The sequence below is a fragment of the Malania oleifera genome, chromosome 9, assembly GCF_029873635.1.
Source record: "Malania oleifera isolate guangnan ecotype guangnan chromosome 9, ASM2987363v1, whole genome shotgun sequence".
NCBI lineage: Eukaryota > Viridiplantae > Streptophyta > Magnoliopsida > Santalales > Ximeniaceae > Malania > Malania oleifera.
In genome coordinates, this window is record NC_080425.1 from 82,979,873 (window position 1) to 83,051,961 (window position 72,089).

The 72,089-nt window shown below is 37.2% G+C and overlaps 2 protein-coding genes across 8 annotated transcripts; one reads left to right on the forward strand and one right to left on the reverse strand.

Moving 5' to 3' along the window:
- Nucleotides 1-21,520: 21,520 nt before the first annotated feature.
- LOC131164920 (protein HOTHEAD) lies at nt 21,521-28,094 on the forward strand. The gene is made up of 6 exons (XM_058122473.1): nt 21,521-21,809; nt 22,342-22,741; nt 24,912-25,222; nt 26,375-26,760; nt 27,174-27,739; nt 27,853-28,094. Exons 1-6 carry the CDS (start codon nt 21,731-21,733, stop codon nt 27,905-27,907), a joined length of 1,797 nt encoding a protein of 598 aa, XP_057978456.1. The 5' UTR covers nt 21,521-21,730; the 3' UTR covers nt 27,908-28,094.
- Nucleotides 28,095-28,469: 375 nt separating this feature from the next.
- Nucleotides 28,470-42,294, reverse strand: LOC131164919 (receptor-like serine/threonine-protein kinase ALE2). 7 transcript variants are annotated; one of them, XM_058122467.1, is made up of 10 exons: nt 41,113-42,294; nt 40,592-40,720; nt 40,269-40,481; nt 40,045-40,146; nt 39,855-39,938; nt 39,372-39,743; nt 38,674-38,973; nt 31,823-32,215; nt 31,449-31,692; nt 28,470-29,605 (listed from the first exon to the last, which is right to left on the reverse strand). In XM_058122467.1, exons 1-10 carry the CDS (start codon nt 41,186-41,188, stop codon nt 28,924-28,926), a joined length of 2,595 nt encoding a protein of 864 aa, XP_057978450.1. In that variant the 5' UTR covers nt 41,189-42,294; the 3' UTR covers nt 28,470-28,923. The 7 variants fall into 7 exon arrangements, with proteins under 7 accessions (XP_057978450.1, XP_057978452.1, XP_057978451.1 ...); XM_058122469.1 differs by having other exon boundaries at nt 40,592-40,693; nt 41,113-42,238; XM_058122468.1 differs by having other exon boundaries at nt 31,823-32,218; nt 40,592-40,693; nt 41,113-42,238.
- Nucleotides 42,295-72,089: the final 29,795 nt, after the last annotated feature.

Consider the following 72,089-nt stretch of genomic DNA (forward strand, 5'->3'; position numbering starts at 1 on the left):
GAACGGTTCAAGCACATAAGATTTTTGAACCCAGATGTGTTTTGCTGAGAATCCAAACAATGGCAAAGTTGTTAAGTGTTTCTTGAAGATGCTTTAGGCAAAGTATCTCCACCATTAAACCTGTTCAGTCATGCTGTACCTTCTCATGCTTAGGTGGTTTAGAAGGAATCATAAGCTCATTTGCTAATAGGATAAGGCCTCAAGAGCTGGAATTGAAGCACCATAGTGTGCTCATTGTGCATTCAAAGCTGTCAAGTAACAATTGGCTACCAATTGAGTGGCTAGAAAACTAAATAAGAAGATTTTGTTGAGATTAATTTGAATAAATGTATTCCTGTGTCTTAGTTCATGCATGTGCAGGTTCATTATTAATTAAGGTTCATGTAATTAGTTTGGTTCGTAACTCTAGATTTTCTAGAGTTATATTGTATTTAGTTGGGATCATGAATCTAAATGTTCAAGAGTCATGTTTAGAAATTCAAGAGTCATGACAAGCAAATTTGTCACAAATTTGGGCATTTTTCTTGGGAATGTTATAGTGCTCCTAATGATGTGGAGGAAAAAGCCAATCTAGTAGATGACAAGAAAGAAACCGCAGATTCCACTCTGTTATCGGCACTCAAAGATGATGAGAACGATGACAAAAGTTCGTGATTCTTAGACAATGGAGCAAGCAATGTGTGGTGATAAAGAAAAAATTGTCACGCTTGAGGAGAAGGTGAATGAGATTGTTTCATTTGGAGACTCTTCAAGGATTCAAATACGTGGGAAAGGTACCATTTTGATTCTTTCAAAATATGAGAGTCATGTTCTTATTAATGATGTCTATTATGTGCCTAAATTGAAAAGTAATATCTTGAGTTTGGGACAACTCCTCGAAAAGGGTTATGAAATTCTCACGAAAGATTGATATCTTTGGCTTAGAGATCAAAATGCTAATTTAATTGTTAAAGTGATCTTGTTAAAGAATAGGATGTTTATGCTAAATCTCAAGACAATTGAAGCAAAATGCTTGAAAGTGAGCGTGAAGAATGAAGCATGGTGTTGGCACATGAGACTTGGGCACTTGAATTTTGGAGCACTTAAAGGCTTGGGAGACAAATATATGGTAAATAGTATGCCATCCATCAACCATCAACATCATTTGTGTGAAGCATGTCTCCTTGGAAAGCATTCAAGAAGAAGTTTTCCAAAAATAGTTATGTCACGATCAATGGAGTCACTTCAACTTGTTCATACAGACGTGTGTGGACCTATAAATCCACAGTCGTTTGGTAAGAATAAATATTTCTTACTTTTTATTGATGATTATAGTCGAAAAACTTGGGTTTATTTCCTCAAGAAAAAATCAGAAGCATTTGAGGCATTTAAAAAATTCAAAGCTCTTGCGGAAAATGAAAGTCGCTACAAAATTAAATCTCTGCGGTCCAATAGAGGAGGTGAATTCACTTCCAAAGAATTTAATGAATTTTGTGAATTGCATGGAAGTCGTTGTCCTTTAACGGTTCCAAGATCGCCACAGCGAAATGGTGTCGCGGAGAGGAAAAACAGAACCATTTGTAATATGACTCGATGCATGTTGAAAGCAAAAAATATGCCCAAGGAATTTTGGGCAGAAGCTGTTTCTTGTGCAGTTTACTTGTCTAACAGGTGTCCAACGAAGAATGTAAAAGATCAAACTCCACAAGAAGCATGGAGTGGTGGAATTGGGAGGCACAAGAAGAACAAGATAATGATTTTTTTTCTGTACTTTGAAGATGAAGAGGAAGATAGCATAATACCTATTCAAGATTCAACTCCACTAGCTTTTCCTACTTCTCCTATTCATCAAGAAAGTTCTAGTCATACTGGACGGAAAATGAGGAGTATTCTTGATATTTATAATGAAACCGAAGAGGTAACTAATTATGAAATGAATAATTTCTTTTGTCTCTTTGTAGACAGTGAGCAATTAAGCTTTGATGATGCTATGAAGACAGAAAGTGGAGGCAAGCCATGGAGGAAGAGATTAAAGCAATTGAGAAGAATGATACTTGGGAATTATCAAATTTTTTCAAGGATTATGAAGCTATTAGAGTCAAATGGGTCTACAAAATAAAAATGAACTCAAAAGGAGAAGTGGAGAGGTATAAAGCAAGGCTCGTTGCTAAAGGCTACAAGCAAAAACATGGAGTAGACTATGAAGAAGTTTTTGCACTTGTTGCTCATATGGAGACAATTCGTTTGTTTATTTCTTTGGCAGCACAAATGAAATGGAAGATCTATCAACTCGATGTAAAGTCTGCCTTTCTAAATGGCTATCTTGAAGAGGAAGTCTATGTTGAACAACCAAATGGCATTGTAGTGGAAGGACATGAAGATAAAGTCTTGAGGTTGAAGAAAGCATTGTATGTATTAAAGCAAGCACCGAGAGCATGGAATAGTCGGATTGATACATACTTCCAAAATAATGGGTTTGTTCGTTGTCTTCATGAGTATGCTCTTTATGTAAAAATTTTGCAATGGTGATATTTTGCTTGTTTGCCTTTACGTGGATGATCTTGTTTTCACTAGTAATAATACAAGCTTGTTTGAAGATTTCAAGAAAACTATGTCACTTGAGTTTGAGATGGATGACATAGGGCTCATGTCATACTATTTGGGCCTAGAAGTGAAACAAATGGAGGATGAATCTTTAATTTCACAAGAAGGCTATGCAAGAGAAGTGTTGAAAAGGTTCAAGATGCTTGATTGTAATCCCGTGAGTACACTCATGGAGTGTGGGATGAAGTTGTCAAAATTTGATGATGGGGAGAAGGAAGATCCTACTATGTAAAAAAGTCTTGTAGGAAGTTTGAGATATTTGACATGCACAAGGTCTGATATTCTTTTTGCAGTTGGGGTATTGAGTCGTTTTATGGAAGCTCCTTCTTCTACTCATGTAAAAGGCGCTAAAAGAATTCTTCGGTATATAAAAGGTGCAATTGATTTTGGGCTATTTTATTCTCCCTCCAATAGTTTCAAACTTGTTGGATTTTGTGATACTGACTTTGCGGGAGATATTGATGATAGAAAGAGTACTACGAATTTCATACTTTTCATGAGTGCTAGTGCTATTACATGGAATTCTATGAAGCAATCCATTGTCATACTTTCTACGTAGAAAATCTGAGTATATGGCTGCAACTTCTTGCACTTATCATGCTATTTGGCTTAGGAGTTTATTGAAGGAACTTCACTTGCCACATGAAGAAGCTGCTGAAATTTGCATTGACAACAAATCCGCACAAGCATTAGCCAAGAATCAAGTTTTTCATGATTGAAGCAAACATATAGATACAAGGTATCGTTTCATTAGAGAGTGTATTACTAAAGAGGAAGTGGAGCTCAAGTTTGTGAAGACACAAGATCAAGTTGCAGATATTTTTATAAAAACCTCTCAAATTTGAAGATTTCGAAGGTTGCGAGCAAGTACTGGAGTGAGGAAGAAAGTTTCAAAATAAGGGGGAGTGTTGAGATTAATTTGAATAAATGTATTCATGTGTCTTAGTTCATGCATGTGCAGGTTCCTTATTAATTAAGGTCATGTAATTAGTTTGGTTCATGACTCTAGATATTCAAGAGTTATATTGTATTTAGTTGGGATCATGAATCTAGATGTTCAAGAGTCATGTTTAGATATTCAAGAGTCATGAGTTGTACCTATAAATACCCTCTTGTACTCTAGTTTGAAATACACACCTATTCCTTCTATCTTAACAGGATTGGGAGTATTCCTTTCCATATAAATATATATATTTTAACCATTAAATACCTTTCACTCTTTGGCCATGGTTCACCTCACAATTTGTTTGTTTTTGCTTCGTTTTGTTTTGATGAGGTAGAAAATGGTGAGGAAAATGTAGATGGAGAAGAGGATAGTTGGTGAAGGTAGTTTTCAGGCTCTTCAGAGAATTTAAAACGCATTTCTATGCTGCCAGATCCGACGCATTAAAAGTCAAAAGCAACAGCTACTTACCAATATTGCTCCACTTGCCACTACTTATTTGCTCATGTATGGTCTTTTATTCAATTCAAGAAATTAGAATTTATCTTCCAAGGTTTTGTTTCTGGTGTTGTTGCCACTACTTATTTGCTCATGTATAGTCTTTTATTCAATTCAAGAAATTAGAATTTATCTTCCAAGGTTTTGTTTCTGGTGTTGTTAAGGTCACTTCTGTTACTGTCATAGCAATTTTTTAAATTTATTTTTTAATTTAATTTAATTTAATTTATTTTTTCAGACATGTGCATCTATGCGTTAAAGATTGGGAGGCTGTTTTTTGATAGTGTTTAAAACTGTTGTGAAAATAAAAATTCTCTTTATGTTTTTTGTTTCTTAGAGGCCTTTCAAAGGAGTAGCGGATTTTTTAAGGGTATAGTGAATAGTTTCGTGACAAAAAATGCAGAAAAAAACCTTTGTTAAGCCCCTAATGAAAATAAAGGATTTTCTTGTTGTCTATCTCCTTCGATTTATGATAAGCAATCCAACAACCGTGCTTTTATATTAAGGAATGCATTTTGCTACTGTTGTAGCCAAAAATTGAACGACCTTCACGATCCCTATTCACGACCACCTGAAAAGAGATAAATAAGCAAGGCTTGAAGGACCCGGGGTGTATTTCGGGAGATCTCTCTGATGCCTAACTCAGGGATTGACTTGAGAGATTTTTTATACAACAGTAAAGTAGAGTTTAGAATGAAATACCTTAACCTCTTCTCTGAATCCCCATTTATAGTGATGAAGTTTGACCCAAGGGTGATGTGTCATTTTTTGACGGATTATGGCGCAAGCATGAATTACTCCGGTTATTATAGCATTGGCGTAGATTGTTTTGGTCATCTTGGAGCTAGCGTCAATTGCTTTCACTGAACAGTTGACTTAGGTGGTAATTGCCCTCATCAATTTTGAGGCATTTTGGGTTGCTTGTGGCTTAATGAGTTGTGCTCATCTTTTTTTTTTTTTTTTTTTTTTATGTTTCTGTTTCTAGCCTAATGAGTTGTGCTCATATTTTGGGTCGTTTCTGGGTCTCACAAGCGTTGCTTGTCAGTTGGGCCAATTCTTCTTTGCCTAATAAGTTGTACTCATTTTTTAAATAGTCTTTTGGCCTCACGAGCGTTGCTTGTTAGTTGGGTCGATTCTTTTTTGCCAATTTTTTGGGCAGTCTTTTGGCTTCACAAGCGTTGCTTGTTAGTTGGGTCGATTCTTCATTGTCTAATGAGTTGTGCTCATTTTTTGGGCAGTCTTCTAGCCTCATGAGCGTTACTCATCAGTTGGACTGATTCTTCTTTGCTTAATGAGCTGTGCTCATTTTTTGGGTAGTCTTCTAGCCTCACGAGTGTTGCTCGTCAGTTGGGCCAATTCTTCCTTGCCTAATGAGTTGTGCTCATTTTTGGGCAGTCTTCTGACCTCACGAGCGTTGCTCGTCAGTTGGGCCGATTCTTCCTTACCTAATGAGTTGTGCTTATCTTTTGGGCTATATCTTCAGTAACATTTTGGTAATGTATGATGTCGGGATGGTTGTTTAATTCGACAGATTCTTATAGTTTTGATTTCATTGGGGTTAAAGATGTGAGTTTTGGTATTTTCAATATCAGTTAGGATTAGAAATTGGTTCGGGATGGATTTGTTTCAGAGGGTTTGGATGTGTATGCACCAAGTGTTCAATCATTTGTCGCAAAGGGAACTGCAGGTGAGCATGTAGTGTTATAGATTTCGCAGACTATTTTTGTGTCGTCTGCGTCATCTGTGGGGTCTATAAACTCAGATTATTCGATTGTATCTTAGTTGATCCGTGAGTCCCATGTTGAATTTTTTGGACATGGAGTTGTGAGTGTAGTGGCAGATTGAAGTTTGAGATTGACATCTGCGAGATGTCTACCATTGACGACGGTAATTTTGTTACTGTTTATTTTGATTATGGTGTGGATTGTTCAGTTAATTGGGCTTTAGGTGCTCGACAGAATGTCACTAAGGAGCTCGATTTTGTTGTTTAGGGTTTTGCCGATTACAATTGCTACAATTGTGCAATTTCAGTGTGCGTTGCAATTTCAACTCAAATTTCCAATTGCAATTTCAAATTTACTGTTCAGAGCACTATTCAGTGCACATGAATGTGCAAAAGTTATTATTGCCGACCCTATGGTACATTCGGCCAACCGATTGGAATTTCAAAGCTTGACTTTGTTTATTTGACTAACAGTGCAGCTGTCATGATCCCACTATGCATTTGGTGCATAGATTATTGTTCAATCAATTAAATAACTTGAAACATCAATTGTAGTCAGATTGGCATTAGATCCGGAATTTCCCAATCTCGCAAGCTGGGTCCCGGTTATTCGTCTATCAATTTTCTTACTTGGCTTCTTCAACGTGAGTAAAGTGCCATTGACATGCTTGAACATAATAAACCCGTACCCTTACTTTTCCCGGTGACCTTGCCAAGGATCACGATGGCTTCTTCGAGGTCACCGTAGGTAGAGAAGAGATTACGGAGGTTTTTGATGGTAGTGTCCCATCCAAGGCCGCGGATGAAGAGTTTGTGCTGGGTAGGGTCCCGATCGGCGATGGATTGGACGGCGTCGAGTACGTCTAGGTGTCGGACGATAGCATTTTAGACGATCTTAATCGAGCCAATGCATCGACCTTCAATTATTTGATGTAGTCATGATCAAGGATTGAAAGAGAAAACCTTTCAAGAAGTTCCCACAGATGGTGCCAACTGTTGCAGCCAAAAATTGAACGACCTTCATGATCCGTGTTCACGACCACTTGAAAAGAGATAAATAAGCAAGGTTTGAGGACCCGGTGTCACGCCCCATACCCCAAAATGGAACCCAAGGGTGAAAATGTAATCTAATCTATCCCTGTATCATACAAATCATCACAGATACAGTATAAAGGACAAGGGTTCGACCCCGTGGGGTTCCCAGACATCCTAAACACATCCAAACACAATCAGATACGTAGCGAAAAAAAAGGTCATTCTATATAAATATAGTACCATACTAGAGTCTATACAAGAGCAGAACATGACTCTATAAAAAATGTACAAACGAGTGCCCAAGTACATCCCCAAATGGCAACCCACCAAAATACAGTCATAACACTTACCCAAGCGCTAATCGTAGTACACCGGCCACTACGCTCCCTACACCAGGACGCTAGTTCCGGTTACTCAAAAGATCTGTAAAAATGTACGTACAACAGGGGTGAGACACCTCTCAGAAAGGAAGAACATAGGTTATATCAGTGTGTGGCATATGAGTGTTATCATGACATACTAACATGCATAGTTCAACAGTAAAAACAATCAAAACCAGTTCCAGTATTTTCACAAAACAAGCAATACAATCTGGTGTCGTCACACCCTTCGGCTCGAAGCCGGACTATCTGGTGGTATTTCACACCCTTTGGTAAAAACCGATGATTTAGTGATATTTCACACTCTTCGACAATCGCCGGTGCCCCTGGTAACCTGGCATAGCATCAACATTTAACCAGTGCAGATCTGGTGTTTGCACACCCTTTGGCTCGTAAGCCGGCCCATCTAGTGGTATTGTACACTCTCCGGCAGAAGCCGAATTTATCATACCTGGAACAATTCGGAACCCCGTTCCTACTTCACAGGATACAAAACATGCATGCTCATATAACCAAACAAACCACACCCATTTGGTAATCTAAATCATGGTTTTCCAAAAAAATACAGTTTAAACAAGTCAAGGCACGACCATCCCAATAACATAGTATAAATCAACATATACCCTCGGTTTTCAACAAAACTAGGGATGCAGCCCGTCGCCTCCTTTTCCCAAAACTGTAATAATGAAAAACCTATAGTTTTAGATCCCCCCAAATAAGTAACCAAAACACACACAGAACTATGAACCACAGTTCCACCTAGTTTGATTTCAAAAATAACCAATATAAACATAGTTCCCCTTACCTTTCCTCGGATAGCCAATCCCGAACTCTAAGGTCCCTAAACAGTGAACCGAGCTCCAAAACCTACAATTAATAGTATAAAATATACTCACAACACAGGTTTCCTACAAAACTATTAGATCAGAATTGAAAACTGAGCCTTATCTCGATTTTACGCAAAAACCCAAAAATCTCCGAAATAAGATTCCAATCCGTAGAACTTGTAGAGAATCCTTCCACGATCCTTGTGGTAACTTCAAATTTTCGATTCCAGCAACGATCGGCGAAGGAATCTAGAAAGAGAGAGAGTAGGGAGAGTTCTAGAGAGAGAGAGAGAGAGAGAGAGAGAGATATTTGAAGTTTCTTAGTGGAGAAGTAAGGGAAATTTCTATTTATAACCCTTTGACCTGGGCAAACTCGTAGACGAAATGGTGCCATCGTCGATGAGGCGAGGAATTCTTCTACGAATCCTGATATTCTTGATTTCCGAAACTCCTCGACTTCTCCTCGTCGACGAGTCTCTGAATTTTGTCAACAAGAATGACAAAGATTTCGTCGACGAAATCTGGCTTCGTCGACGAGGCTTGCTTTTTTACCAAAATGCCCCTCTCTTGAAATATTTAAACCCACTTATCACAGTTCAGGTTCTTACAATCTCCCCTCCTTACAAAAATTTCGTCCTCGAAATTTGTCTTCTCTCATTCACAGACCCATATATACAATTGAACACATATATACCACTCTAGAAAAAAACTGGTGACCACTACGGCGTAGCCCCATCATACACATACACATACATACCCTCACTTATGGCGAAGCTATACCGTGGTTACATGTACAACGATCTCAGGACTTCACAATACACACACTCCCGACGACTAACCACCTATCCCAACCCATAGTAGGATCATGTACAAGTGCTCAAAATAATTGTGGATACTTCTGACGTATTTCCGTTTCCAGTTCCCAAGAAGCTTCCTTAATCTCGTGGTTCTACCACAACACCTTCACTAATAGTATCTCTTTGGTATGAAGCTTCTGAACTTTACGGTCCAGAACCTGAACATTTATCTCCTCATACGCTAAAGTATCCTCAATTTCCAACTCATCATAACTGATAACATGTGATGGATCCAGTACGTACCTCTTCAACATGGATACGTGAAACACATTGTGGACCCTTGAAAGTGCTGGAGGTAGTGCAACTCTGTAGGCTACCGGACCCACTCGCTCAAGTACCTCGAATGGTCTGATATACCTCGGGTTTAGCTTGCCCTTCTTGCCGAATCTCATCACTCCTTTCATCAGAGCAATACGCAGAAATACCTTACCTCCCACTTCGAACTCTAACTCACGACGGCGAACATCTGCGTAACTCTTCTGCTGACTTTAAGCAGATCTAATCCTCTCCCAGATCAAACCCGCCTTCTCAGATGCTTGCTACACGAGTTCAAGTTCTAACACTTGACGTTCACCAATCTCATCCCAACACAAAGGAGATCGACACCTCCAACCATACAAAGCCTCGAACGGTGCCATCCTGATACTAGACTGGAAGTTGTTGTTATAAGTGAACTCTACAAGTGGCATAAACTGTATCCAGCTACCATCGAAGTTTAACTCACAAGCTCGTAACATATCTTCCAAAATCTGTATCGTCCTCTCCGATTGTCCATCCGTCTGGGGGTGGAATGCTGTACTGAAAGTAAGCTTTGTCCCTAGTGCCTCCTGTAAGCTCGTCCAGAATCGAGAAGTAAACCTTGGATCTCGATCTGACACAATGGACACCAATACCCTGTGCATTCTCACAATCTCATGCACATACAACTCTGCCAGCCTACTTAAAGGATAACCAACTTTCATCGGTATGAAATGGGCAGATTTTGTCAATCTATCCACGATCACCCAAATATCATTCTACCCGTGAAGTACTGGCGGCAATCCGGTCACAAAATCCATGGAAATATGCTCCCATTTCCACACCAGAATAGGCAAAGGCTGCAATGGCCCTGCTGGCCTCTGATGTTCAGTTTTCACCTGCTGACACGTCAGACACTGCTCCACAAACTGAGCAATCTGCCTTTTCATACCATACCACCAGAAGGTCTCGCGTAGGTCTCAATACATTTGCGTACTACCAGGATGTACCATATACATAGAACGATACGCCTCCTCTAAAATCGTCCTTCTGATCTCATCATCGTTCGAAACACATAGTCTGGTCCCAAACCTCAACACACCTCCCTCAGAGATGTTAAACCTGTAGCCAGTCCCTACTATACCTTTTCTATAACCTTTGCCAACTCTGCATCACTAGCCTGCGCGGCTTTTATATGCTCAAAGAGGGTCGGTTGGACCACCAAACTAGAAAGATAAGCCTGATGATCACCAACCACCAACTCTATACCTGAACTCTCCAAATTCCGTCTAATGTGACACTGAGTTACAACCGCAGATACAACCATAGGTCCTAACTTCCGACTCAAAGTATCAGCTACCACATTAGCCTTCCCCGGGTGATAACTAATCGTGCAATCGTAGTCCTTAATCAACTCTAGCCACCGCCTCTGCCTCATGTTCAACTTCTTCTGCATGAAGAAATACCTGAGGCTCTTATGGTCAGTGAAGATCTCACACTGCACCTCGTATAGATAGTGTCACTAGATCTTCAGTGCATACACCACAACAGCTAACTCCAAATCGTGCGTAGGGTAGTTCTGCTTATATTCCTTCAGTTGTTGAGATGCATAAGCTACTACCTTACCCTGCTGCATAAGCACACATCCTAGACCTTTTAGAGACGCATCGCTATAAATCACAAACCCACCATCCCTCGAAGGAATGGTCAACACTGGAGCAGTAACCAGCCGGTGCTTCAACTCCGAAAAGCACTGCTCGCAATCATTGGTCCACTCAAACTGGACTCCCTTCCTGGTCAATCGAGTCAGAGGCCCAGATAGTTTAGAGAAACCCTCTACGAACCGACTATAGTAACCCGCCAATCCTAGAAAACTCCGAACCTCCTGTATATTCTTCGGCCTTACCTAGTTGACCACAGCTTCAATCTTGCTAGGATCAACTGATATACCATCCCCAGTAACCACATGGCCTAAGAACACAATCTGACTCAACCAGAATTCACACTTCTTCAATTTAGCATACAATTTCTTCTCCCGCAGAATCTGTAACACTAACCTCAAATGTTCCACGTGCACTTTCGTACTCCTCGAGTATACTAGAATGTCGTCAATGAATACCACTACGAACTGATCCAGGTACTTATGGAAAACCCTGTTCATCAGATCCATGAACACCGCCGGAGCATTTGTTAACCCAAAAGGCATGACCAAAAACTTATGGTAGCCATATCTGGTTCGAAAAGCAGTCTTCGTTACATCCTCCACTTTAACCCTCACCTGATGATGTCGATCTTCGAAAAGACCCGCGTTCCTTGCAATTGGTCAAAGAGATCATTTATACGTAGTAAAGGATAGCGATTCTTCACAGTTACCTTGTTAATCTCATGGTAATCAATGCACATCCACATCGACCCGTCCTTCTTCTTTACAAACAATACTGGAGCTCCCCAGGGCGAAACACTAGGTCGAATGAAACCTCTGTCCAATAATTCCTGTAACTGCTCCTTCAACTCCCAAAGTTCCACTGGAGCCATCTGGTACAGAGCTTTAGAGATCGGTGCCTTACTAGGCAACAACTCTATCGCAAACTCCACCTCATGAGCTGGAGGTAAATCAAGTAAATCATTTGGAAACACATCCGGGAACTCGCTGACTACCCGAATGTCCTCGAGTCTCAACTTATCCAATGGCGATTCCTTTATATAAGCTAGGTACCCCTGACATCCGTCAAAGAGTAGCATCCTCGCCTATAGTGCCAACAGAATCTGTGGCGCTATACGCACACACGATCCCATAAATTCGTACTCCTGCTCCCTAGGAGGTCTGAAAACTACCACCTTCTTATGATAATCGATCATAGCATAACTGGAGAACAACCAATCCATCCCCAAAATGACATCGAACCCCGACATGTCATATACAACAAGATTTACCAGTACCAGCTTTCCCTGAATTTCCACTGGGCAGTCTACCAACATCTTCTTACAGAAAGATACACTCCCAGATGGCATAGTAATAGATACACCTCATTCATGTCTTGAGTCTCAATCCCACATAGTTCAACAAAACTCATAGATACAAAAGAGTGGGTTGCACCCGAATCAAATAAAACAGAAGCCTTATTCGAAAGCATAATAAGGTACCTGCCACCACATTCCCTGCATGCTCAGCGTTCGCTAGAGTAAGAGAATATACTCTGGCCGGAGCTGTATTCATCTGAATGGTTCCCTGAGGTATTTGATTGCTTCCTTGGTTCCCATTAAGTGTAGACACGTCTCACTTCGGTGCATGACAGTCACGAGACATATGGCCTGGCTGGCCGCAGTTGTAGCAGTTACCCCCAAATGACCGACACTCACCCTTGTACCACCTGTGGCATTTGGTACAATGACCCCTAGTCTAGCTTATCTGAGAATCTTGGCGCTCGGTATTCTGATGATAAGTCAAGCCCTTGCTCCTCTTCTTCCACGACCCCTGACGAGATCCTGTCTGAGAACCAGAAGGTAATGTCCCTTTCCTCGATTCTTGATCCACCTCGTCCTCTCGGATAGCGGTCTTAATCACTGTGGCTTTATCCACCAACACTGAGAACTCAAGGATCTGAAGCATACCCACTAGTCTATGGATATCCTTCCTCAAACCCTTCTCGAACCTCTGCGTCTTCTCATACTCGTTCGAGATCAAACATGGTGCAAAGCGGGATAGCTCTATGTACCGAGCCCATACCCCTGCACCGTCAAACTCCCCCGAGTCAGAGCAGAAAACTTATCTACCTTGACATCACGTACAGAAGCCGGGAAGTATATGTCAAAGAACACCTCCTTGAAACGGCTCCATGTCATCTCCTCAGGACCGGCTCTCTGCTTGTACAGCAGACTCACCGCAGTCCACCATCGACCCGCTTCCCCAAACAGCTGGAAGGTGGCATAAAGGACTCGCTGCCTATTCGTGCAGTGTAGGACCTCCAAGATCCTCTCAGTCTTCTCCACCTAATCCTCTGTTATCATCAGGTCAGGTCCTCTAGAGAACGTCGTAGGATGCATGTGTGTGAACCTCTCAATGGTGCACCCTGCAGCAACAGGAGAACTCTCATGTCTCCTCACACTCCGCCTGATCTCGCGTAATACCTGCCTTGTCAAACCTCGAGGCACAGAAGGAGACTCATCACTCGCAGTCTCCTCGCAACCACTTCTTAGGTCATTATCCTTGGGCTCCATTCCATAACACAATAGGAATCTATCAGTATCCCTACAACACATACAGTTAACACAATGATCTACACTAACCATGTTAACTAATCCTTGCCAGGTCTAGGTCTGTCCTATCACATCGACACGAAAGTCATCAATTGTAACGACCTCAAAATTCTTATCATTATATATATATATATATATATATATATAAAATTCCTACGCAGCGGAAACACAAATCATAAAACCATTTATACATAAACTGTACAATACCAGAATCCAGAATATACAGACCATACAAAAATGTCCCTCCAGTGTCATCTATCCAAAAACATACACCATTCTGACAAAAACTCACCCTATAACCAGAGTGATCAGAGCTACACTCTATTCGCGAGTCTGGTCTGCTCGCCTCATTGGTTCGCCTGAAAAATGTTAGAGTAATGGGGTTAGTCGACGCTCAGTAAGTGGAAATATGCTATTACTAGTGTGTGACAACTAAGTTAAGGATACTTTTAAAAATAATAACTGAACTGCAATGTAATAAATCATCTGTAAAACATATCTTTCTTTCACAATTTAAAACATATTGTATTGTCTGTTTTTCTAGTTTTCATACTGATATTTTCATACCATACTCATCATATACTGTAAAACGGTAAATATATATATATATATATATATATATAACTGTACTTATTCCCTGGGACTCTGTATGTCATGATTTGACCCCTCATGACAGGGTTGTGCGGCCCGTAGGAAGGACTCTGTCTGGTTGGCCCTCCAGATAAGTCATCATACTCTACACTACCTCAACCCGGCCAAACTGCATCCTCTCCTAAGCTCGGGACTGGCTACTACCTCGTCAAATCGGCCCTCTCAACCCAGTGTACTGGGAAACTGCATACTCTCCGAGCACGGCTGACGGTACCCACATACTATCTGAGATATGTGGTTGCACTTTATTTGTATTTAGCAACGGTACCGTGCTCTGTAATCTGTATCTGTCTGTGTATCTTTCCTCAGGGATCTGATACTATATACATATATACATATATACTCTTTTACTGTTTTCATCATATTTCCAAACTTAGCATAACTCTATCTTTCTGTACTGTAAATACTGTATCTGTAGCATCTTAATACTACCTCTGTATATCTATCTGTGTATTCTATATATATACTCTATCTGTATGTTCTGTATGTTATGGTAATAGGAAAACATGGCATGCTATAACATTGTATATATATACTGTTCTGAGTATCTGTATACATGTATATAGACATATGTATATATATCTGTTTCATGAAACCATTCATATAAAAGTTGTATGAGCATGTACATTTCTCTGTGAATATAAATTTATATCTATATATTCTGCGTAAACCCATATACTGGAAAAACTATGTAAATTGTATGTGCTGTCATTAACTGTGTGTTCAGTATAATATGATACATCACAAAACTATATAAATTCTTTGTCTCATGGAAATCTACTCAGGCCACACAAGCATTTAACTCATATTCTGTATAAACTATGTAATGAACTGATATGAGTATATGTTTATAAATTCTATAATAACTTTATAAAATTCCTAGTATAGTATATTTCCCTTACCTCATCTTTGAAAAGCCGTTATAAAAATCTGACTGTATACTTGCAGGATTCCTAACCCAACATCCTGAAAACACAATGTCCCAAAACAAAACATTAGTATTTCTTAGTCTACATCATTTCCTATAACTGTCAAAAAGTCAAAAACTCAATAAAAGACCTTACCCAGAATTTGGGATGAAATCTAACTTCATTTCCTCGATGATCCGCTCTAGCAAACTTGTAGAGAATTCCACTAGGAGCGTCGTGGTAACTTCGGATCGTTGATCCAGGTACTGGGGGGCCAGAAACGAAGAGAGAAGGGAGAGAGAGAGAGGAGAGAGAGAGAGACTTCTTAAAATGAAATAATTCCTAGATTTCATATATATATATATATATAAAACAAGAGATTTTGTCGACGAGCCCGTTCTTCATCGACAAGTCCTTCACAAATTTGGTCGACGAGGCCTTGTATTCGTCGATGAAATTCAGGCTGCCTCAGAACCCCTCTCGGTATTTTCTTGTCGACGAAGCCCTGTGTTCGTCGATGAAATTCTGAAGACCTTCGTCGATGAGACCCTGTGTTCATCGACGGCCTTCTTCTGTTTCTATATCTATTTTCAATCCCTCTTATTATTAAAATGTCATTATTCTTCGGGTCACTACATCAATGATCTGCCCTGCTTTTACTAGAATCGTCATCTCAAGAAAAACACGGAATACCATCGACAAATCCCAGTCTAGCAACCGAACAACCCTCAACCAACTCTACCCATATCCACATCCTATACTCTGGTATGTACTTTAAGTTAAGCCTAACCAAGTCTACAAGATCTAATAATCTGGCTAGCTCTGATACCAAGTTGTCATGCCCCGAACCCCGAAATGGGACCTAAGGGTGAAAATGTAATTTAACATGTCCCTGTATTATACAAATCATCACAGATACAGTACAAAGGATGAGGGTCTGACCCTGGGGGTTCCTAGGCACCCTAAACACATCCAAACACATTCATATACGTAGCGAAAAAAAGATCATTCTATATAAATACAGTACCATACCAGAGTCGATACAAGAGCAGAACATGGCTCTATCCAAAACGTACAAACGGGTGTCCAAGTACATCCCCAAATGGCAACCCACCAAAATACAGTCCTAGCACTTATCCAAGCGCTAATCGCAGTACACCGTCCACTATGCTCCCTACACCAGGACGCTAGTTCCGGTTACTCGAAGGACCTATAAAAATGTACATACAGCAAGGGTGAGACACCTCTCAGTAAGGAAGAACACAGGTTATATCGGTGTGTGGCATATGAGTGTTATCATGACATACTAACATGCATAGTTCAACAGTCAAAACAATCAAAACCAGTTCCAGTATTTTCACAAAACAAGCAATACAATTTGGTGTCGTCACACCCTTCGGCTTGAAGCCGGACTATCTGGTGGTATTTCACACCCTTCGATAAAAATCGGTGATCTGGTGATATTTCACACCCTTCGGCCAACGCTGGAAGTCTAGTGATATTTCACACCCTTCGGTAATCGCCGGTGCCCTTGGTAACCTGGCATAGCATCAACGTTTAACCGGTGCAGATCTGGTGTTTGCACACTCTTCGGCTCATAAGCCGGCCCATCTAGTGGTATTGCACACTCTTTGGCAGAAGTTGGGTTTATCATACCTGGAACAATTCGGAACCCCATTCCTACTTCACAAGATACAACACATGCATGCTCATATAACCAAACAAACCACACCCATTTGGTAATCTAAATCATGGTTTTCCAAACAAATACAGTTTAAACAAGTCAAGGCACGACCATCCCAATAACATAGTATAAATCAACATATACCCTCGGTTTTCAACAAAACCAGGGATGCAGCCCGTCGACCCCTTTTCCCAAAATTGTAATAATGAAAAATTCACAGTTTTCCCCGTTAGATCTTCCAAATGAGTAACCAAAACACACACAGGACCGTGAACCACAGTTCCACCGAGTCTGATTTCAAAAATAACCAATATAAACATAGTTCCCCTTACCTTTCCCCGGATAGCCAATCCCGAACTCTAAGATCCCTAAACAGTGAACTGAGCTCCAAAACCTACAATCAACAGTAGAAAATATACTCACAACACAATTTCCTACAAAACTACCAGATCAGAATTGAAAATCGAGCCTTACCTCAATTTTATGCCAAAACCTGAAAATCTCTGAAACGGGATTCTAATCCATAGAACTTGTAGAGAATCCTTCCATAATCCTCGTGGTAACTTCAGATTCCCGATTCCAGCAACGATCGGTGAAGGAATCTAGAGAGAGAGAGTAAGGAGAGTTCTAGAGAGAGAGAGAGATATTTGAAGTTTCTTAGTGGAGAAGTAAGGGAAATTTCTATTTATAGCCCTTTGACCCGGGCAAACTCATCGACAAAATGGTGCCCTCATCAACGAGGCCCTTTAGTCTTCTCATCGACGAGGCGAGGAATTCGTCAACGAATCCTGATATTCTCGGTTTCTGAAACACCTCGGCTTCTCCTCGTCGATGAGTCTTTGAATTTCGTCGATAAGAAGGACAAAGACTTCGTCGACGAAATCTGACTTCGTCGATGAGGCCTGCTCTTTTACCAAAATGCCCCTCTATTTAAATATTTAAACCCACTTATCACAGTTCGGGTTCTTACACCTGGGGTGTATTACAGGAGATCTCTCCGATGCCTAAGTCAGGGATTGACTTGAGAGGTTTTTTATGCAACAGTAAAGTAGAGTTTAGAATGAGATACCTTAGCCTCTTCTCTGAATCCCCATTTATAGTTTATTGGTGGATTATGGTGCAAGCATGAATTGTGACAACTCGAATAAAATGGAATTTGAATAATTAAGAGGGAGAGAAATAGAAACAGAAGGAGGCCGTAGACTTTGTCGATGACATTGCATTTGGGGGACAAAAATGATTTCAAGAGATTGCCTGGATTCGTCGACAAATATAGGGGTTCGTCGACGAGTGCAGAAGAAAATTCGTCGATGAATACAGGGCCTCATTGACAAGAAAATACCGAGAGGGGTTCTGAGGCAGTTTGAATTTTGTCGACGAATACAGGGTCTCGTCGATGAAATTTGTGAAGGACTCGTTGACGAGGTGACGTGTCTCGTCAACGAATCTGTCAATATAAATAATAGAAAACCGGGATATTTTGTCATTTTCAGCACCTCTCTCTCTCTCTCTCCTCTCTTCGATATTGGCCCCGCCAGTCGCCGGATCGAAGATTTGAGACTACCATAATGCTCCTGGAGAAATTCTCTACGAGTTTGCTAGAGCGGATCATTGGGAAAACGAAATTGAAAATCATCTCTAAGTTGAGGTAAGACTTTTTAAGTCAAATAAGACTTTATGGTAGTTATAGGAAATGATGTACGCATGAAAATACTGATGTTTAATACTGGGAGTTTTGAGTTTCAGGGTATTGATCAGGAAGTTATACGGGGGTTAGTTTAGGATATTTTAGGGGCTTTCTCAGTAGCCAGGTAAGGGAATAAATTAAAGTAGTTATTTTTCATGCAAATTATTATTGATTATGAGTAAATTTATTTTCAGGAAAGCATATGATATATTTGTTTATTACGAACGAAATGTACGATTGAGAAAATACTGCTATGATGATTAAAATGTATATGTATGTATGAGATGTAAGAAATTAACAATTTTAAGAATATGAAGTATGACTTTTAATAGCACATGTGTGGCATGAATATTATTTTACGAGAAATGTAATGTGATATGAAAGATTTTACGAGCAAAGTATGTTTTCAGGTATTATGAAAAGTTGAGTTATGTTGTGATGGTTTTGACGATTATATGATAAATGATGTATTTTCAGAATGTATATACCTGAAACGATTCTGGCACGAGGCCATGTATTTATGTTATCGGCACGAGACCGTATTTATGTTATCGGCACAAGGCCGTATTTATGATATTGGCGCGAGGCCATATTTATGTATGATTTCGGCACGAGACCGCAATTACTATATTTTCGGCACGAGACCGTAATGATGTTATATATATGATCATGTATTATATGTTATCATAACCAGGATGTTAGTTTAGTTCAGTTTGGGAGCTCGGTATCGTAGCTATATGTGTAGATCAGATATCTACGTTAGATTAGTGCTAACCATCCCACGAGGGGATGAGAGATGGATAGTTGATGTGACTTTTAGTAGAGTGTGGACGTCCACCTAGCAGTCTGGACCAGGGTGTGGCGGGCTCATTGTACTTACAGACATATTTGACTCGGCAGTGGTCGGCCAGCCATTGTCGGGTCCTGCCTTCGAGCTGCACAACTCGTCATGGGGGGTAATACATGACATTATGTAGCTATTCATCCTGGGTTTGTTTTCAGTACTACAGTTATAACATATGTTTATGTATGTTATGATTTATTTTTAGATGTGAAAATATATGTTTATCCAGTAAGATATGATGAATGTTTATAGAATTATGAAATATACTGTATATGTATATGTACCTTAAATATTCATGTTGCCACACAGCTGTATTTAGTTTATTTTTCCTTACTGAGAAGCGTCTCACTCCCAAACTTAATTAATTTTTCAGGAGCCCCTGAGAGACCGGTGGGTCAAGACCGCGGTTGAGCTAGTGAGATTACCTTGTGAGGAGGGTAAAATTTTGTAACAGGGTCAGAGTTATTTTTTGTTCGACCCTAGAGATATTTTGATGTATATGAGGATGTATAGAAATATAGTTTTATAATGTTATAGAAAACTCTGGTATTATGCTTTATGGATGAATGTTTGGATTTTATGTTTACTGCTGCGTAGAATTCTGCTATGTTTGATAGGTATCCCCGTTACCCACGGGTTCGGGTTGATCATTTTATTTATTATGCCACAGTTTACATTAAGAAATAGAGGGACGTTACATGAATCGCTTCGGTTGTTATAGCATTGACGTAGATTGCTCTGGTCATCATGGAGCTAGCAACAATTGCTTTGGCTGAATAGTTGACTTAGGTGGTAACTGCTCTCATCAATGCTGGACTCTAGTCTCCTCTGGACTTATGATAAGTGATATATTTGGGGTATATCAGTTACATTTGTGCAACCCTCCAATTTGAAATCCTAATCTTGAGTCTCTTTCTTTTCTTGCTTCAGCTAAGAATTCTCTTCCTGACAAAGAGTGTGGATGATCTCAATACATAACCATACACGTGACATATATGTATCAAACAACCAATGAGAACTACATCATTGCTGATTACTATAATAACCATCGTCGATGGAAGAAAGTATAAAAAATTGATAATGCACTACTCGAGATAAGTTTGACAAGTAAACTACGACATTATTTGAAAATTTGAAATAAACTAAAAAATATTAAAGTGTTTGGAATATTTTTTAATTATCATCAAGCTAGCCAAATACACATTTTCAAACTTAGCATATGAACTTAATTATACAAAAAATAGTATCTTAGTTTTTGGGTTTGGTAATGCTACAGGTTTTCATAAATTTATAGCCATAGAACAAGAATTACTTGCATGAACCCATTAATAGACCATAACGATTCCTAAGTACTCAAATTTGTTATGGTGCGAAACTAGTTTCATATGATTCTCAAACTTTGGTATAGAGCTAATAGACGTGCTTGACTCGTAGCCCTTTATTTATTTTACACCACAAAATTTAACCTTTCAATATCAATTTACTTCCAACTATACGTGCATCCATCCATAGGGTGTGGTCCCTTCTTCTTTATCAAGTCCAAGAAAAAATTAGCCAAAAAACTTAAATGAAATCATGCATGTGACAATAACCTCGGCCTGTAAATTAACCGGTGATTAATTCCAATCACTATCCCACCTATTTAGAGCACGGAATCATATCATGTTTGCACATATAGTCAATGAAATTACGTGATTGTGAGTGATTTCATATCATGCCAATACAACATTTTCAATCATGAGTGCGATTTTTATGGACATACACAAATCTTCCCACCCATCAATCCACTTGATGTTGATTTTGAATGGTTTAACACATTTAATGGCCCCATTAATAATGCTTTCACAGATTGAAGTATGATCAACCTCTCCCTAAAAAAAGGTAAATTTTTTTATTAAATTAAGTATGCAACATAAAATATATGGTATACTATATAATTATAGACATACATTGTCATAGTAGAAGTAGTTGAAGCAATTAGCCAAAAGAAACAGGTGGGTGGAACAAGGGTCCAGCATTTGTATGGTGTTGGGTGATTTGCAGGGTGGGCTGTGATGAGCTGTCCACGCGTTACTCATATATGTGCATATGAGCAGTGATGAAGGATAAGTAGAGAAGGCAGATAGATGAGAGAAAGATTTGAGTTAAATGGGCAATATCACGGAATCCTACTCCAACTGCTCCATTCAATACCATTAAATGCCACAACATTTTTTTAGTTTCAGTTTCTTTTGAGATATGTTAAAAATACTAAAATGCAGTAGTTGAGACTTAAAACACCCTCTTAGCTCTCTCTCTCTCTCTCTCTCTCTCTCTCTCTAGATTCGTCTATGATCACTACTCCTGCCAAAAAGAAAATGCGTGCTTGAGAAACTCTATAAATTTATTTATATGGTATGTGCATGTATATGCATATGATCCACGACGGCAAGCAAAAAAGTGGGGTGGGGGAATGTTAGCACGGGGTCAAGTAAATTTGTTGTGTGTATATAATATTGCATGCACACAATACAAGGCCAACTAGAGAGAGACATCTTTTAGCTTCTTCTTGCTCCAGTGAGCCTTTAAGTTCTGCTGTTTCTGTCATCCATCTGCTTAGTTCTCTCCAATTCCAAAATGGCATTGGTCGGGAATGTCAAGCTTTTTCTCTGCACAGTTTTATGGCTCAACGTGATCAGCAGTATTTCATGCCAAGGTGTTTTTGCTAACTCAGCCGCCACTTCTTTCCCCTTCACCTTCTCTGCTTCATGGGTTCTTCTTCTTTTCTGTTCTTCTCTCTCTCTGGGAATTTTTTTTTTCAGCTCCTGAAATGTTTGTTTCTTTCATTTTTCTTCTTTCTCTTCTTCTTTCTCATTTTTCCCATGTTTTATTTTTTCACTCAAGGACCATGGCTGGGAAAAAGCTGAAAGCTTGCTATGCAGCCCATGTAATATGCATTCTTGCCAAAAGCCGGTGGTTCCTACTGCCTAGCCCTTACTGAATTAGACTATTAGTACTTTTTTCCATGTTCAGTATCTATCTCAGCTAAAAAGATTTTATCTCGGTATACTCTCATTTTTTTTCATTGTACCAATGTACTTCAATTGGGATATAATCCTAAATTCCCCGACGTTTTTTTAATGGCAAATGCATGTGGTCATGTATTGTTCATTTATTTTTGCTCTAGGATTTGGATATCTTGTGTATATATACATATTGAAATGTAATGAGAAGAAAATTCAATGCAGGTAAGAAGGAGCATTTCAGCCGGGAATATCAGTACCCATTTATCAGACGTGCAAGCTCTTTCTCACCCTCATCACCACCATCATCATCATCAAGCTCATCATCCAACGGCGGAGATGGGGCGTATGACTACATAATTGTAGGGGGTGGCACAGCTGGGTGTCCCCTGGCAGCTACCCTCTCCCAAAAGTTCAGCGTCTTATTACTGGAAAGAGGGGGGGTACCCTTCTCCAACATAAACGTCTCACACTTGCAGAACTTTCATTTATCTCTTGCAGACACTTCACCCACTTCTGCAGCTCAAACATTCATTTCAACCGATGGGGTCCTTAATTCTAGGGCTAGGGTTTTGGGCGGAGCCTCCTGCATCAATGCTGGTTTCTACACAAGAGCAAGTTCACGGTATGGCTCTCCAAATCTTCATGTCATGTTCATGAGCCCTTCTGTTTTTCCCTTTCTTTCTTTCATCTAAAAGGCAAAGAAAATTAATTAATGGGTATTTTCCTTTTCCCCTAATTTGTTTCTTTCACGCAAAGAAATAAATTAAATTAATGGATGGGTGTCCTTCCTCCCCCCCCCCCCCTCTTAATTTGTTGCTTTCATCCAAAGAGTAAAGAAAATTGACTGTTCCCTGGAATCTTTAATGCGGTTGTTTTAGGCAGTCTGCATACCAGCAAGGGTTACCAGAAAAGAGCTTAACGTCTGTTTGATGAAACAAATGGGGAAAAGTATAAATGCTTCGAAATTATTTTTAATCTTTTAGAGGGTTTGCCATTTTTGAATTTTGAGTATTTTCTCTATACTTGTTCTTTTAAAGAACCAAATTGATCTTGTGTGCGCTGTTTCAAAACACGCTTATTTTGGTTGAGGGGAAGAGCTGGTCAGGAATGAACTTTTCTGTTAACTTTATGGAGATTGGGGTGGCAGGCAAGAGAAGAAATTGTTGCAGGCTGTCAGTTATATATATATATATATATATGGACTCAAAAAAAATGGTCGGCATAAATTAGCAGAAAATAATTCATATGACCAACCTTACTTAATGGAACTAAGACTTGATTTTGATTTGATTTGGTATATATATATATATGGACAAAAATATATATATATATATATTTTAGCTTTCTTAGATATTTTTAATTCTTTATGTTGATCCTTCACAATGTCCGTATTTTGTTTCATGATGGAGAACTTTATATTTATTAGCAGGAATGGATTTATTATCCATATAAAATTTGTTGATGTATTGTTGGTGGGGTTGTAGTAGTGATACTTAATTGCCATGCTGAAATGGCATTTTTACCAATGTTTTGCGTCATGACCCTTATGTGAAGTGGGGGTGGTTTTGTCATTTCATAAAGTAGACATCAAAATCCTGGGTCTAATCGGATGTGAACTCCTAAGATGAAGTAAGCAAGTAAAATGCTCTCATTATCCAACAGATGGTGAATCTAGCGGCTAACAAAACATAGTCATTTACACTCGTATAAAGCATCATTAAAAGATGTTCTGACCCAGCACCATGTCATTATCTATGAAAAATAGTTAGATATTGAAATTAACTTGTGGAGCAAGAGAATGAGACTGTCATTAATTGCAGGGACCTACCTCCTATCCGGTGGTTTACGCTGAAACTAATGAAAACCGATGGCTATGATCCTCTTAGGGGGAACGATTTATTAGGGTTTTGAAAGCGATAATGGTGACCCCATGATATTCATGATACTTGTACTATCAGTACATTTATGATATCGTCACCTTTCTAATTGTGCATGTACTTAATTTGATGTTCAATGTGGCCACTTTCTTTCATTATCTTCGTCATTCACCCCTTGCAAGAAGCAATTAGGCAAAGATTTGTCTCTAGTTGGCCCAAAAAGAGTTAGATCCATATATACCAATATTGGTAGTCGCTGTCTGGATGTGTCCACCCTTTGTCATGTGTCATCGCTCATTTCAGAAATTAAATCACTATGCTGCACTTGGAAGAAAATCATGCAAAACATTTGAACCATGATTCAATGGTTCTATACACCTAACCTTTTTCAAATAAAATAAATTATTGGAATGAGAAAGGTAAAAGGTTCTACTAAATCAACCCCTCCCCCACCCCCAAAAACACCCCCACCAAAAAAAGATCACAACTATCGTGAGGAACATGCAAGTAAATCTGATGTAAATTTGAGCTGTAATTGAGTTGGGGTAGGTTTTTTTTTTTTTTTTTTTTTACTAAAAGAGGGCGGCACCTCCTTTCTTTATTAGAAAACCCCTCAGTTATGGAGGAAAACCGTGGTTCCAACAAATATTTGTTTATATGAGTTGGGCTAGGTTTGTTTGGAGGTTTTAATCTGTTTATATGGAGGATGGTGAAAGTCCCTCCATAAAATATTCGTTATTGGGAATATATAGTAAATTCTACACACTACTCATACTAATTGGCTGGCTATTGGGAGATTTAGTCATGAATTATTTGGTCAGATATAATTGGTGACACAACCTGAACCTAGCCCAAGCTTAACCATTACTGCAACTAGTGGAATTGGGATTTATGTTGAAGGTTCTTGGCTTGCAGGTATGTTGGGAATGTAGGTTGGGATGCCAAGTTGGTGAATGAATCATATCCATGGGTTGAGAAGCAAATTGTTCACAGGCCAAAGCTTGCACCATGGCAGAAAGCACTAAAAAATGGCCTTTTGGAAGTTGGGGTCTCACCCGATAACGGATTCACATTTGATCATATATCTGGAACAAAGGTTGGGGGAACTATTTTTGACAAGTTTGGCCATCGACACACTGCTGCCGAACTGCTTGCTTCTGCTAACCCTGAGAAGCTTAACGTCCTAATTTATGCAACAGTTCAGAAAATAATGTTTGACACAACAGGTAAGGCTGCTAAACCATTAGACTCTGCTTAAAATTTACATGTGGCTTGTGTGGAAACACAGATGATCCTTGGTGTTACCTAAACCTCTGAGACAGACTCTTAGGGGCTCTTAAACTGAAAATGTATGATATAACTCAGAATAACTGGGATGACTAAACACTCTGTAGTTTCAATTACATGCCTATGGGAGTGATTACTGCATTAAATGTGGTGGTTATGACAATAGGAAATTAATCCATGCCCAGTGGCAGAACCACAGGTCTGGTGGTCCCCCTGGTTCTAAATAATCCTTTTTCTATCAACTTAAAAAATCTCTAAACATTTCGCTTATTCGCAGTCATATTTAAATAATGCCCCCTCCCTCTCTCAAAAAGAATAAATAAATATGCTTCTTGAGAATTTATATATATTAAATAATCTATCCCAGTTTGAAGCCCATGAAAGCTAGATTGGTTCTATTTTAAATATGGATCTGTTTGAAGCAATAGGTGCTTCTTTTTGTAGTCAGGTCAATTTTGGCCTAGTATGAAATATATACATATAATTTTAAATTCGTATTTGAAATTTTCATTTCTTTGTATTTCTTTTGTGTTGTAGTAGCACAGAGATAATTTAAAAATATGTTACGGTGCACACATTTTTGCATCTTTTGGGACAAATTTGTTCTTCCGCTACTGTCCCACTTAGGATAGAATCAAGATAAGGGCAAATTCCGGAAGTGCCGCTTGACGGTTAGCAGAAATGCCTCCCGGGTTCGATTCCTGCGGCGGGCTCTTGAATTTACCCCTCTGTGGTGTGTGTGGGGCCATCGCTCTAGGGCGTGGGATTAGTCATGACCGGTGCGGCGGACTGTAAAAGGGACGTCGTTGATGGTTGTGGACACCCGGCGATATTCAAAAAAAAAAAAAAGATAACATATTCTTTTAACAAATTTTCAAATATTTTTACACAAAGGATTTTAATGGGCTAACATGGCTAGTGACTCCTTTATTTCATGTCAGAATGTGACACTGATGTGCAATTTGTTCCTAAAATTTTTTTTACCACACCAGTTAGTATGGATTCTATATCTAAATTTCTGGGTAAGAAGCATTTATTTTTCCAGTTGTAATTTAATAGACTTATTATCAATCTGGTCATGTCTGATAAAGGGAAGCAACCAAAGGCTGTAGGAGTAATCTTCAAAGACGAAAATGGAAATCAACATCAAGCAGCTCTAGCAAGGAGACAAGGGAGTGAAATTATTGTGTCTTGTGGGGCAATTGGGAGCCCTCAACTACTGCAATTAAGTGGCATTGGACCTCAGGCAGACCTTAGAAAGTTGAACATTTCGGTGGTGCTGGATAATGAGTTTGTTGGGGAAGGTATGGCGGATAACCCTCATAATGCCATTTTTGTTCCCACTAAAACACCAGTTGAACAGTCACTGATTCAAGCTGTGGGGATTACGAAGATGGGTGTGTATATTGAAGCTAGCAGTGGTTTTGGGCAGTCATCAGACAGCATTCAGTGCAACCATGGAATCATGTCAGCTGAGGTGAGTACCAATCCTCTTGTGTGAAGAATGATTTTCAGAAGATCTGGATCTTATGCTTCCAACAAGTGAAACAGTATTGCTTTTGATATTTTATATTTTGAACAGTGCCTTCAACCTCAGGATCAAATATTTTTGACTGCAGCTGCTAGGACAGCTGGTCATACAAGCACATTTCCCTATATTGCAAGTTGCAGTAATAATTGAAGAAAAAAAAAACTGCAGAAGTAATTGTTAAGATAAAGTAAAAATTATCAGGAAACTAATTAAAGAGCTTCAAGTATTGTTGTATATGAGCTTATATTACAAGGCTAATGAAAAAATGCATCTTGGAGGAAGATGCTTCCAAGCACCACCAACTTTGTGATGATACAGAATGTCTTTTCAGTTAACTAAGATCTTTTTTGCATAATCAGGTTGGACAGCTCTCAACAATTCCCCCAATGAAAAGAACGCCACAAGCCGTTCAAGCTTACATCAACAGAAAGCGAGATCTCCCTCATGAGGTATTCATGGGGGGCTTTATTTTAGAAAAGATTGCAACTCCCATTTCGACAGGCCAGCTGCGCCTAATGAATACCAATGTTGATGAGAACCCCTCTGTCAGTTTTAACTACTTCAAAAATCCATATGATCTACAGCGATGTGTTGATGGTATTCGCATGGTGGAGAAGGTAGTGAGGTCGAAACACTTCGAAAACTTTACATGTGACAAGTACACTATGGATAAACTGCTCAACATGAGTGTCACAGCTAATGTTAATCTCATTCCTAAACATACCAATGATACAAAGTCCCTAGAACAGTTCTGTAGAGACACTGTCATCACAATTTGGCATTACCATGGTGGGTGTCATGTGGGCAAAGTGGTGGATCGTGACTATAAGGTCCTTGGCATTGACAGGCTGCGTGTCATTGATGGTTCAACTTTCAGTGAATCACCTGGGACTAATCCACAAGCCACAGTTCTAATGATGGGCAGGTAAATTCAAAGCAATAATGTTTTATAATACACTATTTAAAACAGTATTTCTAGTTATTGTTTTCATGGTTCTTTAGCATTCCAACTGTAGTAACTGGTTCTGTGATAAGCAGGTACATGGGAGTGAAAATGCTGAGAGAGAGATTAGGAGCAGCTGCTGGTATGTAAAAAATGAAGATCAACTAGGTGCAGAAGAGCAGTGTTAGTTTAATATAAGAAATAGTTTTTCCCTTCTATTTCTCAAAAAGCTATTATACTTGTAGAGATGATTGCAAATGAGAACATGGACAGTCAACATCTCCACGTTGCTGTATGTATTGTTGTTAAATAAATGTATCTGCTGGTGTCTTTACTAGTGCATTGCGTTACTCCTAATATTTCTGGTGTGTTGTTATTTATGTTCTCAGGCTTTGGTAGCAGGCCATTTACGGGGAATATGTAGCTCACTTTTTTCCTTAATTCTATTCCCATCATGGAGTTTGTTTGGTTTATCCTGCTGAAGTACCTCAGTTGTCAATTAATAGGCAGGGGATGGGAATCATTTTGAGGACCAATTACTATTAGAAATCATTTTTCAATGGTTTTGTTTTTCCAAATGTAATCAAGTTGAAAATATGTTTCAAGCAGCTACTCTTGTTCATTCTATCTAGATCAAAAAGCAAGTGAAAACTACAAAGGAGAGCCTGCAACATAGGTTTCAAATTTCAAAGATTTGGTAAATGCTATGCGATGATCAGTCAACACATGTGCTAGATAATATTACAGCTCCAAAAGAAAATTTGAGATTCAATGTATATTACAACCGTGAACTTCATAGAGTTCAATTTCAGGAGGGCTTACATAATTTCTCAATAAATTAAAGACAGATTTACACAAAATCTTTAAAATTCCCCAATTTTTTCATTGACAATGTATTTTGTGCGCAAGAAATGGTCCGGGATGGGGTTGAAGATTGTCCTGTTGAAAATCAGAGCTGAAGACTGCCTTGAAACTTCTCACTACCATGAATAACTTCGGTTGATCTTGAGCATTTATGGGACAAATTGTTAAAAAACTCTGGCTCAATTTTTTTGTGGGCCTTTCAGGTGGTGCATGTTGCTGAATTTTGCATCAGTCTACATTGAATAAAATTCCTTGCTCTGGCTCATGGAAGTGTAACACATTCTCATAAATGGGCTATGAACTTAATGGGATCCTGGCCAGAGTTTAGAAGCAAACCCATGCTCACTCACACTGCCTCTAGACAACCCTCTTAAAGCCTTCCAAAACTGTCTTCTCCTCCCTGTTCTCAAAGGCCCTGAACTAAAGCGCCCTACAGTAGATCCCAAGTCCTGCCCCTCAAATCCCACTGACATACTCTTCAAATTTGTTGTTGACAGTGATATCTTAGTTTCAAAACGAGCATCATGGTCAGGGGTAGAGTAATGTGTCTCTGAAACTTCCACAAGATTACCTGAAGCTCTACCAACCCTAGTATCCACTCCTGTGGAAGAATCCTTTTGGCTGCATCCTATCTCGTTTGTTTCATCAAACTCATCGCATACTAGCTTCAAGGCTTGAACAACTTCACCCATAAAAGGACGGTGAGATACCTCTGGTTGCACGCACATTGATGCAATAGCTGCTACCTTGGCCACACTATCAAATGGAATATTTGATGTTAGAGCTGGATCAATGATTGTTTCTAGGCCCTCCTTGCTTGTTAGGAGGGAGCGTGCCCAACCAACCAGATTTTCTTGACCCGGTGGTTGTGATAAGTCCACTGGCTTTCTTCCTGTTAGGAGCTCAAGTAGGACTACACCATAGCTGTAAACATCACTTTTCACGAGAAGATGACCAGTCATTGCATATTCTGGGGCTAAGTAACTGGAGAACAACAAAAGAGAAAAGGAAAACCAAAATATAAGATGGATTTATCAGTAGAAATATGCACAAAAACAGCTGAGTTTGTGCACAAAGAAACTTCCCTTATACCAAGAACTTGGAAGTCAAAAGTAATAAGGATGTGTCAAACTCATTAGTTTCTATAATGAGCTGACCTTGAAATTTGGTATTATATTGATAAATTTATTATGTAAAATATCAGGTACAGCAGAGGAGAGTTTAATGCCCTATATCTGTAAAGAAAAGAAGCATGATGTGATTTCAGGCCTTTGAGAACATGATTCTAGCCATAAATATTGATAGAAATGTAGTGATAGTGGAAAAGGTGACCTGATTTATTAGGTCAAGTGGAACAAAGACATGATTGTATCACATCCTAGCAAAATGATCAAGGTCCAACATAGAAATCACGAGTAGGACTGCAGTAGTGGGGTTGCAGTAGGAATAGGATCATAAAATCGTACAATAAATTTGCATTTCACTCTTCTCTAAATTGCCGGAACTATGGCTTGGTGTTTCTCAAGTACAACTTGTAAAAGAAAGAGACAACCTAGGAAGTGATTTTGTTTATTTATTAATGACAATATTAAGAAATAAATTTATTTTTAGGTCATTGTTTTGTACAAGAAAGAAGCAACCCCAGAAAGAAATATTGTTTGCTTATAATTAAACAAATTATGAACTCATAAATTTATTTTTAGATCTTTGTTCAATAGATGTTAACAGTTTTATGTTATGTTTGAGATGGAATTAGTATGATAATGCATTAGACATTGACAATGATGGTGGTGGTAATGAAGGGCTTGATGAATGCATTGATGATGATTTCAATGATACTCATGAAGTAAATTGTGCTTGGATAAAGACATTGATGTTGAGGAGTAAGCTTGATATTTGGATTTTGTATGAGGAACTATAACTTGATAGTTTGAATTTTTTTATTTATTGGACAAAATATCTATTTGATTTTAGGTGTTGTTTGTTATATGGATATTTGTTGGGTAATTTGTATCAAAAATTACGTTTTTTCAAAGAATTTACATTTTTTTTTCATTATAAGTTGGTTTAATGGACTTAGGAATGAACAATTTGAACCTTGATCTCTTTGCTATATTAGGGCTTTATCATTTGAGCTACTTTAGTTCTGATTTTGTAGTTTTTAATACTTACTACCCAAGTTTCTCTGTTGATATCATTAAAATATATGAGAATGCAATATATAGTGCATTTGCAGTACTTATTTCATATGACTGGTAGAATCTTTTGATACTTGATCTGATTCTGCCAACCCCGCTAGCAATTCTATCTAGGATCCCAATTTTTAACAACATCGGCAATGAGAAAGAAAAGCAGTAGCGAGGAGGAATGATTTGATTCAAGCTGAAGGTGTATGATAGAAAGGCTGAACAATATGGATAAGAAACAGTGCAAAAAAATACAGCATTACCTATAATTTGATAGACAACATGTACCTAGATGAGGTTGATAGCAAACCTCAAGCAGTTGGTAGTCAAGCCTGGTAAGATCACATACACAAATCCCACAGACAATGTTTTTGAACACAATGGAACAAGAGCAAAATAATAAGAATAGCACAAAACAATAGAATCACCACCACTTAAAGGTTGGCCTTCTTCCACTAATGATTTGCTGCATTCACTAGTTAGTCACCCAGCGCACCTCTTCCTACGTGATTTTTCTCTTTATATATGCATAAATTTAAGTAGGCGAAGCCAAAATTTATCTGAAATAGCATTCTGATTTTTAATCCTATTATAGCTAGACATAAACGATTTTCCAAGTAAAATGATTATAAAGTTCATACCCGAAAGTTCCCATAACATGAGTAGAGATGTGTTTATTTCCCTCATCCAGTGCTGTTCTAGCCAGTCCAAAATCTGAAACTTTTGGTGTAAAATCATGTTCCAGCAAGATGTTACTGGACTTGAAGTCTCGATGTATAACATGAGGGCTTGAATCTTCATGCAGATAGGCTAAACCCCGAGCTGCCCCAAGGGCAATCTTCATTCGGGTTCCCCAATCAAGTGGATCAGTTTCCTTGTCAAATCCTTCAGCACATGAAAATCACACACTCAATTCACATCTTAGGGAATCCCGCATTAAAACTCTTAAGTACTTAGATGACCACAGTATAGTGTAAAGAATTGTAAATAGAAAATTTTTCAAACTTGAATCTACCATGTAAATGAGATTCCACGCTTCCATTTGGAACAAGCTCATACAGTAAGCAATGGGTATGGTCCTCTATACAAATGCCAATCAATTTCACTAGGTTTCTGTGGTGCAGACGGCTAAGCATCTCAACTTCTGCCAAGAACTCACGGCTGCCCTGCTGATCTTCTCTCTTGAGAATCTTCACAGCCACCCTTCTTCCATCATCTAAAATGCCACTATAGACAAGCCCAAAACCACCTTCCCCAAGTATTCTTGAAGCATCAAAGTTATTGGTGGCTCTCTTCACGTCATTTATGCTCAAGGTCTTAGCAGATCCTGTATATGTCTGTAGACAAGAACTCAAGGACATCGATGCAGAAGTAAGCTTGTTTCCACACATCAGAGAATCAGCAGTCCCTGCTGAGTTTAAATTTCATTTTCAGTCTTAAATGAGCTGAATATTCTCAAAGATCATGCCACCAATTGTGATAGACATGATTAAAGAGCAAAAACAGACTGGGAATTTAGACTTGGATGAGAAAATTGTAGGATTTATATCCCAAATGATATGTCCCACATGAATGATGTGGGTCCCACATATAGGGAATGTATCTCATATGATAAGGATATGAATTAAAGATTGTATGGGTTAACTAAAAGGTTAGCTTATTTAATATGAGAAATTAATAGTGGAAGTTTGAAGAGATTCCTATACATAAATATTATAGAGATATATGTATATAATATATATATATACATATATAAAATATATATTAGCTACTATTATGGGTGTAGCTATAAGGGCATAAGAAGAAAGGAATTGTCCTCTCTCTGCCTCTACTTCTCTAATCATCAGGAGATCCCATAGATCTGGTGAAGGAAGAGGAGAAGTGGGAGAAACGATTTCTTCGGATTCTCCGGGTGTTCTTCTCGATAGGTTCGATATGGCCGATTCCGGTATGTAAAGTTTACAGTTTATGATTTATTTATTTTCCGCATAAAGTAATGATGTGAAGTTCATGATAATTGAAGATCCTTGGTTGCAATATATTTATGAAAGTTTTCTTACACATGGTATCAGAGCCAAGTGTGAAATTATCATGATCTTCCTTTCATGATAAAGATCGTTTCTTTTAACCCCTTACAATCTTGTTATGGGTTCGTGTGAAAATTCATGTTCATGATATTTTCTGGAATCGAACTAAAGAATTCATATGATAAATGATTCCTTTGATGGATTTATGAGGTTTTTGTTGGTTTGAAAATTTTTCTTTCATGTGGATCGTTGACGGTTTTCCCCTATATAGTGATATTAAAGTAGGGCTGCTGAATGATATGCATGCAAATAATTTTATTAATAATGTAATACTCACATATTATACATGTATAAGTTAGAGAATTTAACACGAAAGTAAGTTAGTAAAATTCTTATATTGGGGAAATGATTATCTATTGTATATTATGGATTAATATTTTGAGATGAATATTGGGCTACAGTTTTTTAATACATGGGTTGCAGTTTTTTAATACATGGGCTACCAGTTTTTTAATATATGGACTGCCAATTTTTAAATGTATGGGATGCCAGTTTTTGAATATATGGGCTGCCAGTTTTTAAATGTACGGGCTGCAATTTTTTTTTTTTATATACGGGCTGCAGTGTTTTTAATTCATGGGCTGCCAGATTTTACATAAAATAAAATAAAATATTAATCCAAGTAAAATTGTCATTGTAAGAAATTAATTATCAGGTTTAAACTTGGATTAATTTAGCTGAGTATGGAGTCAATCAATGTTTATATTATGATTAGCTTGTTATCACCAAAGTGATTTCGTTAAGAAAAATTATGAACATTGTATTGAGATATAATCTTGCAAAATTATTACAGAATGATTATTTGAATATTATGGCTGACCCAAAGGTGCACCAACTTTCAAATAATCATTGATTTAATCAGGATAATTAATGAATAACAGTGAGATTGGGATGCCTGCCCAAAGGTGACAGACCAATCAAGCTTTATAAAGGTTATCAATTATGTCTTGATAAATGAAAATTACCAATAAGTGTAAGGATTAGTATATTGCATAAGTTGATCCAAAGATTGAACGCAATTTACTAATGAAATGTTCTAAACTCAAAGCATTAATGTAGTGAGCATTTTGTGTTATTGCAGTGTCTGTTCCTGTTTCATTGCATTTGCTGGCTTCTTCTGTTCCAATCTTTAATGGGACAAATTTCTCTAATTGGAATGAACAGATTCAGTTGCACCTAAGTGTTATGGATCTGGACTTAGCTCTGCGAATGGATAAACCGGCTGCTATTACTGAAACCAGCAGTTCGGAACAGCAAGCTTTGTATAAGTCATGGGAAAGGTCGAACAGATTAAGTATGATGTTTATGAGAATGTGTATAGAAAATAATATTAAATCAACACTCCCTCAACTAGACAACGCAAAGGAATATCTTAATGCAGTGGAAGATAGATTTCGTTCAGCTGATAAGTCCCTTGCAGGAAGGTTGATGGCTAAACTAACCACTATGAAATTTGAGGGTAGCAAAGGAATGAATGAACATGTCCTAGAAATGTCTAATCTGGCTGCTAGACTTAATACTTTGGGAATGAATGTTAATGAAAATTTCCTTGTTCAGTTTATTTTGAACTCTTTGCCTCCTCAGTACGGGTCTTTTCAAATTCACTATAACACAATTAAAGAAAAATGGAATGTGAATGAATTGGCAAGCATGTTAGTTCAAGAAGAGGCAAGACTCAAACAACAGGGACAACATTCAGTAAATGTCATGAGTCACGCAGCTGGAAGTAAAGGAAAGAAAATAAAGAAAGGTTTAAAGAAAGATCCATTGAAGGTGGCGAGTACTTTGTATGGTGGTGAGGCTCGCAGGAAGGAACATTATGGTCCCAAGTGTTACTTTTGTCGTGGCTATGGGTATTTAAAGAAAAATTGCCCGAAACGTAAAGCATGGTTCGAAAATAAAGGTAAGCCTTTAGCTTATGTATGTTTCGAATCAAAATGACACAAGTTCCTTCTAACACTTGGTGGATTGACTCTGGTTCTACTGTTCATGTTTCCAATTCGATGCAGGATAACCTTACGATCCAGAGCGTAAAGGAAAATGAACACATGATAGTCTTGGGGAATGGAAATCAAGTGCCAGTTATGGGTGTTGGAACTGTTCGGTTGTATCTTGAATCGGGTCATTGTTTAGACCTGTTTGATACTTTGTATGTTCCAAATATTTCTAGGAAGTTAATTTCCATATCTAGATTAGATAATGACGGTTATGGTTTGTATTTTGAACATAAAGGTTTCCGTATTATGAAAGGTGACTTATGTGTTGGCTCTGGTATTTTGTATGAGGGGTTGTATAAATTTAATCTTAATGAAACGTTTGCTGAAACACTCCTCACTCTGCATCATAATATTGGAACTAAGCGTAGTAGAATAAACGAGAATTCCTCTTTCTTGTGGCATAAAAGACTGGGTCATATATCCAGGGAAAGAATGGAGAGATTGGTAAAGGATGGGGTTCTCACGAACCTTGATTTTACTGATTTTGATGTATGTATTAATTGCATTAAAGGAAAGCAAACTAAACATACAAAGAAAGGAACCACAAGAAGTAAGGATCTATTGGAAATTGTTCATACTGATGTATGTGGGCCTTTTGACTCACCATCTTTAGGTGGAGAAAAGTATTTTATCACCTTTATTGATGATTTTTCACGATATGGCTATATCTATTTGTTGCATGAAAAGTCTCAAGCAATAGATGCTTTAAAGGCATATGTTGCTGAAGTGGAGCGACAATTAGATAGGAAAGTGAAAATCATTAGATCTGACAGAGGTGGTGAGTATTATGGTAGGTATGATGGCATAAAACAATGTCTAGGACCATTTGCTAAATTCCTAGAACAACATGGTATTTGTTCTCAATACACAATGACTGGTACGCCTCAGCAGAATGGTGTGGATCCAGTTACGTTTTCACAAGCCATTGAAAGTGATGATTCTGAAAAGTGGATCAATGCCATAAATGATGAGTTGAAATCTATGGAACAGAATAAAGTCTGGGACATTGTTGATTTGCCTGAAGGGTTTAAAACAGTTGGGTGTAAATGGGTCTTTAAGACCAAACACGACTATAATGGCAACATTGAACGATATAAAGCTAGACTTGTAGCAAAGGGTTTCACTCAGAGGGAAGGTGTTGATTATAAAGAGAAGTTTTCTCCTGTGTCTAAAAAGGACTCTCTTAGAATCATTATGGCTTTGGTGGCTCATTTTGATTTAGAAATACACCAAATGGATGTGAAAATTGCTTTTTTAAATGGGAATTTAGATGAAGAGGTATATATGGATCTTCCTGAAAGTTTAATGATTAAAGGAAAAGAGCATATGGTTTGCAAATTAAAGAAATCAATATATGGACTTAAACAAGCTTCCAGGCAATGGTATTTTAAATTTCAAGATACCATCACGATCTTTGGTTTTAAAGGAAACACTGTTGATCGGTGTATATATCTAAAGGTCAGTGGGAGCAAGTTTATCTTTTTGATTCTATATGTTGATGATATTTTACTTGCCAGTAATGATCTTGGCTTATTGAATGATACCAAGAGATTTCTTTCTATGAACTTTGAAATGAAAGATATGGGCGAGGCAACTTATGTGATTGGAATTGAAATATTCCGGGACAAAGCACTTGGATTGTTAGGGTTGTCTCAGAAAGGATATATTAATAAAGTTCTAGAAAGATTTCATATGGCTGAATGTAAACCAACTCCTGGTCCTATTTGTAAAGGGGACAAGTTCAGTCTAAAAAATTGTCCACAAAATGAATTCGAAAAGAAAAGTAGGGAAAATATTCCTTTTGCATCTGTTGTTGGGAGTTTGATGTATGTGCAGACTTGTACGAGACTAAATATTAGTTTTGCAGTTGGGATGCTTGGGAGGTACCAAAGTAATCCCGGAATGGAGCATTGGAAAGCTGCAAAGAAAGTCTTTAGGGATTTAAAAGGAACCATACACTGTATGCTCACATATAGGAGAACAGATCAGTTGGAGGTGGTTGGCTACTCTGACTCAGATTTTGCTAGATGCGTTGATAGTCGTAAGTCAACGTATGGCTATTTGTTCTTGTTAGCTGAAGGAGCAATATCATGGAAAAGTGCCTAACAGACTATCATAGCAGCATCTACTATGGAAGCTGAATTTGTGGCGTGCTTTGAGGCCACGATTTAGGCTTTGTGGTTGCGGAACTTTATCTTAGGACTTGGGATTGTCAACAGTATAGCCAGGCCGTTGAGAATTTATTGTGATAATTCCGCAGCGGTCTTTTTCTCCAAAAATGACAAATACTCTAATGGCGCTAAGCATATGGAGCTCAAGTATTTGGCCGTTAAGGAGGAAGTTCGGAAATAGACAGTACTTATAGAACATATAAGGACTGAGCTCATGATAGCAGATCCTTTAACGAAAGGATTGACACCAAAGGCATTTAAAGAACATGCTGATCACATGGGTCTTTCTTGTAATCCTTGATGTATAATAATGGATCTTTATGTTTTGTTCTATAATATGTATAATGATATCAATAAAAATGTTTCTGAACATTATTTATGTTTACCATAAATCACGTGATTATAGAGATGGTTCATTGTTAAACAGAAATGGTCTTTGATAAAGACATTAAAGGGACAGTATGGTAACTTCCTATTATAGATCATAGTTAAGTGGTTTATTAGTTTTGTGGTACATGGCAGGGAAGATGTCGCTCTAATGATATTTACCGCCATGACTCGTACTAATGGGTTGCTTGATTATGATATTATGTTAATCTCATTGAAAAGTATAAATAAGCTAATGTTTTGTGCACATTATATATATTTGTTAATCCATATTAATATCATTCATATGGGTCAAGTGGGAGAATGTAGGATTTATATCCCAAAAGATATGTCCCACATGAATGATGTGGGTCCCACATATAGGAAATGTATCTCATATGATAAGGATATAAATTAAAGATTATATGGGTTAACTAAAAGGTTAGCTTATTTAATATGAGAAATTAATGGTGAAAGTTTGAAGAGATTCCTATACATAAATATTATAGATATATATGTATATAATATATATATATATATATATAAAATATATATTAGCTACTATTATAGGTGTAGCTATAAGGGCATAGGAAGAAAGGAATTGTTCTCTCTCTGCCTCTACTTCTCTAATCATCAGAAGATCCCATAGATCTGGTGAAGGAAGAAAAGAGAAAGAGGAGAAGTGGGAGAAACGATTTCTTCGGATTCTCCGAGTGTTCTTCTCGATAGGTTCGATATGGCCGATTCCGGTATGTAAAGTTTACAGTTTATGATTTATTTATTTTCCGCGTAAAGTAATTGATGTGAAGTTCATGATAATTGAAGATCCTTGGTTGCAATATATTTATGAAAGTTTTCTTACAAAAATTTCATGAAAAGGGCAAAGGAAAAAAATGTCAGGTTATCAACAAAATTTGGCTAGCTTGGATGGAGTAACTCGAGATAATTAACAGTGAACCATAATATAGAAAAAATTAAGAATAAAAAAAAAACTATAACAAAAAAATTATAAATAATAGCAATATCAATGATTTCATGACTTTTTATATGTTACTCTATTTTTTATGATAAAAACATGTTAAATATCCTTAATGAAATTTCAAATTTAGCAAAGAGTATCTAAAAGAAATCATAATATCCACCTTTTATTGTTGTTTTGCTTGCTGTAAAATCAGGTTTAACAAGCTCAATGAAAAGAATTTGTGACTTCTAAGAAGTTGGAGAATTATGCCATTATGATATTACCTGATGGCTTTGTGTGTGTAGATTCTAAATCATGTGGACTTTGTTCAGTTAGATGACCCCAGTTCCCATATTTCAACAGTAAAAGCCAGACAGCTCCCATGCATATAACAAAAGCCGTCACAGATGCTACAGCAATTATAGAAATTGTGCTTCCACCAAGTCCATATTTTTTCCTCCTGGTCTTTGGTACTTCAACCCCTAGAGGTTTCATTGCAGTTCCATTATTATCACGGCCAGTGTATGGCCCATCTTCCATGGAAGCAATGCTTGAAGATACCGAGGGTGGAGACGGTGGAAGACCTGTAGAGATGCAAGAGTTTCAAAAGTTGAAGGCAGCTGCTGGCAGATGCATTGATTGCAGAGAGAATAATAAAATGTTTATTGGAAGAAATATCTAGGAATAAGAGAAGAATTAACTTGTGAAGGCCACTGAAGTAATGTGAAATGGCATATTCAAATACTTCTATTATTCTATAAGAATAACAAATTCAAGAGTCATGTCATAAAAAGAAACAGTAAGTTTGAAGAAAAGATCAATTTCCAGAAGTCACTGTTTTCACTATTATTCCATGAGGGCAATTAGAACCAATGACTTTAAAATGAATGGTTCAAATATTCATTATCAAAGACGAATGGGAAATAACTCTTCGATGAAATTCTTCAAAGATATCCCAAGAAATTGAGAAAATGAATGTTACCTGGATAGCGGACATATATCGCTTCATAGGCACCAAAGATGGATGTTCTTATGGAAATTTGTTTGTGCCAGAACTTCTGATAAGTTGAAAATGCGATGGCATCATCAAATTTTGCTCCAAGAGGGATTAGATTGATGAGGACGATGGTTTTGTCTTGCTCCTGTGTAGCAGCATTGGCTCCCATAATGCGAACTTGACTTGGGTATAGTGAAACTCCAGCTGCAATTTCATTTGCCAGCTCCGAAACTAGAGGGAAGAATGTGTACAGTGCAACACTAATACTCAATCTAACTTGAATTGGCCACACACAACCACATGGTGATCCGGGAGGAGTATATGTTAATGGCTCTGTGCAAGCTACTGATGTACAATCTACCAATTAGGATCAATTAGAAATGTCACTTTATGTCCTTATAACTCCGCAGAAAGATCAAATGTAATAAATAAAAAAATGCAGGTAAGAATCAGAGTTGTGATGGTCACCTTCATTTGGAGGTGGAGGGGGTAGCGTCAAAACCAGTGGATGTGGTGGATATGAAGCCAGAGGAGAGGATGCTGGAGGAAGCACTGCTCTTGCAAATAGAAAATGATATCATGGTATTTGTCAATACCCTCTTTAAATGAGGCCTCTAGGAGTAAGAACAGAACAAGACAAAAGTAGGAATCCCTGTACCTCTAAATTTGTTTGATGGCATTGTGGGTGATGGTGCAGGAGCAGCTGAACCCCAGCTTGTAGGTGACAGAAAGGGAGATTGTATTGGGGAGATTAAAGGGCCTATGCTTTTTAGTAAAAAAAAATGATTCAAAAGAAAAAATTAAATAAATTACTGGATTTTCAATAATAGTCTTCCATGCAATTTTTTGATTGAGGTTAATTTGAGTACATAAGAATCCAACCTTGCTGGCTGTAAGTGGGTGGAGGAAGCAAATAAGATGGTTGGGAAGCAGAGTTGCTGAATGTGTTTCTTGCATGATGACGATGCCTATGGTATGGGCTTGAGGGAGAAGATGCAAATCGATGCACCCATTCCTTGGAAGGACCTCTGAAAGATGACATAGAAGGTGGAAGCACAATACTAGAGGATCCTCGGTCATTAAGTAGAGGGGCAACTGCAAGAAGAGAGTCCTTTTATCTGTTAGAAATTGTGGGCATGGAACTTCTTTTTCTAACTTCTTTCCATATAAGAAAGCTGCAAAAGTCAAATTAAACTCCAAAACACCTCTAGTATGAGAATGAGAATGGCCTGTAGGCAGTGAACTGTGGAATGCTCTGTTTGGAGGTGCAGCCACTGGAATTCCATGTCTTCTCTGGCCAAAGCTGACTGGATTTGTAGGAAAGATTGCAAGGTCTGTTGATTCACATTGAAACAGTACAAGCCAAACACCAAGTAAAGAAATATTTAGGTTTGTACTTGTGCATTCTCAAAACCCTAAACTAAGGCTACAGAAGCACAGCTAAGTAGTTAAGACATTTGCATCGGGGGAACATAAAATGCAAATTCTACACCAAGCCAGTTTCAAAACCAGCCCATTGCCCCATTGGTGGTGTGCATTCCCACGTGCATTAAAAAAGTCGAAAGCATAAATCAAATGACTGATTTTCGTCCTGATTGATGGTAGGAACATTTATGCTAGGAACCCAGATCCCCAAATTTACTCCCAAGCTCAAAATTCATGACAATCCGCATGGAATTCATCAAACTAATAAATGGGTCATCTGGGTGAAGATCAAAACTATTACCTGCAGATCCATGAACTGACAGAGCACTGACAATTGCAGAGAGTGTCAGCAGCAGGATAATCAGCAGCATTCCCATGATCCCTTCCAAAGAAAGTTGAGATCAAACCTCAGGAATTCATCATCTCTCATTCTCGTCCATCCATTTCAAGTAAGAAGAAGATTGTGAAGAAAAAATGTAAACTGAACCACTATAATGAAGTAGAACGTGGGTACATAGAAGCTTCAAGGAACGAAAACAGTAGGGTTTACATTACAAGAACAGACCCAGTGACCCACAAATGGTATCAGCCAAGATATGAGTAAGGCACTCCACGGGAATGGGTGAGCTGGGCTGAACTTCTTCCAAGTTCTTTTTTGGCCATAAAGACTAAGCTTTGAAATTTGCAAAGCTTTGAGATTTCTGATAGAATTGTTTCACCTGACATGGGCGATAAAAGATAATTAAAGCTGGTCACGCAGAGAGGAGAACAGTACAGTCAGAGCCAAGCAACAGGCACTTTGAAGCAACAAGTTTAGTAGAGAAAGAGAGAGGGTTAGAGAGAAAGAGAGAGGGGTTTGGGATGATTCTGCTAAAAGCATTATGGTTGGGTTAGCGAGGTCGAAACTTTGAAAAATTTGGCACTTTCAGCTAATTTCAGATAGCAATCATGGCATGGGAGTTTCAATGGTCAGACTATTCACAAATCACAGAACAAACTAATTAGCTGAACTTCCAAGTTAAAGGATCCATTATTTTACAATTTTTTTTTTTACAATTTGGAGGATTGAACTGAGACCCACTTTCCCATTTCCCATCGTCAATCAACTTCTCTCATAGTTTTCAAAATTACGACTCAAATTCAAACCAAAAGGACAGAAAGCCAAAGCCAGCGCAGCAAAGAAAAGAAAGAGAGAGAGAGAGAAACAGAGGAGCCAAACAGAGAGAGCTATTTTAACTTTGAACGCAAGGGGCGTAGTAGGAGGTGGTCACTGGTCAGAGCCTTGCAGATTAATCACAAATCAGGAAGCCGCAATGCGGCAATGGTCTTATAAATTAAAAAGGACATGAATCAACTGAAGCAAGCTTGTGACATGAAAATGGAGGGTCCTGCACAATGAGGCCCACCGCCTGCAAGCAGGGGAAGGTTGGGTTGATTGTCTTTGGAAGGCACCACGTTTACGTATGGACAAGGACCTGATTATGACATCCAGCCTCCGCCACGAGACGCATACCATAAAGTCTCATGGGCGTTTCTCCTTGTGTCGGTGCCACTGGTTTTTCTCTCATTTAGGGGTTTTGGGTTTTATTAGAGTTGGGTTTGATATTAGAGGAGCTTTGTGCATTAGTCGTTTTATTTTAACGATTTTGTTTAGTGGGGACTCGGGTTTGCTAATCGTCATTGTTACTCATATTGTTGTTGTCTAGAGTTTGGGCTAATCAGATTGTTTAAATGTTGCAATTTGGTTTCTAGTGGAGCATATGAATCAAATGTACAGAAGTGTTTTAAAAAATTATAGGATGATTTGGGTTTAATGGGATGTATACATTTTATGTGTTACAATGTAGTGGAGAAGGGTTCGGACAAGAAATAATAATATTAAAAGTTTGATGAAATTGTCACTAACCTGTTATTTACTTAGGTGTGGTTAGTTCACCTACATACTACTCGTTAATTGGTCTCTAGACAAATCTTTGGTCAAGGAACTAGTAGTCTCAAGTTACTTTTATCAGAACTGAAATCGAGAGTTCAGTCATGCAAGAAGAATGTACTAATACTCTCTACTACACCCGTTCTATGAATGGTACCTAATTAATTATAAAATAGTCTTCAATTAACTCCTTTTAAATAAATAAATAAAAAATAAAAATAAAAATCATAGTGCTATTTGGGAATGTCTAATAAGATTTCCAAACGAGGGAATCTTATTAGATAAATCTTCCTCAAAATTAATATAGGTGATATCTGAAATACTTCTTTACCCTTTGTTAAATCATTGAGACACACACACATACACACACACACACACATACAAATCAAATAAAATCATCAAATTTGAACAAAAAAGAGTTTAAAATATTGCCATATTTTTTCAAAATTTCATAAATTTTTGTTGAAATTTTCCAACGTTTTTCTAAAAATTTTCTAAGATTTTAAAAGATTTTTCCTCATTTTTTAGTTTTTTTTTTAGTTTTTTAATTTGAGTCAAAATTACTCAAATAATTTTTATTTTTAGAATATTTTTTCTTGATTTTTATGGTTTTTATATTATTTTTCCTAATTTTAAAAATTTTAAAATTAATCAAAAATTAAAATAAATATAAATAAAATCAGTGGTTTAGAAATCAAACTGATTCAACTCGGCTCAACCCAATTGGGCTTAGTGGGCCATGTGCCCACTCACAGTGGTGACATATGGTTCACTTTATTTTCTCTTTTTAAAAAAAAAAAAAATTTACTGTAATAGGATTACGTCAGAATGACCTCATCTACCACATGGGAAACTATGACTGTCTCAAGTTATTTAACATGGATTGCTGACGTGACAACAATTTGACCATCCAGAGAAAACACAAATCGGACGGTCAGGATTATGCCACATCGCTATCCGAACGTGCGACATTAGTTATGCCACGTGTCATCGTATGTGTAGTGACCCGAAGAATAATATTATTTTAATAATAAAGAGAGAGGAAAATGGAAACATGAGCAGAAGGAGGTAGTAGACATCATCGACGACATTACATTTTAGAGAATATAATAATTTAAAGAAATTTCTAGAATTCGTCGACAAATACAGGAGTTCGTCGACGAGAAAATATTAAGAAGCGGATGGGCTGCTCTGAATTTCGTCGACGAATACAGGGTTTCATCGACGAATTTAATGAAGGACTCGTCGATGAGGTGACGTGTCTCGTCGATGAATCTGCCCCTATAAATAGCTAAAAATCATATTTTTATCCATTTTCGACGCCACTCTCTCTCTCCTCTCTTACTTCTCTCTTCGTTTCCTGGCCTATTCCTCACCGGATCAAAGATCTAAAGCCACCACGACGTTCCTGGTGGAGTTCTCTTCAAGTTTGCTAAGACAGATCGTCGGTGGGATCGAGTTGGAATTCATCCCGAATTCAGGGTAAGGCCTTTTAGTCTATTTTTGGCCTTATGACAGTTATAGAAAATGATGTAGACAAAAAAATACTGATATTCTATTTTGAAAAATGTTGTTTTCAGGGTGTTATGTAGAAGGCCTTACGGGTGTTAAGCTAGTGTACCATAGGGGCTTTCTAGTAGTCAGGTAGGGGAAATATGCTATGTTAGGTATTTTTAAAATATTATGCAGTTTATTAAATTATGAAAATTATGTATTAAAGTATGGTGTGGCTTGAGTATATGAATATAGTATGAAGATATGTTTTACGAATTTCAGTATCATGATTTTTACGTATTTCAATACCATGATTATATGAATTCTAATACCATGATTATACGAAATTCAGTATTATGATTATGCAGTCTTCAATATTATGATTATGCAGTTCTTAATATTATGATATATGAATTACAGTACAGTTTATGTAATATCATGGTTATTATGATTATTTAAAAATCATGGTAAATCAGATTGTTATATATAGAAATATATTATATAGTATCAGACCCTATTAGACTATGCAGTTACAGAGCACGGTAACGTTGCTACAGATATTACATTATGTTATGAGTGCAACCACCTATTTAGATAATATGTGGTAGTAGGTCGATCACCTAGGCTCTTGACGTGGATAGGCTCCCCATTAGATATGGGTTGAGGTGGGCAGATCAGAACGATGGAGTATAGTGATTTATTCCTGATTGGCCAGCCAGGGTAAATCCCGCCTACGGGCCACATAACCCTGTTATGAGGGGTTAAATCATGACACACAATTATCTACAGAGAAAATTCTCAGTTACTATTACATATATACAGGTTTATAGAAACAGGGGACATACCTATGTACACTAGAATTATTTTGAATAGTAATCTACAATACTGTTATGTTAAGCAACATGGAAAGAGTGGGATATTTTATTACTTGTACTGTACTTTCATTTTCAGTTATACATGATTATATGAAAACAGATTTTCATAATATTGTAACTCATTTTCCACACACTAATAATAGCATATTTCACCTTACTGAGCGTTGGCTCATCCCAGTGTTGAATCATTTTTCAGGTGATCTAGGTAGGTGAGCAAACCAGGCTCGAAAATAGAGGGGTTTCAATAGTGCCCTATCAGTGAAGTGAGTATTGTGGAGGATTTTTGTATATCTTAGTATAGTTGAGGGTATTTTTGGAAACATGTTAAAACTATGATATTGTATTGTATGGTATTGGTATTGTATATAGCTGTATATGGATATGTTATTTGATTTATGTTTCTCGCTGCTTAGGCTAATGATTGGGTTTACTCCCAAAATGGTATCAGAGCATGTTATATGTCATTTAAAAAAATAATATGGAAATTAAGCAGGTCGTTACAGTATGGATGGTGACATGTGTCCCACCCATAATATATATATATATATATATATATATATTTCTCTCCTCACTCCTTATTTCCGTTTCATTTCTTTCACCTCCTTCTCCTTCTCTTTCCTCTTTTTCTTCTTCTCTCTTCTTTCCTCGCAAATCTTTCTTTATCTTCTTTTCTTTTTTCTCTTATGGATTTCTCTCATACTCCTTGCAGATCCTCTCTTTCTTTCTCTCTTTCTCTTCTTCTTTCTTTGATTTTCTTTCTCATTTCTCTCTAATTTTATTTTCTCATTTTCCTTCAAATCTTGCACTCTCTTTCATTCTTCTTTGTTAAGTTTCCTCGTTCCTTTTTTTTTTTTTTTTTTTTCATTTCTTGGTTGGTTTAAATTTTCTCAGGAAAATTTTCCCAAATTTTCTTGTTAACCAATGGTAATTGACAATCCCAACCTTGATCTTGGCCACTTTTAAATTCCAATCTAATATGAGGATCCCTGAATTGGTTATATCATTTGCTCCAGTTACATTAACCTCGACCGAGCTTTCAACTTCTTCTCAAATGTGCGAGCACCAAAATTGGCTATTGTGAAGCTCATCATGGAGTTTGCTCCAGTTACATGTATCTGTAACTGCTCCTGGCCATGCTTTATGACTCTGACGTTAAGGCACTGAGAATGGCTATAAAGAAACTCAAATCGGACTTTGCCCCAGTAGCATGCATCTGTAGCTGCTCCTGGTCATACTTTCAAATTCTAATCCTTATGCGAAGGTACTAGAACTGGCTACAATGAAGCTCAAACCGGAATTTGCCCTAGTTACATGCATATGTAACTGCTCCTAGCCATATTCGCAATTTCTGAATCGGCTCTTTGGAAAATCAACGGGCTTTGCAGGATACTTCTCTGACTATCAAATCATCTTTTGGAGCTTTTGAAGGATAAAAGGGGTTCTGAGGGTGAGTGATTATGCACTTTGGACATTAATTTACGGATTCAAAAGACCATATGCACAAAATATATGTTTTTCCATATTCATGCTATTTTGAAAGGAAAATTTTATACAAGTATTCGAAAGTCATGTTGGTCTATCAGGCTGGATGACTGATTTTCTCTGTTAGCTTTGGTGCAATCCCAAGAGGGGGGTGAATTGGGTGTTTAAAAATTATAGCCTAGGTCAATCGGTTTAGCAATAGTATTGAACAACTTAGGGCCGGTCTATGCAATCAATAAATAAACATACACGTGCAACAAAGTAAAGTGCAGAAAAAGTAAATGAAACACGTGATATGTTATCGAGGTTTAGGCAAAGTGCCTACGTCCCCACCTTGACTAACAAGCACAAGGATTACCACTATAGGCTCACTTAACGGGTGGAGTGGCACCTAAATAGTCAGGTCAATTAGCATAGGGCTGACCTCAACCTTTACAACCAAGTCAATTAACATAGGGCTGACTTCAACCTACACAATCCTTCCCGGGTTGGATTACCGCCCCCTCAGGCCACACCTGGAAATACAACAGTATTCACTCAATAAAATGGCATAGTGATTATGCTTTCATGTAAAGCAGATATGTACCCAATACGCACAGTATAATCAATACACTACCAAAAGATAGGATTTGATAAGCTCAGTGTAGTCTAAGTGTCTACTCTCAAATAATTATACAAATATTGCAATCAGTGCGTGAGAGTGTAAAGGATATGATCTTTGTGTCAAAATGACGATTTCAATCGCAATGCACAAACAAAGATCCTTAGCACACTTTAAATATCCCAACAAATATTTTTGTACAAATATAAACCTCAAGAGATATTCAAAAATATTTTTTAAAATATTTATTTGATCTTTGTAATAAAATGATAATCTTAATCAAAAGGAACAATAACAAAGATCTTCACAAGCAAAATATTTCAAAAATATTTTTCTCAAAACTAAGCACACGGGATATTTGAAAACGGTTCGTAAAAATTTATTTCACAAACAAAAAGCAATACGAACTCTTGAGTATTGCAATGATGATGCAAAACTCACAAGCTCTACAAAGTTTTCCTATTTAAGACTTATTAATGAAGTCTCCTAGAAAAACTTCAAGCTTACTCTCGGATAAAACTATATATCAATCAACTAGAACTAACGAGAGTGTAAGCTTAACTAGATACTCACAATAGCACTGTTACTTTGCAAGGTTTGCAATGAGGATAAGTAAGAATGAAAAAATGAAGTTTGGATGTGAGAAATAAAACTTTTGAAAATCAGAGAAAATTTGCTAATTGTTTTGCTAATTCTATTACTAATTTTTGCAAATGAAGGAGTATATATAGAGTTCCCCAAAAATATAACCGTTCAGGGCATCTAGGGTATTATTAAGATTGTTTAAAAACATTTTAGCATAATTAACCTCGTTTAAGAAATTTAACTGCGGTAAAAAATCATGTCCAACCCGAGAGCACCAGTCGACCGAAGGAAGTTTGGTTGACCGAGCTGTGCATAGTTCGGTCGACTAAGAACAAATTGAACTACAAGTTCAGTCGACCAGATATGGAGGTCCAAGGGTGATTTTTTCATTTAGCACGGCTCGGTCGACTGGGAACCATTTGAACTAGATAGTTCGGTCAACCAGACCGTTGAGTTCCACGTGTGGGAACTTGGTCGACTAGAGCGTTAGTATGCAATCTTGGCACGGTCGACTAGATGGTCAAAGCGTTGACTTATAGGAAGTTCGGTCGATCGGGTGATAATGAATTGGGTAAGTTTGGTCGACCGGGATGTGGTCAATCTGTTGACTCGATACCGGTTCGATCGACTGGGAGGATTTTGTACTTGAAAGTACGGTCGACCGAACATGCAAATTTAGTGCATTTCGGTCCTGTTTAAGCATGTAATTACCCTATTCAAATGACCATATATATATATATATGCATGTGTGAGTGTCCTAGGGTCATTCTAGGCCTTTTTGAGTGCACCGAAAAAATCTGGCGTTGGTCAACCTTCGATCGATCGAAGAGTGTTCCCTAAGGCCTAACTACGGTCATGAGCTTATCCTTCCTACCATGCAGGTGATGCATATGATTATTACAATTCAAGCCCTATTTACTATTACAGACCCATAACAAATGAAGAATTTAAGTACAACATAAATAGGATCTTCAGGTGCCTTCAACCTTTACTCCTTAGTGCCATCATTTTGTCCTACCAACAGTATACCTGCACATATCCTCAAGCATGCATCAAATACAACAGGTATTTGTCATTCTTATAACCGAGCGTGACCTATAAGGTCAACATTCTCCCCCTTTTTGATGATTACAAATACATCATGCAAAAAAAAAATGTGGGTATAGCCATAAATGGCTCCCCCTAACAATATGCATTAAGTGCGATCTAATTCAAACTAATTTTCAACCCAATTTTTTGCCTCTTCATCTCCCCCTTTTGGCAACAGCAAAAAGGGTCATAAAAATTATAGTTTTAGGCAATGGGTAATAAGCATTTTTATACACAATAGGTTTGGAAAGTTTTGGAAAATTTCGGCAGAGTGCCATTTGAAAATAGGACTTTCCAAAACAAATCCTGTATAAAAATGACCTGTTTTGAGTTTATAAATCCTAACAATTTATCCACAACTATACAACTCAAACAGTTCCAGTATCATCAATGCAATAAAACATAAATAGAATCATTATCATGCAATAGATATGAGAATTGTGCATTGCAACACATAACCAATTTCATAAATTTCAAGCCAACGAAAGATACCAATTGTTATATTGATTGTTAGACTTTGAAATTATTAGAAAACTCCCCCCTTTTAATATACCATTTTGGGTATGAACAGTTTTATAACCAAAGAATGTGCCAATTACGCACACAAGCAAGAAAACAAGATATGTTACATGTAAAATCATTTTCCTGCCAAAAAAAATATGTAATATAAATAGATAAATATATATCTCCCATATGATTTTAAACAAATGCATTGGAGTAGTGCTTGCAAAAAAAAAAAAATTTAATTTGAAGATCAAGCAAGCAAATTTTTCTGGTGATCATTTAAACACAAACCAACTTTAAGACCAGGAAAATTACAACCATATGTAACTCAAAGATAGACAATTTTATGTGCAAGATCATATGGTAAACTTTGAAATAGTTTGTGGCAAAACAATATATTTCTGCTTTAGGATTTTCAATGAGATTAATACATTTAAGCACACGCCACAATAATTTCAAAACACATCTAAGCCTACGATACTAGTGAGCATTTGCAAGATAAGAGTTTAGTTTAAGATGCTCCCCCTTTCAAATTGAATCCAAACCTTAGATGAAATAAACTGCTTATACTTAATACGGATTAATTTCATTAAGTATGCCAAGTAGTATAAGCAATTATTTTAAAACTTTTAACATAACTACACTGGATATTAGGTAATTTATTTCAAACACAGCAACCAGTATAGTCTCCCTAGAATCTTCAAAATGCATCAAAGAATATATATTAAGGCATGAAATAAAGCATATAAACGAGACCAATCCATATCTAAATATATAGTTTTAAGAGCTGGATATGATGTTCAAGATTCTTAGAAGAGCCTCAATATTCATAAATGTGAATTGATGCATATGAATCGTTTATGATCTTTCTATAGGAATGGAGCTGAGCTCCTCTAACTACCTGATGATTATGTTAGGATGAAACTTAATTTTCAATTAGTTTTCACACATCCTTTCAAAAAATATTTTAACGTTAATTTTATCATAATAATTTTTAACACAGGGTTTTATATGGGAAAATCCTGGCGAAATTTCGGCAGCATGCCGTTTGTATATAGAACATTTTGCCATAAAACCTGTACCTGATAGGTTCAAACAAGCAATTTATATTCTAGTTCAAGGCATACAAGAACCTATAATCCACTACCAGCATGCAATTCACATCAACTGCATCCGCCATGCAGGAGGCATTGTAGACTAAGCATGTAATTAGGTTGTAATAAACAACTTAACAAAATATAATCCATCCATTAATGAATATAAATCATAGAAAGCAAAGGATAGATTTGAGTTCAGCACAGGCTGTTGTTCATTAAGCCATTCAAGCATGTAGTATGATTATGAGAGCATTTAGTTAATATAATAATCAAAGAAAGATGCTCCCCCTGAGTTATGCGCTTATTCAATTTATGTCTTTTCTTAATCATCAACTTTCTTTAGCGAAGGTTATTAATATTTTCAATGAATTTAGACTTGGCATGAATGCTTTAGGCTTATTAGACCAAAAAGTCACAATGAATATTTCTTTAAGTATACTAAGCCTATGTCTGCCTCTTTTCTTATGAATCTCAATATCTGAGAGAGGCCTAAGCAAGAATGGCTTTTGACTTAAAATTGCACATGCATAGGTCTACTTAATTTTATACATTCATCTAGATTGAGACCTAGGAGATTTTATTAGCCATTCATCTCATCTCTAAGTATATAAAACTCTAATGGGTTTGACTTAGTGTTTGAGAGCTTTGTGTGAGAAGTAAAGAATGAGTACTCTTAAAGATTAAACATTTTATTTAAGTTCAAGAGAGTATTCGAAAGTAGGACATTGTTCAAAAAGTATTCGTGCTAGTTAATATGTCCTAGAGTGATGACTACTACTTGTTCAAGGCTTTTAAGTTCAAGGATGGGTTTAGGATAAAATGATATATAGTGTGATATGGATTTTCTAAAGCACAAGCTTTTGCAATGGACAATGTATGCTTAACTTTAGATATTCATTTTTAAGCGCGAGTTAAGCAATTTGAAATTTAAATATAAGGCAAACATGCAATGTCCATTTGGAAGTGGATTTTTGTTCAAGTAGCCAATAATTTCATATATATGCATTAAGTTCAGATTGGTTATATACTTGAATTTCCGTATTGGCTTGATTTTTCAAAATACTTAGTATGTAAGATTGTAAATAGTGGAGATATACTAAAATGTTACATTTTCAGCCCCGAACCACTTCCTAAGCCTTTAGAAGACACTACCCCCTATAGCTAATCCTAACTACTAAGGAAGAATTACATGATCATGTAATTCCTGTTTGAGCAAATTCTTCTTTAAATTTCAAGGGGTTTTCTTTCTTAACAACCCATATCATTTTTCTATCTTTTATTCTCGATGGGTTAGGAGTCGGTGATTCTTTAATTTTCCATACTCGTTTAGGTTTCACACCTTTTCTTTTAAATGGATAATCAAATTTTGTGTGCCCCTTCTTTTTATACAAAACACATGTGGTGTGAGTGTATGGATTGGAGGAGGTACTAGCATAATGTTTGATTCCTTTACAAAGTACCCCATGTACAGGTTCTTTCTTTTCTTATTTTTAATTCCATTAAAACATATACCTTCCTTATCTAAGGTCATCATTTGTGAACCTAAGAGTTTGTCAAAATTTTCTTTACCTCTAGTGAATGTATGGATGATTTTAGACTGGTCTTCAATTTTCTTTTCTAGATCTTGAATTTTTAAGTTCTCTAGACCTTTGCAAACATTCTGAAGTTTCATAAATTCTTTAGACATATTGTTTGCTTTGTTTTCAAGATCAAGGATATGAAGATCCTTTTCATTTTTAATTGTAAGTTGGGATCTTACACCTTTAAGCTTTTTTGCAGCATAGCATTCTTGTTTTCCAAATTTGTAATTTTCAAATCATTTTCTTTACTAACAAGAATTTGTGATTCAAGTTCTTTCAATGATGCCTCATTCTTGTTTTTCAAAACATTGTAGCGTTCAAGTGTTTTAACAAGAGACTTATGAGTTCTAACATATTCAACTTGTAATTCCTCATAAGTAGGCATGCTCTCATTATTAGTGCTATCATATGATTCACAATCAGACATATCATTCAATTTAGCATATGAATCATTTTCAAATTTTTCTACTAAAGCAGAAGGAATAGAGATAACCTCATTATTAGTTAAAGCAACAAGATGCTGGTTACCTCCTTCAAGAATCAGTGGAGCATGAGTCGTACGGAGAGATGACTTCCTTTCGCATGGATGCTCCATATCTTCTCCCAAGTTCATCCCAAATCTGCTTAGCATTACTACATGCTATAACCTTACATAAAACATTATAATCTAAAGCATGCAGTAAGGTATTCATGGCATCAAAATTTATTTGCACTAAGTTCCTATCATGATCATTCAATTCATACTCAGATTTAGGAACACTAGTACAACCAATGGATTTAACAGACACAAAATCACCCTGATCAACGACATTTCAAAATTTCCAATTTAAAGCTTTTACATACACAGTCATTCTGAATTTCCAAATAGCATAGTTATCACCACAGGATACTCGTGGGTGTGTGACCAATCTTCCCTCACATGAAGGGGATGCACTAACACGAGCCATAATGATCTTTTAACTAAATGACATCTAAGTCTAAGTTACGAGGCTATGATACCAATTATTAGCTTTGGTGCAATCTCAAGAAGGGGGGTGAATTGGGTATTTAAAAATTATCGCCTAGGTCAATCGTTTTAGCAATAGTATTGAACAACCTAGGGTTAGTCTATGCAATCAATAAATAAACATACACGTTCAGTAAAGTAAAGTGCGGAAAAAGTAAATGATACACGTGATATGTTATCGAGGTTCGGCCAAAGTGCCTACGTCCCCACCTTGGCTAATAAGCATAAGGATTACCACTATAGGCTCACTTAACGGGTGGAGAGCACCTAAACAACCAGATCAATTAGCATAGGGCTGACCTTAACCTTTACAACCAGGTCAATTAACACAGGGTTGACCTTAACCTACGCAATCCTACCCGGGCTGGATTACCGCCCCCTCAGGCCACGCCTAGAAATACAACAGTATTCACTCAATCAAATGGTATAGTGATTATGCTTTTATATAAAGTAGATATGTACCCAATAAGCACAATATAATCAATACACTACCAAAAGATAGGATTTGATAAGTTCAGTGTAGTCTAAGTATCTACTTTCAAATAATTATGCAAATATTGCAGTCAGTGTGTGAGAGTGTAAAGGATATGATCTTTGTGTCAAAATGATGATTTCAATCGCAATGCACAAATAAAGATCCTTAGCACACTTTAAATATCTCAACAAATATTTTTGTACAAATATAAACCTTAAGAGATATTCAAAAATGGTTTGGAAAATATTTATTTGATCTTTGTAATAAAATGATAATCTCAATCAAAAGGAACAATAACAAAGATCTTCACAAGAAAAATATCCCAAAAATATTTTTCTCAAAAATAAGCACACGGGATATTTGAAAATGGTTCGTAAAAATGTATTTCACAAACAAAAAGCAATACGAACTCTTGAGTATTGCAATGATGATGCAAAACTCACAAGCTCTACGAAGTTTTCCTACGAAAGACTTATTAATGAAGTCTTCTGGAAAAATTTCAAGCTTACTCTTGGATAAAAATATATATTAATTAACTAGAACTAACGACAGTGTAAGTTTAACTAGATACTCATAATAGCAATCTTACTTAGCAAGGTTTGCAATGAGGATGAGTAAGAATGAAGAAATGAAGCTTGGATGTGAGAAATAGAGCTTTTGAAAATCAGAGAAAATTTGCTAATTGTTTTGCTAATCCTATTACTAATTTTTGCAAATGAAGGGTATATATAGAGTTCCCCAAAAATATAACCATTTAGGACATATAGAGGATTATTAAGATTGTTTAAAAACATTTTAGCATAATTAACCCCATTTAAATATTTTAACTGCGGTAAAAAATCATGTCCAACCCAAGAGCACCGATCGACCGAAGGAAGTTTGGTTGACCGAGCTGTGCATGGTTCGGTCGACCAAGAACAAATTGAACTACAAGTTCGGTCGACAGGATATGGAGGTCCAAGGGCGATTTTTTTCATTTAGCGTGGTTTGGTCAACCAATAACCATTTGAGCTAGATAGTTCGGTCGACTAGACCGTTGAGTTCCACACGTGGGAACTCGGTCGACCAGAGCATTGGTATGCAATCTTGGCACGGTCGACCAAATGGTCAAAGTGTTGACTTATAGGGAGTTCGGTCGACCGTGTGATAAAGAACTAGGTAAGTTCGGTCGATCGGGCTGTGGTCAATCTGTTGACCCGACATTAGTTCGGTTGACCAGGAGAATTTTGTACTTAAGAGTACGGTCGACCGAACATGCATATTTAGTACATTTTGATCATGTTTAAGCATGCAATCACCCTATTCAAATGACCACATATATATATATATATATATATATATATATATATATATATATATATATATATATATATATGCACGTGTGAGTGTCTTAGGGTCATTCTAGGCCTTTTCGAGTGCACCGAAAAAATTTGGCATCGGTTAACCTTCGGTCGACCAAAGGGTGTTCCCTAAAGCCCAACTACGGTCTTGAGCTTATCATTCCTACCATGCAAGTGATTCATATGATTATTACAATCTAGACCTTTTTTACTATTACGGACCCATAATAAATAAAGAATTTAAGTACAACATAAATAGGATCTTCAAGTGCCTTCAACTTTTACTCCTTAGTGCCATCATTTTATCCTGCCAATAGTATACCTGCACATATCCTCAAGCATGCATCAAATACAACAAGTATTTGTCATTATCAAAATCAAGCGTGACCTATAAGCTAAACATTCTCCTTTCATTGATTGCCCCAGTTTTGTTGAAGGAAACATGTCCTCTTCCGTCGTTTGCTGGGAAACCAAAGTTGTTTTCTTGTTCTAGCTGTTTGTCCATAGTTTAAAGGAACTCCATCTCTATTTTGATCTCGAGATGGACTTTAAGACTCGGGACGAAACGCAGGCCTCATGATACGTGTTTTCAAAAAAATAAGGAAACCAAGGCTCAAAATTCCCTTCCCCAAATGATATCTGCTGCCTTAGTTTGTAGCGAAGTATTTGCAAAGCATTTACCGAACTTGTCACTTGGACAAGCTGCTTGCGTACTTTTTCAAGATTAGGTCATTACGTAGTTCATACTCAAACATTGGGTCTGACAATTCATTTGAGACAACAATGCGTACCAATCTAGTCAAGACTTTCATTTAGATCGTAATGTGGGCTTAGGGATAAAGGTTATTGAAGAAAAAGGGTATGATAAGACTCAAATTTTGTTGATATCATCATAGGTAATCATTGGTCAAGGATCACATATGATGTATGTACCCTATGTTCTTTCTTTCTTTTTATTTCTTTTTCTTCTCTTTTTCGCATCTTTTCCTTTCATCACCTTCTTATGGAGGAATCTTGGCTCTATTTTAGTTCGAGCTCCATTTGGGACCAAATCCTTTTAAAATTGCCCCAGTGTGTGGTGTGATCCTTTGACGGGTTAAATTTTTTGAAAAATGACTTTTTAGAAGATAAGGTTTGAAATCTAGACTCAAATGGTGTAACAAGTGATAAATCAATGTTTGGTTCTTCTTGTGCAAAAACTGGCCGACCAAGGATGGTCATCCGTCATTTGATCAAAACAAAGTGATGAGTAATCATAAACTTATGGAACAAACAACATCATTTCATGCTTTTTGACACGTCAATTCATAGGATGAGAGGAAATTGTTTCATTTGTTATCCTCCCTTTCCTTACTTGAATTTTTATCATTTTATGACTCATGAATACTGGTATTGTTGTTTTCTGTTCCTGCATGAAACGTGAGCAAACAAATTCTTAGTGCTCAAACTCATAATGGAAATGCATAATTTTCATTGGATGAAATTGTCAAAGGATTACAAAAGAAAAACAAAAGAAACACATGAAGTAAGTTGAATAGCCAAAAGTCCTCCAATCTGATGGAACAAAAGCAAATCAATTTTTTCAAGCTGTGGAGGAATCTCTATCATTGGCATGCTTCTCTGCCCCTTCTAGGCCTTCAATTGCCGCCTTCCTAGTGGTTAGGTAAAGGATCACTCTTAACTCCGGATTGTTTATCATCAAAATGCAACCACCCTGTGTCCCTCAGCATTTGTACCTTATGTTTGAATGCCCAGCAGCGCTCGATGGTGTGCCCAGGAGCATTGGCGTGATAAGTGCATCGGGCATCCGGGTTATACCAATGCTGGAAAGGGGGTAAGACAGGAGTCCCTGGGATAGTTGAAACCATGTTCTGCTCCTTCAATTGAGAGAATAAGTCTGAATATGTCATTGGAATGGGGTCTATCTTCTTGACATTCCTTTGAACACCTTTTTCCTGTGCTCGGTTAATCAATTGGGCGGGCATAGGCCCAGGGGGAACCGTTGGAGGCCTCACGCCCGTATGTGCCATCTGATTAATGGTGGGTTTGACAACAACTTTTTTCTTAGGCCACTGATTTCTTCCTCCCTGATGATAATACCCCTGAACCATCTGAGCTTCCTCGTCCTTCTTCCTACCTATCCATTTCTTCCCCGGACCAGTCTTAGCATTTCCATCCTTGACCAAGCTTGCCTTGATGTCGGCCTTGATTCTTCCTCTCGCGGCCATAATGTCCATGAAATCATGGGGAGTTACCCCCCGAGGATGCCCGCGGTAAGGGTCTTTTAGTATACTTACAAACAACATGATAGCTTCTCGATTGCCTATGGGAGGGTCCACTTGGATCGCCGCATCCCTCCACCTATAGGCGTACTCTCTAAAAATATCTACGGGCTTATTCTCCATTTCTAACAGGGACATACGATCTGGTGCCATCTCCATGACGTGACAATACTGTGCTACAAAAGCTTTGGCTAGATCTCCCCATGTGCAAATTCGCGCTCTTCTTTATGGATATACCACATGGCCGTCGTACCGATCAGACTGCTCTAGAAACAATGCATCATCAATTGTTTGTCGTTGGAGTGGGCCTCCATTGTTTGAAAATACAACCGAAGATGAGTCTGTGGACACTGAGTTCCATCAAAATTTTCAAAGTTCGGAATCTTGAATTTTGGTGGTAGGACCACTTTTGGAACTAAGCAAAGGTCTGCTAGATTAACAAAACCGAGTGACTTAGAGCCTTTAATGGCTCTTAACCGTTCTTCAAGCACGTCATAACGACGCTCAATTGCGATCTTGCTTGCCCCTTCGTCTGTCACTATTACCGAGGGTACCCCAACTGCTGGGATTCCTGGCATTGGTGTGGTAGGAATGAATGCAGTACTATTTGGAAAGGGGTTTCCTACAGCGACTGGAGGTTGTGCCAATGTTTGCCCGTAGATCGGGGTGAACCTTAGAGGATAAGTGGGGTTTGAATCCTCCTAATCATCTTGCAACTGCACCGCTTTCCCTTTACCCATTAGTAGGTTCAAGATCTTACTCATTTTGTCATTCAATTCTTCTTGACCCTGTTCGAGGCCCGTAATTTTGTCTTCCACTTGCTCAGCCATAGTCCTTGCCTTACTTTTGGTGTAGTAAGGGTGGGCAAAGGTGGGATCAATGTTGGAATTCTGGATTTTAATTTGGCCTAATAGGAAGTTGGAACGTGATTACCAACCCATTGGGGAGGAAATCTCACGCATGGATTATGCATGAAAGCATGCAATGCAACCTAAATAACCATTCTGCCAGAGTTCCGGGAAAAACCTCAATGATCCTATGAATGATCCATCTTCCCCTGGGTAGGGTACTTTAAGAGATAAAATTTGACTTTTTCATAAATGAATTAGGCTTTTCTCGAAACATTGGCCAAGTGATTTGGGTGTCTGACATGGATGCAGGATCTACAACACAAAGCATTTCAAAACATATATACAATAGACATGGATTACAACATGTGGAGAAGGATGTGACTTTTGTCCCAACCCCAGGGCAAGTACGTACACAAGGTTTTCCGAGGCTCTATCCTAAAAGGGGGATTCCAGATGTTTATGCGTGGTTAAGCTCTAATCCCAATAGACAAAAGGTCCCCAGATTGAAACTCCATCCTCCCTCACAGAGGTCCGGACAAAGCTCGCACTGAGCAGAGTGGTTCACATGTCCCTATAAGTCTTGCCACATGGGTACTGGCACTATTACACTCCTTTCTAATCCTAGCATGGGAAAGCCTGGGTATAAAGCTGTGAAAGTGTGTGAATTTACGAGCTTAGCCTAATCCCGCTATCCCCACATTTATTCACATGCTTGTTTGAACACAATATTCACAATTAAACACATGCTTAACAAAACAGAAGAGGAAACAAAACATCATGCTTATTCAAGATATTCACAACTAATCACATGCTTAGCTAAAACAATCAGAACTAATCACATGCTTATCCAAGTACCAAAGCAAACAAAGCATTTACAATTAATTTTATACACACAATTATTCACATATATGCAATCAACTTATCAATTTGTACAAAAATGAAAGGGAGTGCTCTCAAGGGCTTATCAAATTTGAATTTCAAGATAATTTTCAACTAATTACTGGTTCGACTCTCAATCATCCCTAGCAGAGTCGCCAAACTGTCGCGACATCCCGGACCCACCAAAACCACTGGCACGGGTGTGGCTGCAAACTAGAAAAAAATGGGTGTGGATTTTGAAAAAGATATTTTCGTGAAAAAAAATAATGTGTGATGGGGTTGCCACTAACGTTTTCGGTCTGCATCACCAAAGTCGGGCTCGAGAGTACGGTTACGTGAAGGGAACGTATCAACACCCCCTACGCGTCCGTTCTTACGAACGGTACCAAATTAATCAAAATTATCCCAAAATAAATTTAATAAGCCTTTGAAAATTACTCCTTATCAAAAGTGTAAAGAAGATGCACAAAACGGATACCATATAGATATTCCCTCAGAACCAGGGTGTATCGTACTTCGAAGAGTTCAATGCCTCCCATTGCAATCATCGGGATGGAAAATTAAGAAAATAGTTTACAAAAATACACTCCTAGGGTTTTGAAATCTATATAGAATTTTCTAAGTGAAAAGTAATATTCCCAGAGGTTTTTGGAATTTGTTCGAGATGGAAATGATTTTCTAGGCCTAAAAAATATTTTTGTGATTTTTCTAAGTGTGAAAACATTTTTATGATTTTCTTTTTTATTTTTTCAATATTTTTCTTGAACCTCAAAATAGTACAAATAAAATTAATACAAAAAACCATGGAAGTCAAAGTTTGAAAATATTTTTGGGATTTTCTAAAAATTTTGTCAAAACAACTTGAAATTTAAGACATATTTTTTGAAATTTTTGTGAAATTTTCGAATGCAAAACATCTTTTTAACTTTGAAAAACATTTTGGAGACTTTTCTTGGACTTTATTATATTTTTCTTCAAAATTCTCAAGTGTAGATCAATTTTAAAGTTTTAAGGTATTTTCTGAAATTTTTGTGAATTTTTCCAAGTGTTTATGTGTTTTTTTTTATGAATTTTAATGATTTTTATGGATTTTTAGAGATTTATTTAAATATTTAAATATAAGAAAGGAATAATGACCGAACCGGTTTTGTACCGGTTCAGTGGACCCAAATCGGTTTGGTAGAGAACCGGTCCAATATGGGTCAACCAGTTTAAGGTCTTGCTCAAGACCATGCGCCATGTGGCGCGTCGTGAGTGGATGGACATAGTGGGTGAGCATTGTGGAGATGGTTCAATCTCAGACGTCCACCGAGGACGCATATCTAATGGCCGAGGAAGTGCCACACGGCCTTCTGAGTGTGTGGAGAAGGAGAGCACCATGTGTCGTTTTTTTGTGGTGCAAGCATGCTTAAAAGAGTTTTTTATTTTGTCTTTTTTTCCTTTCCTTCTCTTTCTAATCTCTCTTTTCTTTCTTGCTTTTCTCTTTTCTCTGTTTGTCCCTCCTTCTTCACTGTTCTACCAGCCCGAGCCCGAAGGCCCTCTCCATATGCTTCCAAATGGTAGCGGCCTCCTCGCCGGCTGAGCGCATCACCTCTCCGCCACAACTCCACCCCAAGTATCCCATGGCGGTCTCCCTCTCTTGATCCTTTTTGAATTTTTTTTACGGCTCTCTGCGCACCTCTCCCTCTTCCATATTCTACAAGCCCTAGTGTCACGGTTCGGCTATTTTCACACTGTTGTGAAGGGTCCGTGCGGCGCTAGCTAAAGCACTCTTGCTTAACTAGCCAGCTTATCGTTTACCAACATTCATCCACGAAGCACTTTCATTAACATTCAATCAAATAGCAACGAAAATAATAATCAATTCATGAAAGCCGTGGCAACCAAGCAGTAAATATTGAAGCAAACGTAATTCATTAATAAATCCTCCGTTGACATGTTGTACTTAGCGAGGGAGGCAAGTAGGCTAAGCACGTTGACAATTGCTAGTGAGTTTTACAATAACTAATGAACACTCACCCTTCCCTAAAGAGGTTTTTATGTAATTATCATCCTGGCACTAGGAAACATCAAAGTGACCGAGGAGTCATACTGCCTTATTTGGTTTACAAAGACTCCACTAGCAGAAATTAACCCTACACTAGTATTTACATGATGGAAACCCATCCTAAGCACACGAGATAAGCGGTCACAGGCAAGCATAATGCCCTGAACAAGCTTAGCACGTGACACTAGCCTCGGATAGTTCTTGAACATGATGACATCGCTGGCGAAGATAACCCTGAGAGCTACACTCCACGTCGTGGAGAGACTGAGGAAATGAGCACGCTTCGGGTCGACGAATGGCTTCGGAGACCAATGACCTCCTAATTGCAGCAACCGGACTCTGGTGACTAAGGATTCAATACTCCATTGACATTCCAACTTTCACCGCCAAAAAAATGATTCGAGTTTGTAGTTCTAACAACAATAGATCCTCGAACACCCAAATCCTGAGATGATACATGCCCTAGATTAGAACCTCCAGGCTCCAGCGAGCCGAGATACAAATCTCCGTCAAAGCCCTTATCATTTAAACCACGTTTGAGAAGTCCTTGGTGCTAGAAGGTGGGCATATATCGTCAAAGGAGAAGTCAAAATCAAAATCGTCGGTGTTGTCGAGGTCGAGATCGGCAACGGAGTTTTTCGACAGACCAAGGTCCCCGGAAAAAAGGTCAGAGTTGAAGGGAAGGAGAGGTAGAGACCCGAATTCGGACTACAAGTTGGGATCCGAAGGGTGAAGGAGATGGGGTATCGCAAATGGTGTCAGGATTCAGATGATTGAAGATGTTGAGGATGGTGGCCACGACTGTGAAGAGGGTAGCCGGAAGTATGTTGACTACCGAAGACACCGAGAATAAAGACAGGAAATGAAAATTTTGGAGAATCGGATAAGTTTCTTTCGTTATTATTATTTTTATGTTTCATTATTATTATTATTATTATTATTATTATTATTATTATTATTATTATTATTATTATTATTATTATTATTATTATTATTATTATTATTTTTGAGTTTCTAGTTGTTAATACTGCCCATGCCCTGATTGGTTTTAGGGTTTTGGTTGTGAGCTTGTGGGTAGAGCAAAGGTTGGAGATGATTCCACTCGTCTCCGATTCAATGAGTTAGAGTTGAGACTGACTCAGTTGAGTCAATTGAGAGCCTGGGTTGACTCAGGTTGTCCCGAGTGAGCCTATGCGGGCTTGAGTGGGGTCTACATGGGCTTTAGGTATTTTCAGGTTGTCCCAAGTGAGCCTATTCGGGGGGAGTTACTTCCATTCAACTAGCATCATATAATTTAAACAAAACAGGATAGGGAATTAAAAATTCCACCTTAACCTTACTTCTCCTCCGATCTTCTTTTCTGGACTCCGAATGTGTCTGATATGGATGCCTAGCTCACTTAGCTTTTGAATTCTATCTTCCTCCTAGCTACTCCCAATCCTCAGCACTCGTAGGGTTTCCCCTCTGGGTGCCTTACTATTCCTCCTTTATTTCAAAGAATCGCCCTAACTCTCATCTTTTCTCTCTTAGTTTCTGTAGATAAACCTATGCTCTCTGATTTGGCTCTTAATCCTGGCAGAACCTCCCCCCCTCCAATTCTTTTCTCTCAATTCTCTCAATTTTAACATCATCTTCCTGTGCTCTCTCAGGGGTGTCTTTCTTCAATGCGAGCCTCCATATTTATAGGGAGGCTCAGGGTCCAATTGGCGCCAAAATCCCTTATCCTAATAGAATTCCCCTGAGCTGGCAAGCAGAATATTTCCTGACCAATTTTATTCTTGATTTCATTTCTGTTATTATTTTTGGATTTCTTCCTCTAACAGCTTGCCTTGCTTTTGTTTCTTTTGTGCGCAGGTAACTTTGGGGAAGTTCCATCAGCTTTGCCACCTGGAAATCACAGATTGGAGGGCCTAACATCTTCTATTTTTATTTTATTTTGTATTTTGCTTTTGTGAGTGTATTTGGTATGTACCCCCTAGTTGCTTTTCCTGCAAATACTATTTGTACCCCTGGTATTTGGTGCTTTTATTCTTGGTATGTATGTCATATTAGTTTCTTGTGTATACCTCCAGTTTGTATCCTATATTGCAGTTGTGCTTGGCACTGCACGTGCCCCCCTCCCCTTTCAATAAAATGTGACCTCACCTTTTTTAATATTCCAACCGCAATCTCAGGTCACATTTAGACAATTTCGTCCCTAAAAGACCTAATAATTGGAAATGACCTTAAGACCCCAACTAAAGCATTCGGTTCTTCAAGGACCCACTCAATTAAAAATCCAATTGAAAATTTTCAAATCCCTATATCTGAAACTCAATTTTTAAACATGACTTAATTTTGAAATTCATTATAAAACCTAGACTTTGAAAAACACCATCCAATCCAATGAGGGGGTTATTTGTGGGACCTATTGTAAAATTTGAAAGAGACTAATTTTGCAACTAACATGATTTCCAATGCCAGGACTCTTATCAATACTTGGCTTAAAGCACAAGTTCTTGCCTACTCTCAATCATGGCCTAAAAAGACTGCTTCTGGGGTCTTTTTCCTATGTCTACAACCCCTACCCGCATTGGTTTTGCCATCCTTTCTCCCCTCATTTATCAGGCAACTCGTAAGAATCAGGCACTACCCATTCTATCTACGCATAGGCCAGGAAGGAGCGCTACTTAAGAAACTCAAAAATGAAAGAAATAAAAGACTCAACTTAAGGACCTCGACTAAGAGTGAAAATTCAAAATTCATTCGGATCATTGAAACTTATTTTGAAAAAAATTAAGTTAACTCTAAAATCGAAAGGGCTCAATTTAAGAATGCTCGACATTTGGACTTGATTTTGAAAATGCACGAATTAAGAAAGGAGATTAATTTTGCAACTAAAGAAATTTTTATAAAAGCTTAGCATAGAGAGGACTCAAAACTTTCCTAGAATACCGGGAGTCATCTTGAAATAGCAGGACTATCTTGAGATTACTGGGATTTCAAAATGGGACTCTAATTTTGAAAAGGACTCAAAATTGAAACAATCGGGATTCCAATTAGAATTGAAGTCAATCCCACTGCACCAGGTCTTTTCAAGAAGGTCTGGTAAAAATTAGGGTGCCTACATTTTGATTGTTGCTTTCATTGATTCTCATTGTTGAGTGATTGCTAAGTTCGTATAGTTCATCGTCGAGTGTTTGCTTGCTTGTTCCATTGATTGTTTCGTGAGAGTTTGTGTGAGTCTTCTGCTACGCACACTCGGTGCCAATAATTGGTTTCTAAGTGCTAATTGTTGAGAAGAACAATTGCTATCAGACCCAGGTGATTGTTGGCTTAGTGAACAACAAGGCCCGCCTAGACAAGCCTTTTCAGGTTAGAATCCCCTTGTCCTCTCTTCACTAGTTGAGGAGAAGCTTGTATAAGTTGCTTTGAGTTTGACCAATGGTAGATTTTATGCCACCTTTATTCTTCCTAAGCATATTGTATCTATCTTAATATATGAAGTTCAATCTTGTGCTTTATAGTTGCCACTCATAGTCCCTCTAGCCCTAGTGCTCCTAGATCTCAACATACTTACATTGCATATAGAAAAAGGAAGAAGAGGTGGAGGAGATGGATTTAAATAAGGCTACATAAGATGTTGTTTGTTGAGATGTTGCTTCTTTGACTACCAAGGGTTATGTAGGTGAGTGACATGGTGATTTCTTTTTAGAAGAGAACAATCAACCTTATAGAAGAGAGAACAATCCAAAGAAGCATAGGAGATAGCTTGATGTGGTCCCTTTTTCATCCATCACTGGACCAAGTTGGCATGGAGAAAATGATTCTAATAGTTCCTACTTTTAAGATCATATAGATGGCCTTCCAAGTACATGGCCTCCATTTTTTGCAATTTAGAAAAAGATAATAATAAACATGTCCGTTTTCTACTTGTTATTTCTTTCCTACTCCTAAGATCATGAAGATGGTCTTCCAAGTATATTGCCTACATTTTTAGCATTTATTTAAAAATAATAATAATACCTTGTCCATTTTTGACTTGTTATTTCTTTGTATTTGGCATTCACAAAAGTGATTTCTACTGAGTTAGGGACATCTAAGGAGTACATTGCTTCCCTTTAGGTTGCAATTGAGAAGCAAAAAGAGATGAAGAAAGTGGCCATGTTAAGGATGGTGGCTCATATTGCATTGGCTTTTAAGGTAGCCACGAAGTTTTAAAGCACAAGACTTTGTAGCACCAAGAGGAGGTCCAAGTCATAAATGTGAGGCTGACTAATGCCAAGGAGGCAATGATCAATTTTGGGATAAGATTATTCAAGAAAGGAGGATGAGCATGGAAGCCTTTGCGTTAACAATCTTGAGCTCTATGAGATTGTGATCTTCAAGATGCTACGAGAAGCTAAAATGACATCAACTTATAAAAGCACCTTGTATCCTTTAGATAGACAATCAATTTGAGCGTAAGACAATCAATTCAATCATCTATGTAGGGCAGAGTTGGATCTTCAAGATGCTATGAGAAGCTAAAATGACATCAACTTATAAAAGCACCTTGTATCCTTTAGATAGACAATCGATTTGAGCGTAAGACAAACAATTCAATTATCTATGTAGGGCAGAATTGGACCATGCAAGGAAAATTAGGCTCATACTTTTTATTAGTATTATTTATATACATCTTTTTCTCTTTTTTAATTATTTGGCATATTAATGTCACATTTTTCCTCTTTTTGGAGTCAGCTGGTTTTGGTGAATTGATGAGTATCCCTATCTCTACCTAGAATTTGGCTAGTCTACTTCCATTTCAGCACAAAAAAAAAAAAAAAAAAAGGGTATAATTTGGTATAAGAATTCAAAATTCACAAATTTTGAATTTTTAGAAAATCATGGTTTATTATTCTCCTTTTTCAAGGGTATATAATTTTTTCTAGGCTTACAGGAGCAAAACAAGTTAAAAAGCTTCAGACTACTACTCCAAAATTCTTAGAAACGAAGAATCTTGTCATGTTAATTATTATGAACTAGTGCAACACTTCATTTATCTAATTATATATTTTTAAAATATTTTAAAGGGAAACGAGAGGAAGAGTTTTTGAACATTGTAGGTCTTGTGATGTTAATAGTTATAAGCTACTTTTTCCTTTTTCTTGGGGGAAAGGTTTATATTGGACGTTTCAACTCAAGGTCTAAACTTAAATGTCACACTACCCTATCATTAGACCAAAGTATTTGTAGCACATACCTATTTTATTTTCTTTGCAAATATCAAATATGATGAACCTTGACCACCCCATTATCCATGGAAGCTCCTTGTAATATAGGACTCTCTCTCTCTCTCTCTAAATTGTACAGCCAAAGATCTCCTAGTGTCTCATCCTCTATAATGCATTCCACTATTTTTAAGGTTAGAATTTAGAACTTTCAAAATAAAAGTCCTAAACTTTAATCTTTTAAATGTCTTTGAAAAATAAAATTTTCTTATAAATAATGAAGTTAATTGATAAGGTAAGCATAATTATATTATTTAAATTTCGGTCTTGAGGAAAAAAATGTACATATCAAGAAAAATTAGGAAAAAAAATAATTTTATAATTATAAAATTATAAAACAAATTATGATTTTCTTTAAAATTAATTTCAATATATATCTGAAACATATTAATGTCAAAGTTAAGATGTTGTCATAGTTGAATGTAATAATCATTATTTTATTTTATTATATAAGAAATTTATTAATTATTTTAAAATAATTTACGTGAATAACATACGTGAAAAAATCTTCTATTTTCTTAGAGCCTAAAAGTACAAATTTGATAAAGATTTTTTAAGCTTGGTTTTTCACTATATGCACATAACTACATCAAATTAATTGACTAGTTAATTATAAAATAAATTATGTCTGTGGTTAATTATAGCATACATGCATTTATATAAAACAAACACGTATTAGTTAATTTTTTGTTAATTATCGGTACTTTTTAAATAGATTTTGTTATAATAAAGAAAAAAAATTCTAATTAATTGATATATACTAATTGAAATAAAATATAACTTAAACAAATTGAGAGCAACAGAGAGAAAAAGAATATCGAGAACATGTCCAACAACGAATGTAAGTATATTCTAACACTGTACCTATTATATATTTCAAGTTATATACATTAATTAGGTGCCCCACCATTGAAAAAACAACAAGTAATATGTATTAAATAATATGTGAATAGGGAATTTAAATGAAATAAAAAAATTGAAATTATGTAATTAAAGGTAAAAAAACTATCAGTTTTTTTCTTGCAAAATAAATCTTAAAATTTGAAAAAAAAAAATCCCTTTTATCTTGCAAATAAATTTAGTAATCAATTTTCTATTTAAAAATATATAATTTTTGTCGTTAAATCAAACTAGCCCGTTTTCTAAATCGATGTGGGAAAAAATTTTGAATTACCCAGCATGTACTATTTAGTATTTACATAATTTTATGCAAACTAGTAATATAATTCGGTGCATAAGTAAAGAAAGGTAGAGAGACTGACCATTATCCTGATAAATTAATCGAGTATCCAGAGGATTTCATACCCGTCATTTTAATATATATATATATATATATATATATATATAATATAGTATATAATATTTTTATTTTTGTATTTTACTTTATAAAAGTTTATCAAATGAAAATTAAAACCTATTTAACTTATTTAATAATAGAAAGTTTCAATTCTCAGACTCTGTATTAGAGTTAAAGACATTATAAACGAGCTACAAATTCACGTGATCAAACATTGCCAAAATTCTTAAATTAATTTAAAATTTAAGAGATTAATTTATCAAGAGACAAATAAACATGAGCAATAATGCATTGAATCTTTCTTGTTTCTTGACTTATTGCCATCTTAATCTCTCCTTTGAACTGCATTATCAAATTAGGATTGTTTTTTGGTCACACCCTAGGATTAGGGTTAGGTAAGGTTTGACTTTAATCAATCCCTTGTTTGGTTAATGAAGTGCCAAGTCTGGCTAAGCAGATTCTTAAATTTGTGCTATTAACAAATGGGCCTAGCAAAGGGTTCTAAATGGGCTGACCTGAAATCTAAGTGTTTGGGAGTTTAGGTTGTGTTTGGATCAAGATTTTAATTGGGGGAAAAAATGAAAAGAAGAAAAAACACTTTTTTTTTAAAACTTTATTTTCCTCCTATATTAAATTCTATTAAACATGAAATTTGTTTTAATATGATTAAAAATCAAGGAAAGTCAAATGTTAATGATCTATAAAATAAAAATTTTATTCATGGATTTGTTTGTTTTCTTAAATTTCTTTTTCACTCTCCTTAACAATCAAACCTAAAAATGTGGATTCCTTAACTTTTTCCCTTCCTTTTCTTAAGCCTCCGTTTAGATCAAAGATTTTTTTACATAGGAGGAAAAAGGAAAGGAAAATAAGGAGGACTTAGATAAGCATGAATCCCTAAGGACAGAGAACGTTAGCCTATCTTTTCCTTGCGGTTTGAACTATTGGTTTACATAATTGGAAGTAGGCCTGGCAAAACAGGTCATAACCTGTCGGGTCATCCGGACCCACCTGTTTAAAAAGGGTTCGGATTTAAAGAAGTCGACCCGTTTAATAATTGGGCGGGTTACGGGTTGACTTGTTTATAAACGGGTTCAACCAGGTTTGGACGGGTTACCCGCCGGGTGACCCGTTAATTTGGATCCTATATTATATACATCCGTCCATCACTCACTCTGTCCACCCTAACCAAAAAACCCTAATCTCTTCAAGCCTTCGAGCTTCTCTTGTTGCTCTCCTCTGGCTCTTCTCGGCCTTCGCCCTTCGGTGCTTCAGCTTCGCTCTCCTTTGGCTCTCATCCTCTCGCCCTCTCACTCTCTCAGCCTCTCATCTCGGTCCTCTCCTCTCGGTTCTAGTAGCCTAGCCGCACGTCATCACCCACACTGCACACCATCGCCGTCACCTATGCCGCACACCATTGTCGTTGCCCACGCCGCATGTCATCGCTGTCACCTACGCCGCACGCCGTCGCCCACGCTGCATGCTGTCTACCTGTCCAGCCCGCCCCCCTCCCTCTCACTGTTAGTTTTCCTAGTTCCTAAGTCCCTCTCAGTCTCAGCTCAGTGAGCTCACGATCTCGACTCTCCCTCTCACTCTCAGTTTGGTGTGACGGCGTCAACGGTCAATCTCCCTCTCTCGGTTCTCTCAGTCAATCACACCTCAACGATTTGCATCTTTCTTTTCCCATTTCACCTTTTTTTTTTAAGATTCAATAAATAAAATAAGTATTTTTAAAAATAAAAAATAAATTTAAAAAATTAAAATATATAATTATTTATTAAACGGTTGACCCATGACCCGCCCAATTATTAAACGAGCGAGTTAGGGTTGGCATGTGTGTGACCCATTTAATATTAACCCGTTTATGACCCAGTCCGTTTATGACCCGCCTCGTTGACGACCCGCCTAAACCCGACCTGCGCGCCCATTTTGCCACCCCTAATTGGAAGTAACCAATTAGGTTTACGACAAAACCTAGAAATCGATCACTGATCCAATTTGAGTACCTCTATAGGATAGACCTCAACAAAAAATTAGAAAGTAACGGCAACAAGTGATTGAGTTCAGTAGTTCCTCATATAAAATGATTGAGGAAACTCATTTTATCCTTACATTTTTCTTCTCAAATAAACACTATACTATAAATTAGAAAAAAATTAAAGATTATTGATGTATAAAATTAAAATTTTATTTATAACTTTAGTATATTTTATTATTATTTTTCTCGTTTTCCTTAATCACCAAAAATGTAAATATAAAGTCAAAAGATTTTTCTTGGAAACACAGTGTTATTACTTTTGGAGTTAATTAATCGTAATAAAATAAAAGTAATTACCTTTTATCCTTTTATTGAGTATGATGAATAGGGACATGGAAAAAACTATTTTTTTTTTTTAAAGTACTATAGGTTATGGCATTGTACCTACACAATTTTATTTTATTTTATTTTTTTTGCAACTTCAGTAACTTTTTCAGTCAAGCTTACCCTTTTGGGAACAAATAGGGTCGCTCATGACCCATAATACTTTTAGATAATTAAATGGCTTTTTTTTTTTTTTAATGATGATTCTTTTACTCGAGGCCAAAGGATTTAATATTTTATGTTACGCTAAAATTAATGCTTAAATCTTAATGATAAATATTTTAAGTTTACATGTTTATTATTGTACAATCTAAAAAAAAAATTTTTAAAAATAATTAAAAAATTATTATTTATAATTAATTATTATAAAGGAAAGAAAAAAACAAACTCACTCTCAGCTCGTGCTCTCCACTCCTCCTGTCTTTACGATTTCACGGCGAATTCTCACCCAATTGAAAATCCGAAAACACCATTAGACTCTATTTTCCGTCATCGATATATCTACCGAAATGGATTTGTTATAAGAGTAATGTGGACATATCTCCTGGGGTAAGGCAAATTTTAAGCCAAATAGGCGATCGGACACCACCACGAGAATTTAGGGATGATTCTCTACAAGTCTAGTGGAGTAGATTTCTCGTGGGGTCATTGTAGGAATAGCCCCAAAACTAGGATAAGTGGATTATTCGGAAATTAATTGTTATTTAATTATTGTAAATTAAGAAATGTTAAAATGATATTTTATTGGGGATGATTTGATTAAATCAAGGTTCAGGTGAGCACCACAGGTATAATTTTGGGAGCCTTGTAGGCGTGATTCAGGGAATCAGGTAAGGGGGGATAAAATTATATCAATATTTTATTAAAGTGAACTGGTTATTTATGAGCATACAAAATTTATTATTTATCGATATGATTTTTTTAGAATAATTTGAGTACTAGAAAATGATGATTTTGTTTAAGGTTTATATTTGGGATAATTGTATATGATACTAAATTCGTGTGACATAAGAACAATTTTTCCTAATAAATTGAATATGAATTATTGTAGTATTTGGATTTGCATGTGGAAATATATTAATCTGTTGGACTACTATGTGGGGATGTGTTGATTTGTTGGATACCTGTGTGGTAATGCATTGATGCGTCTGTGTGAACTAACTGGTGTGGTTATTCGTATGCATCTCAATATAACGTTGGCATGAGGAGGTTGTTATATTACTTAAATATAAATCATGATATGACGTTGGCAGGTCAACGAGTTTGTCATATTGTCATTTATATAGGGTAGGACATTGGCAGGTTGAGGAAGTTGTTCTACTGATGTACGACGGGTAGATCATGAGGATTGGATACTGGTGAATAGTGGTGCTTGTGTGGGCCACGTGTTGCGGAAGTTGGAGTGGTGCCTGTGTGGGTCACGTTATATCTTGTGTGGATAATGGCGTCTATGTAGGTCATATTATGTACCCTGTGTGAGTAGTGATGCCTGTGTGGGCCACGTGTAGATAAGAAGGACGTAGGTGCCTATGTGGGCCACATACTAATGTGTATGTAGTCGCTCTGTATGAGCCACGTACTGAGGGCATTGGAAGACGAAGTATAAGTTGCATGATTCTTGTGTGGATGTGTTGTACATGTGAATTTAATTAAAACATAATAGTAATGGTATGGCATATTGTGAATGCATGTGTGGGCATGCGACGAGGTAAACATACCACCGGGAGCTTACTGAGAAAGGTGAGTGCTCTGCTAGGTAGTTTTTTGGTATCAATGCAAAGGGATGCTACTTGTATAGGTGGGTATACATCCCGATTCTCGGAAACCTTCGCCTTTAAAATAATAAAGATATGTGTACTAGTGGTGAGGTAATACTTCATCCGAGGGCTTACTGAGTAAAGTGAGTGCTCTGGTAGGTAGTTTTTAATACCATAGCAAGAGGAAGTTACTTGTATGGACTGGTAATCTTCTCTATCCTCTGGGACTTTCGCCTGCATAAAATTATGTACTTGTGTGTATTAGATGTGTGTATGATATTAGATGTCAATGATGTTATTAATGATATGTTTTCTCAATTGTTATTGATGTCATTTGAGAAGCAATTTATTTTGAAATATAAATATTAATACTCAGTTGTCACACATTGTTATAATTTATTTCACCTTTACTGAGAAATGTGTCACCCTAGTGGATTAATAATTTTTCAGGTTCTTCAAAAGATTGAGTTTGAAGGCTTAGGCTGAGATTATT

Excerpts from the sequence above, each read along its gene's own strand:
- LOC131164920 (XM_058122473.1), top strand. The coding sequence starts at position 21,731 with ATGGCATTGGTCGGGAATGTCAAGCTTTTTCTCTGCACAGTTTTATGG. Across the intron at positions 21,810-22,341 it reads CAGCAGTATTTCATGCCAAG|GTAAGAAGGAGCATTTCAGC; the intron begins GTGTTTTTGCTA and ends AATTCAATGCAG. Across the intron at positions 26,761-27,173 it reads ATGGAATCATGTCAGCTGAG|GTTGGACAGCTCTCAACAAT; the intron begins GTGAGTACCAAT and ends TTGCATAATCAG.
- LOC131164919 (XM_058122466.1), bottom strand. The coding sequence starts at position 41,188 with ATGGGAATGCTGCTGATTATCCTGCTGCTGACACTCTCTGCAATTGTC. Across the intron at positions 40,482-40,591 it reads TTCTCATTCTCATACTAGAG|TTGCCCCTCTACTTAATGAC; the intron begins GTGTTTTGGAGT and ends CTCTTCTTGCAG. Across the intron at positions 31,693-31,822 it reads CGTGGAATCTCATTTACATG|GATTTGACAAGGAAACTGAT; the intron begins GTAGATTCAAGT and ends CATGTGCTGAAG.